We start from the raw sequence: 71,645 nt of genomic DNA, 5'->3' as shown, positions 1-71,645 counted from the left end.
ATAGGATGTAATTATAAAATGTGAATGTTTATTATTAAATCCTTCTTTCTTGAACATCTCTTTTCCACTTGACGAAGTCAGACGAAGAAGACGCCTTTCATCAAAATGTTTCCAACAGGTCAAAGTTATTCCGGGTTTTTCCTGTTTTACTGCACTAACATTCCAAACCAAAACCATGTGTGGTTCATTATTGTGATCCCTGGTCAGAGAACCGCACTGGCCCTTTAAATAACCTACTGCACCGTACTCAACTCAACAACTACCTTGTGACAACTTTGACCCAGTGTATACTATATGTCTGTGTCTGGAACGGCAACCTATTCTCTATAGTAAACTACGTTTGAAGGTGCATAGGGAATAGGGTGAGATTTTGGGACGTTTAGGTTCCTGGTCAAAAGTAGCACACTAGGGAATAGGGTGTGATTTTGGGACGTTTAGGTTCCTGGTCAAAAATAGCACACTAGGGAATAGGGTGTGATTTTGGGACGTTTAGGTTCTTGGTCAAAAGTAGCACACTAGGGAATAGGGTGTGATTTTGGGACGTTTAGGTTCCTGGTCAAAAGAAGCACACTAGGGAATAGGGTGCGATTTTGGGACGTTTAGGTTCCTGGTCAAAAATAGCACACTAGGGAATAGGGTGCGATTTTGGGACGTTTAGGTTCCTGGTCAAAAGTAGCACATTAGGAAATAGGGTGCGATTTGGGACATGAAGGGCCCGGTCAAAAGTAGAACGCTAAGGAATAGGGTGCTATTTGGGACGTACTATATGTCATCAAATCAACAACGTAGTCACGTCCTCAGTATATGCCGACTGTATGAGTGACATGCTAATAGTGGAGATGACATAGTCCGTCATAAATCACACATTCCCTCAGCCTGCCTGTGGTGATCTATTTTATAACATGATTTATGTCAGTGAGAAAACATCCGGAGGGGTTTAGCACCCTGCGTACGGGGACGTGTGTGTGTGTGTGTGTGTGTGTGTGTGTGTGTGTGTGTGTGTGTGTGTGTGTGTGTGTGTGTGTGTGTGTGTGTGTGTGTGTGTGTGTGTGTGTGTGTGTGTGTGTGTGGAGGGTTTTGTTACAAACTAATCAAGCATTTCTAGACTAGGTGTGAGAACTATGAAGCTGTTGGTGAGGATCACACACAGATATAGTCACTGACGTTTTCAGCTAAACATTCAGGGCCTGGAGCAGAAACACGACTTGGGTGCACACACACAGTCATACACACACACACAGTCACACACACACACACAGTCACACACACACACACACAGTCACACACACACACACACAGTCATACACACACACACACAGTCATATATACACACACACAGTCATACACACACACACACAGTCACACACACACACACACACAGTCATACACACACACACACACACACACACAGTCACACACACACAGTCATACACACACACAGTCACACACAGTCATACACACACACACAGTCACACACACACACACAGTCATACGCACACACACACACAGTCATACACACACACACAGTCATACACACACACACACACAGTCATACACAGACACACACAGTCACACACACACACACACACACAGTCACACACACACTCCTACGTGCTCGCTCACACACAGGGATTCTGGTCTGAATCCCATGTCAGACAGGAAAAACATTTGGTGGGATTCTAGGTATCCTACTACACCATCTCCTGCCGTTGTACCCTCGAGCAAGGCACTTGACTCCTAAACTACTCCAGGGGTGTCACATTGTGGCTATACAGGTTCAGATGAACTGGGTGATCTTGTGGGCCAGAAACTGGGACTTTGTAGGCCAGTTGAGAGGAGAGAACACTACTCACCTTGCCAACAAAGACCCACCCTCTAACACACCAGGACCAATGGAACAACAAAGACTCTTCCTCTAACAACACCAGGACCAATGGAACAACAAAGACCCAACCTCTAACACACCAGGACCAATGGAACAACAAAGACCCACCCTCTAACACACCAGGACCAATGGAACAACAAAGACCCACCCTCTAACACACCAGGACCAATGGAACAACAAAGACCCACCCTCTAACACACCAGGACCAATGGAACAAAAAAGACCCACCCTCTAACATACCAGGACCAATGGAACAACAAAGACCCACCCTCTAACACACCAGGACCAATGGAACAACAAAGACCCACCCTCTAACACACCAGGACCAATGGAACAACAAAGACCCACCCTCTAACACACCAGGACCAATGGAACAACAAAGACCCACCCTCTAACACACCAGGACAAATGGAACAACAAAGACCCTTCTTCTAACACACCAGGACCAATGGAACAACAAAGACCCACCCTCTAACACACCAGGACCAATGGAACAACAAAGACCCACCCTCTAACACACCAGGACCAATGGAACAACAAAGACCCACCCTCTAACACACCAGGACCAATGGAACAACAAAGACCCACCCTCTAACACACCAGGACAAATGGAACAACAAAGACCCTTCTTCTAACACACCAGGACCAATGGAACAACAAAGACCCACCCTCTAACACACCAGGACCAATGGAACAACAAAGACCCACCCTCTAACACACCAGGACCAATGGAACATTGGCTAAAACATGGCTAGTTGTGAAACACACTAATGATCTATTTACTGAATTAAACGATATAGATAATGTTGAAAAGACAAGGAAGGGAAGCTAAGGTACACAATAGTAGGTTTTGGTAGACAGAAGGTGCTCTTTGGTAAAAGGGATACATTTTGTCACTCTTCATATAATTAATTAAAATGCAAAGATTAAAAACTCTGATTAAAAACTAAGGTTAAACAAAGTTTTTAATCTTTGTTTCCATTGAACATGCTATACAAATAAAGGCATTTTAATTAATGATATGAAGAGTGCCTTGGTCCTCCCTTATTTTTAATATTTGACCTATATTTAACTTGGCAAGTTAGTTAAAAACAAATTTTATTTACAATGAAGGCCTACCCCAATGACACTGGGCCAATTGTGTGCCACTCATATGGGTCTCCCAATCACAGCCAGGAATCAAACCAGAGTCTGTAGTGACATCTCTAGCACAGAGATGCAGTGGTTTAGAGAGCTTCGCCACTCGGGAGCCCCAAGACAATGTATTTTTCCACTTTAATGTACTACTAAGATTGTATTTATTCATTCCAAATGGGTAAAAAATAACTGTAAAGTTGCTTTGAAAGTAAAACTATTGTTGTGAAGCAAAGACAATGCTCAATCTGCATTATGCTAATCTATCCACTGAAATTACCTTGTTGTCCTCAAGTGACCCGTCTTGCTCTCATACTTCAGCGTTCAGTTGAGAGAGAAATTGGCCTGGTTTCTTTGTAGTTCAAAAGTATTTAGGGTAAGGGAAAGAGTTAACTACAGTAAAAAAAACGTCCTCACAGATGCACCCATCATGTAAACCTATCGATCATAGCTACAGTCGGCCACACCATGTGCGCGTCATCCTTGCACAGGTTGGGCACACTCTCCAAAGCGCACAGTTGGAACACGAGGGGATACTTGTTGAGTTCTAGAGCCCACGACCAGGGTTCCCTTTCGCAATCCCCAAACAACTTTCATGTTATGAGTAAAATCCTTTAGGAAAAATGTATATGCTATCCTCCAAAAAGCAGGTTTAATTGTCCAGTCAGACACGAAACAGATTTCAGAATGGCCTCTATCGGCATGGAACATAGGCCCATCTCTCCAAAGATAGTTGAATATTCTCCTAAAGTTATTCCTGAACAAAAAAAGCAGTAGGCTACGGTGTGTCCCAGACCGGTAACGTTGCCCGGGGAAAAATAAACCCACCTGATCTCTCTCCCTCTCTCTGCGTGTGTACTGACCGATTGTCCCGTACAGAACCTAGAGACAGTAGCCCAAACCCAGTGGCTCTGGCTGTGCTGTGTGGGCCGCGTAGTGCGAGCCTCCTTTTCAGGCCCTCCCTAAAATGGAATTCTAGGTGGTGATGACTAGGCAGTAGGTATGTCGAGCTCCATGCGTGCGCCACTCCAGAATAACACAGTCCCGGAGACAGTTGAGATCGTGCAGTAACCATTGCCACCAAATGGAAAGGTTTGGCTCTGCACTCGCGTATGTAAAAGTGTGGGGAGTAAATTACTATTGTACCTTCCTCTTCCCAAACAATAATCAGAAAAACGAGGATTTTCGTATACCATAAGGATTTATCAAGTTTCTGAGTAAAATATAAAGTTATAACGTTGATTTGCCTAACATATTTAGGCCTATATTATCAGGCTGTATTATTACGGCATTGGATTGAAAACAAGATCTATATTTATAAACATGTGTATTTACAAAGATAGACAATAACTCAGTCTTAGTTTAGTTTTAGTTTTTTTTCATCCATGTGTCATTCTATGATGGCTGATCTCTCATCTGATCTGTATATACAATCTCAGTGGGCTACTTAACTGGTCGATACACACTATTGTAGTTGGAGCGCCGACTGGTGGTCATTAGGAGGGGCGTGCCAAATAAACGTCTGAAATAAAAGTTTAAGCTTTTTAGCTGTTAAACTGTTTAAACTTTTATTTCTCCTAGATTTGTTTTAGCTCTAAACTTGTTTTTACCTTGATTGTCTCTAATGTATTGTCTTGATGAACACCACTTATGAATGAGAAGTCTTAAGCATATAACTTTTACATTGTACATGGTTGAGATTTAAACGTTTTATCAACGTATTAACTTAATATTGACTTAGAAATCTGTATCAAATATCACCACGTTGGAACTGTCCCGTTTTAAAAATGTGTCCACCGTGGACTTCGTTTCCGAGGCACGGACGGGGATCGAGCCCGCGATCTTCGGTTTACGAGACCGACGCCTTACCACTTGGCCACCGCGCCCGGTAATAGTGCGAAGGAAAAATATGAGTTTTCAAACCTTTTTCCTGCCAATTGACTGAATCCGTTTGGAGAATGTTATGGATGATACAAATATATTTATTGATAGTAGCACGTTTTTATGACGAGCAATCTCAAACATACATCTCCAAACCAAGACACATCGTCTCATCTTCCAGTTGACCACTTAGCTAAGCTTAGCTAAAACTGACGTTGGTATCTAGCTACTGGAAGTTAGCTACACGGGTCGTTTTCAAAATGTGACTTTAGCCGCTAGAAAGCTAAATATGATGATGATGATGATGATGCCCGATACGTATTGTGTTTATTATCAGCAGTGATCGATTGTAATGACGCTATTTCGAACACGCCCTGTCCACGTGTTCCTGAATGTAACACTGCACCCGGATGTAGTGGGTGATTAAGCTAAGGATCATGTTGCTAGCCCGGTTTGGTATCTCGACCATCAAACGTTATATGTTGACGATTATGTGATTTATAGCTAGCTAGATAACTTGGATGCAGATTGCAAGCGTGGCTCATTTTAACCTGTGCGCTTGGGTCATTTTGGTAAGTCCTAGGAATGTTCCTAGCTCAGCAAAGATGTAGCTGGCTAACTAAAACAAATCTCTTACGCTAACTAGCTAACCATATGAGATCAATACAGTACATCCAGTTCTGTACCGATGTCATTGTCAAAAGTGGTCACCGAAGGTTTCAAATTCATGAAATTTTGTTCGAATACATATGGTCCTAATACTATTATTTGTCTGATATGTGCACCGCACTGTAACAAGTTGCAATGTTGTTAGCTAGCTACAATAACATTACAATGTTGTTAGCTAGCAACAATACCATTACCATGTTGTTAGCTAGGTACAATAACATGACAATGTTGTTAGCTAGCTACAATAACATGACAATGTTGTTAGCTAGCTACAATAACATTACAATGTTGTTAGCTAGCTACAATAACATTACAATGTTGTTAGCTAGCTACAATACCATTACAATGTTGTTAGCTAGCTACAATAACGTTACAATGTTGTTAGCTAGCTACAATAACGTTACAATGTTGTTAGCTAGCAACAATAACGTTACAATGTTGTTAGCTAGCAACAATAACGGTACAATGTTGTTAGCTAGCAACAATAACGTTACAATGTTGTTAGCTAGCTACAATAACATTACAATGTTGTTAGCCTGAGCTTTGAAATTAAGCTAAGTTCCACATGTGTGTTCTGTGGAACATACAGTATTATTCAGGTTTCCTGAATCAGGGCAGTGAAATGTGTTCTATAAGATCATAAGTGTGCGTGTTTCACTTTTTTGACCATGCGAGTTCTCAGTTAGATACAACAGAGGAGCCTACCTATGTTACTTACCGTAACTGAATTTCATATTCCATTCTATATTCATAATATTGCATTTATATATAACCTGGTAAAACTACATTCCCAGCCGTTCCTTTGCAGGTGAGGAAGCCTTGAAATCAGCACTACTGCAGGAGGAACCTGGGAGAGGCTGGATAACCTGGGAGAGGCTGGATAACCTGGGAGAGGCTGGATAACCTGGGAGAGGCTGGATAACCCGGGAGAGGCTGGAGAGACCCTGAACTGACACCCCAGCCCTGTCCCAAGTCGTCGTTGATCTTCCACGCCTCCATGTCCCAGGTGTAGGTTAAACCCTTGAAGCTGGCGAGACCCTGAAGTCCCACCCCTGGGTCCCCTCCCCAGCCTCAGCACCAGCCTCAGCCCCTTTGACGACCTACCATGCCTCTGATCGTGGATGCTGTGTGGGCCGTGTGGAGCATCGGGGCCGGGGTCTATGACTACTTCCACACCAGTGCCATGGAGGAACGCATCGGCAACCTGGAGAGCGTCCTCACCATCCACCAGTGTGTCATAGCAGCTCTGTCCGCAGGCCTCGTCCTCCTCATGACCTACATACTGTGGAGAAAACACTGAAGCCATGGTTGTATTCAGTCAGTGAGATGGCACCGGGGGGGGAAGTTTCCCCCTAGGTACAGATCTTGGATCATTTCCCCCTCCCTCAATCCTATCTGTAACCAGTAGTGGGGAAAATACTAAACTGACCCAAGATCAGCATCTAGGGGCAACTTCACCCTACTCTAGCGGGGATGAGACGGTCCTAGATACTCCAGACCTAAGTACTGCATTACGGATAGCATCGGCTACTCACCAAACTAACAGCCAGTCCCAAATCACGCCCTAACTCTCCCCCATTGTCTTATGTCATATCATGCGATGACTGTCAGTTTAGGGGCGGGGCATCGTGTAGGAGTGGCCCCACCTAGCATAAGATAATGACCTTGGCACTAACCTTTGGGTGTTGGCAGATCTGAAGGGTCTTGATAGGTATAAGCAGTGTAACGCTGGTTCATCACATTACTACTGGAGCTCAACAGACAGTCCTCAACCCCTCCCTAGTCCTTCCCCTCGGCCCTGACCCTCAAATGAACATGGATAGGTATGACAACTGGGTAGGTATAGGATTCTGTTTCATCAAAGAGCTACTATTGGAAGACGAGCTCAAGAGACCATGAGGAGTTGCTTGTGGAAGCTTCCTGGTGGACAGTAGCCCTGGTATACAGTGCAAAGGCTCTAGCAGAGCTGGTTGGAGTAGAGTCATCCCTCCAGGTCTCGTTCGTCACTCTGCTGTTACTTGGGCAAAGGCTCTATCAGAGCTGGTTGGAGTAGAGTCATCCCTCCAGGTCTCGTTCGTTACTCTGCCGTTACTTGGGCAAAGGCTCTATCAGAGCTTGTTGGAGTAGAGTCATCCCTCCAGGTCTCGTTCGTTACTCTGCTGGTACTTGGGCAAAGGCTCTAGCAGAGCTTGTTGGAGTAGAGTCATCCCTCCAGGTCTCGTTCGCCACTCTGCTGTTACTTGGGCAAAGGCTCTATCAGAGCTGGTTGGAGTAGAGTCATCCCTCCAGGTCTCGTTCGTTACTCTGCTGTTACTTGGGCAAAGGCTCTAGCAGAGCTTGTTGGAGTAGAGTCATCCCTCCAGGTCTCGATCGTCACTCTGCCGTTACTTGGGCAAAGGCTCTATCAGAGCTTGTTGGAGTAGAGTCATCCCTCCAGGTCTCGATCGTTACTCTGCCGTTACTTGGGCAAAGGCTCTATCAGAGCTTGTTGGAGTAGAGTCATCCCTCCAGGTCTCGATCGTTACTCTGCCGTTACTTGGGCAAAGGCTCTATCAGAGCTTGTTGGAGTAGAGTCATCCCTCCAGGTCTCGTTCGTCACTCTGCTGTTACTTGGGCAAAGGCTCTATCAGAGCTGGTTGGAGTAGAGTCATCCCTCCAGGTCTCGTTCGTTACTCTGCCGTTACTTGGGCAAAGGCTCTATCAGAGCTTGTTGGAGTAGAGTCATCCCTCCAGGTCTCGTTCGTCACTCTGCTGTTACTTGGGCAAAGGCTCTATCAGAGCTGGTTGGAGTAGAGTCATCCCTCCAGGTCTCGTTCGCCACTCTGCTGTTACTTGGGCAAAGGCTCTATCAGAGCTGGTTGGAGTAGAGTCATCCCTCCAGGTCTCGTTCGTTACTCTGCTGTTACTTGGGCAAAGGCTCTATCAGAGCTTGTTGGAGTAGAGTCATCCCTCCAGGTCTCGTTCGTTACTCTGCTGTTACTTGGGCAAAGGCTCTATCAGAGCTGGTTGGAGTAGAGTCATCCCTCCAGGTCTCGATCGTCACTCTGCCGTTACTTGGAACAGGATTGAGAGGAAGTTTGAGAGCTGAGGGTAGCTGGAGAGGAGTTCTTCAATCTGAGAGCTCGAGTGCCGTGTTGACTGTAGCCTGGTCCCCAGATCTGTTTGTGCTATTGTGTCCACTCCTTGCCATGCCAAACATGGAATTGACATGATAGCACCAACAGATCTGGGACCAGTCTATCATGGCTGGCTGTGATCATAAAACACTGTATTTTGCTACTGTGTGGATACTGACGTCTAGCCTGGTCCCTGTTCTGTTTGTGCTGTCTTGCCAACAATGACCATAATGACCGTAGGAGTGGGCAAGACCATACGAACAGATCTAGGACCAGGCTAACTCAGGCCCCCTTGTTTAATTTAAAACTACCATCCATTGAATGTGATTGATTCATTTTGGTCCTGTTATATTGCTGAAAGGGATTTGTGAAACATGGCTTCCGTCCATGTCACTGTAGAATAAGCCTACATAATAATGACACTGTTGGGACTAAACATTATAAACCGCTTTTCCGGTTTTCTCTGTATTTGTACGTCATAACATCTCCTTTTAATATCATGCTTTTATCATTGTTGGATCTGTTCCCTGTCTACCTGGTTCACTATTATCATGTCTGTCGGCCATTGTTGGATCTGTTCCCTGTCTACCTGGTTCACTATTATCATGTCTGTCGGCCATTGTTGGATCTGTTCCCTGTCTACCTGGTTCACTATTATCATGTCTGTCGGCCATTGTTGGATCTGTTCCCTGTCTACCTGGTTCACTATTATCATGTCTGTCGGCCATTGTTGGATCTGTTCCCTGTCTACCTGGTTCACTATTATCATGTCTGTCGGCCATTGTTGGATCTGTTCCCTGTCTACCTGGTTCACTATTATCATGTCTGTCGGCCATTGTTGGATCTGTTCCCTGTCTACCTGGTTCACTATTATCATGTCTGTCGGCCATTGTTGGATCTGTTCCCTGTCTCCCTGGTTCACTATTATCATGTCTGTCGGCCATTGTTGTCGACTGAAGTGCTACTGTGCGTATTTTGCTGAATCACTACCTGTTTGTTGGTTTCTATGTGAACAAACGGTATTAATGTCAGGTTAATAAATAATGTGATTAACTCTGCACTATTCTTTCCTCCTTAATGTATGTGAGGTATTCGTTTATCATGTACAAACTATGATTTGTAATTCCTTTGAAAGTCGGTTGCCATGCCAGTGGTCACAGCTGGTTGTCATGACGTCACTGAGATACGGTCCTGTAGGTTGTAACTACAACCTTGTTCCTGGAGAACCAGATCCCTATGGGCCCTGGTCAAAAGTAGTGCACTACATAAGGAATAGGGTGCTATTTGTAATGGAGCCATGGACGAGGGAATGTCCACAGATAAATATGGTCCATCCAGGTCAAAGATTCTTCTTCTCTTGATTCGTATCAGGGATTGAGGATGTCAGGAAGAGACTGCTTCTTCCTTCCAGAGCTACTGTCGACTTGCCCAGGATTGCTGCTTCCATGGTGCCTGCCCCCTAAATATGTCATCAGACCAAGTTGCTGAATAAAAACATCTGTCTTTCTCTCTCTCATTATACCAGGCTATTTGCTCAGTCGGGCCAATTCCCGTCCTCATTATGTTTGTGGGTCAGTCCATTCTTATTAGTACCGTACTCTTCACTTCCACATGTCTGATATATATACTCTGTTTATTAGGTACACCCATTAAGAACCGGGTCGGACCACCCGTTGCCTCCAGAACAGCCTGAATTATTCAGGGCATGGATTCTACAAGGTGTGGCATTCAAACGCTGCTCAATTGGAATCAAGGGACCTAACGTGTGCCAGGAAAACATTCCCCACACCATTACACCACCACCGCCACCAGTCTGTACCGTTGATACCAGGCAGGATGTGGTCATGGACTCATTCTGCTTACGCCAAATCCTGATTCTGCCGTCAGTCTGTACCGTTGACACCAGGCAGGATGTGGTCATGGACTCATTCTGCTTACGCCAAATCCTGATTCTGCCGTCAGTCTGTACCGTTGACACCAGGCAGGATGTGGTCATCGACTCATTCTGCTTACGCCCAATCCTGACTCTGCCGTCAACAGGAACTGGGATTCAATTGGACCAGGGAATGGTTTTCCAGTCCTCAATTGTCCAGTGTTGGTGATCGCGTGCTCACTGGAGACACTTCCTTGTTTTTAGCTGATAGGAGTGAATTCGGTGTGGTCGTCGGCTGCGATAGCCAATCCGCGACAAGGACCCGTTCTGAACACCACTGTTGCACTGTGCTGTTATCTGTCTGTTTGTGGCCTGCCTTTTAGCTTGCACCATTCTTGCCATTCTTCTTCGACCCTCTCTCATCAACAAGCTGTTTACTCCCACAGGACCCGCTGCTGACTGGATGCTTGTTGATTTGTCACACCATTCTCTGTAAACCCTAGACACTGTCGTTCGTGGAAAAACCCAGGAACAGAGGGAAGTGGGAATCACAGGAACAGAGAGAAAGAGTGACGGGAATCACAGGAACAGAGAGAAAGAGTGACGTGGGAATCACAGGAACAGAGAGAAAGAGTGACGTGGGAATCACAGGAACAGAGAGAAAGAGTGACGTGGGAATCACAGGAACAGAGAGACAGAGTGACGTGGGAATCACCGGAACAGAGAGAAAGAGTGACGTGGGAATCACAGGAACCGAGAGAAAGAGTGACGTGGGAATCACAGGAACAGAGAGAAAGAGTGACGTGGGAATCACAGGAACAGAGAGAAAGAGTGACGTGGGAATCACAGGAACAGAGAGAAAGAGTGACGTGGGAATCACAGGAACCGAGAGAAAGAGTGACGTGGGAATCACAGGAACCGAGAGAAAGAGTGACGTGGGAATCACAGGAACAGAGAGAAAGAGTGACGTGGGAATCACAGGAACAGAGAGAAAGAGTGACGTGGGAATCACAGGAACAGAGAAAGAGTGACGTGGGAATCACAGGAACAGAGAGAAAGAGTGACGTGGGAATCACAGGAACAGAGAGAAAGAGTGACGTGGGAATCACAGGAACAGAGAGAAAGAGTGATGTGGGAATCACAGGAACAGAGAAAGAGTGACGTGGGAATCACAGGAACAGAGAGAAAGAGTGACGTGGGAATCACAGGAACAGAGAGAAAGAGTGACGTGGGAATCACAGGAACAGAGAGAAAGAGTGACGTGGGAATCACCGGAACAGAGAGAAAGAATGCAGCTGCATTGCTTGCTGTTTGGGGTTTTAGGCTGGGTTTCTGCACAGCACTTTGAGATATCAGCTGATGTACGAAGGGCTTTATAAATACATTTGATTTGATTTGAATCACAGGAACAGTGATTCAGTGAAGTGGGAATCACAGGAATCGTGACATCCAAAGTGTGGTATTCTGAACTCGGTTCAGGGAGTCATCTCTGGGATGTCGATGGAAGCTGAGGTCAGATACCTAAAAGAGAATAGAAGAGCAGGTGGGGTTAGTTTCCTGTCACCTGACCAGAACAATGAATGGAGAAAGGGAAAAGAGTATTGGTTCTTATTTTTTTATTTTTTACAAAGAACACCTCCCTACCACAGGAGGTTGGTGGCACCTTTAATTGGGGAGGACGGGCCCTGGTCAAAAGTAGCATGGACCACAGGAGGTTGGTGGCAGATTTAATTGGGGAGGACGGGCGAAGGTCAGGGCTGTGATTGTGGTGGAGATCATGATCCAGAGTTGTTGAAGTGCCCTGTAACAGGGTGAAGGAAGTTGAGCTGGCGAAGGTCAGGACGGTCCATCAGATCTCCTATGGGGATGCAACCAAAAGAGTTGAGGAAGCAAGTGACAGTGTTGAAGGTATGATATGCAGATGCAACACAGCCCGCGGGTCAAGCAAGACAACAGTGTGTTAAAAAGGTGCGTTTTATAGCATTTATTACAACTGTTATTAATTGTACGGCACAAAGTATCAAATAAATCTAAGAAGTTGAACATCATTGTGGCTGCAGCTGAAAAATATCTGAGACTTCAATGGAAGATGTGCCACACTCCCAGGCTCCTGAGCCTGAGTTTGGATTGGATTTGGCAGTTTGGTTTTAACAGAAGAAATAATATGTTTTGGGTATTTTTTTGCCCCCTCACACCGACAATGTTTCTATTTTTGTGCTCGTTTTGTTTTCATCCCGCACAGTAGGTGGCGGCAATACACTTTTTGAGTGTAGTCTGCCCCAATACGTATAAAGAAAAAGAAGTAGCTCGTGTGCGTCACTAGTTACCACAGCCACAAGGTAAGAAGGCCCGCCTACTCGACCAATCAGATGAAGGAGTGTGATAACGTGAATGCCGGCTTACGCTTCGTGGGAAACGACCAATCAGGTGAGAGAGTGTGATGACTTGTTTGCCGACCGGCTCGCAGGGGCAGAAAAGAGACCTGTATTTCTTTTATCCAGTGATCCATCAATTATTTGATTATTTATTAGCTATAATAAAACCAACCGTTCTAACTGCAAAGTGGTAATCAGATGTCTTATTCAAACTCAGCAAGTTTATCAGGATGTTTGCTTTTAGCTGCATCATTTTTAAAATGGCATGTAGACCAACAAATTAATATATCTTTCATTTTAGATCTTTATTTTCAAAATCCACAAGTAAAATGTTCACAGTTTCACAGAAATGTTCACATACATTTCAATTTTGGAAATTGTCTGATTTAAGATGAAAACGTCTACCCTGTTACTTTATTTAACATAGCTTTGCTATCCATCTTTTTGGTATTTTGTACCAGTTTCCAAAGGCATGGTCTTCAAGCTATGGAATGTGGTCAAAACATTTTCATTCAAATAATAATTGATTGGATTTACATGGCACTTTTCTCACCACACGAACAACCCCACGTACAACCTCTCTATTTGATTTGATTGGCCCATCCACCCCAGTCTTCTTCAGAGGATAAAGGTAACTTTATACATTATTCATACACTTCAGATACATGGCACTTTTATACAAAGTATTACATGATAGGAATACAGTTTGATATACACATTACACATAACATGGTACTCATCCATAAAGCAGTGGGATGTCGTGGTGCTGCAGCAACCCCCATGGAAATAATGGAAAAATACAAATGTTGGGAGAAAATAAATATCCACAAAAGTAGTGCACAGGGCCTTTACTAGTCCTTTACAGGGCCTTTACAGGGCCTTTACTAGTCCTTTACAGGGCCTTTACTAGTCCTTTACAGGGCCTTTATTAGTCCTTTACAGGGCCTTTACTAGTCCTTTACAGGGCCTTTACTAGTCCTTTACAGGGCCTTTACTAGTCATTTACAGGGCCTTTACAAGTCCTTTACAGGGCCTTTACTAGTCCTTTACAGGGCCTTTATTAGTCCTTTACAGGGCCTGTATTAGTCCTTTACAGGGCCTGTATTAGTCCTTTACAGGGCCTTTATTAGTCCTTTACAGGGCCTTTATTAGTCCTGTACAGGGCCTGTATTAGTCCTTTACAGGGCCTGTATTAGTCCTTTACAGGGCCTTTATTAGTCCTTTACAGGGCCTTTATTAGTCCTTTACAGGGCCTTTACTAGTCCTTTACAGGGCCTTTACTAGTCCTTTACAGGGCCTTTACTAGTCATTTACAGGGCCTTTACTAGTCATTTACAGGGCCTTTACTAGTCCTTTACAGGGCCTGTATTAGTCCTTTACAGGGCCTTTATTAGTCCTTTACAGGGCCTTTATTAGTCCTGTACAGGGCCTTTATTAGTCCTTTACAGGGCCTGTATTAGTCCTTTACAGGGCCTGTATTAGTCCTTTACAGGGCCTTTATTAGTCCTTTACAGGGCCTTTACTAGTCATTTACAGGGCCTTTACTAGTCATTTACAGGGCCTTTACTAGTCCTTTACAGGGCCTTTACTAGTCCTTTACAGGGCCTTTACAAGTCCTTTACAGGGCCTTTACTAGTCCTTTACAGGGCCTTTATTAGTCCTTTACAGGGCCTTTACTAGTCCTTTACTGGGCCTTTATTAGTCCTTTACAGGGCCTTTACTAGTCCTTTACTAGTCATTTACAGGGCCTTTACTAGTCCTTTACTAGTCCTTTACAGGGCCTGTAATTGGTCCTTTACAGGGCCTGTAATTGGTCCTTTACAGGGCCTTTATTAGTCCTTTACAGGGCCTTTACTAGTCATTTACAGGGCCTTTACTAGTCATTTACAGGGCCTTTACAAGTCCTTTACAGGGCATTTACTAGTCATTTACTAGTCCTTTACAGGGCCTTTACTAGTCCTTTACAAGTCCTTTACAGGGCCTGTATTAGTCCTTTACAGGGCCTTTATTAGTCCTTTACAGGGTCTTTATTAGTCCTTTACAGGGCCTTTATTAGTCCTTTACAGGGCCTTTACTAGTCCTTTACAGGGCCTTTACTAGTCCTTTACAGGGCCTTTACTAGTCATTTACAGGGCCTTTACTAGTCCTTTACAGGGCCTGTATTAGTCCTTTACAGGGCCTTTATTAGTCCTTTACTAGTCCTTTACAGGGCCTTTACTAGTCCTTTACAGGGCCTTTACTAGTCCTTTACAGTGCCTTTACTAGTCCTTTACAGGGCCTTTACTAGTCCTTTACAGGGCCTGTATTAGTCCTTTACAGGCACTTTATTAGTCCTTTACAGGGCCTTTATTAGTCCTTTACAGGGCCTTTATTAGTCCTTTACAGGGCCTTTATTAGTCCTTTACAGGGCATTTACTAGTCCTTTACAGAGCATTTAATAGTCCTTTACAGGACCTTTACCAGTCCTTTGCTAGTTCTTTACAGGACCTTTACTAGTCCTTTACAGGGCCTTTAGTAGTCCTTTGCTAGTAATTTACAGGGCCTTTATTTGTCCTTTACAGGGCCTTTACTAGTCCTTTGCTAGTAATTTACAGGGCCTTTATTTGTCCTTTACAGGGCCTTTACTAGTAATTTACAGGGCCTTTACTTGAGTTTGAGTTTATTTTTATTTTTACAGGGACAGTGCACATTAATCAACATTTCAGTAAAAGTGCCGGTTTTAGCCAACCGGCTAATTTTCAACCGCAGTCCCTGGGCAGGTTATTAAAAACAATTACAATATAGACAATAGCAACATAGAACAAGCAAGACATAGCAACATAGGACAAGCAAGACATAGCATACAGACAGAGCAACATAGGACAAGCAAGACATAGCATACAGACAGAGCAACATAGGACAAGCAAGACATAGCATACAGACAGAGCAACATAGGACAAGCAAGACATAGCATACAGACAGAGCAACATAGGACAAGCAAGACATAGCATACAGACAGAGCAACATAGGACAAGCAAGACATAGCATACAGACAGAGCAACATAGGACAAGCAAGACGTAGCATACAGACAGAGCAGCATAAAACAAAAAGCAGCAAGACAAAATTCATAAAAGCAACAAAGTGTTTCCACACCTCACAAGCTACAGACAACATGGAGAGCGGCAACACACAGCTAGGGACCATGATCACAAATCTGATTGACCTTTACAGTTCTGTATTAGCAGACCTAATAGTGTTTAGTGAGGGCAAAACTTTCTCACCCCCCCCCCCCCTCCCAAAACATCTTCCTGCAGTTACGTACTCATCATTACATACTCTTGCAATAAGTGCCATGGCCTCTTTAGTGACCACAGCGTTAGGACAACCCTTTAAAGTGCCATGGCCTCTTTAGTGACCACAGCGTTAGGACAACCCTTTAAAGTCCCATGGCCTCTTTAGTGACCACAGCGTTAGGACAACCCTTTAAAGTGCCATGGCCTCTTTAGTGACCACAGCGTTAGGACAACCCTTTAAAGTCCCATGGCCTCTTTAGTGACCACAGCGTTAGGACAACCCTTTAAAGTCCCATTGCCTCTTTAGTGACCACAGCATTAGGACAACCCTTTAAAGTCCCATCTTATTGAGGAACATTCCACTGTTAGTACTTCAACATGATTCTAATTAAATGTTATATCAAGTGTGTGGTGTAAAGGACAGTGATCCGTCTATGAACTTAATTCCTTCTTGTCTCTTTCAGCAGCATACTTCTCAAATCAAATGTATTTATAAAGCCCTTCGTACATCAGCTGATATCTCAAAGTGCTGTACAGAAACCCAGCCTAAAACCCCAAACAGCAAGCGATGCAGGTGCTGAAACACGGTGGCTAGGAAAAACTCCCTAGAAAGGTCAAAACCTAGGAAGAAACCTAGAGAGGAACCAGGCTATGAGGAGTGGCCAGTCCTTCTCTTTGGCTTTAGTTTGTCTGTCTTTCCTCTGGTGTCATTCATACAGAGCCTTCAGAAAGTATTTACACCCCTTGACTCGTTCCTAATTGTCTTGTGTTACAGCCTGAATTTAGATGTTTTTTTTGGTCACTGGCCTACACACAATACCCCATAATGTCAAAATGGAATTATGTTTTTCAAAATGTATAAAAAATTCAAATCTGAAATGTCTTGAGTCAATAAGTATTCTACCAAGACTAATTAAAGCCTAATTAAAGAAGTTCAGGAGTAAAGATGTGACCGACCGCCTCGATTCGGTCTTATGTAGCAACATTTGAAATGTTGTTTTTAAACACTAGATAAAGAGCAGAGCAACACTGCAGTTGAGGAACACTGGGAAAATAATTATGTTTTGAAAGTTGATAAACTTGTAACCCCACCTTTGAGAAAATGGCCCTTGAATGTTTTGGTACACCTACTGAAGAGCCCTTCTTTGTCTACACCCATTCAGCATTGTTCACACGCTCTTAAGCCTTAGCCCCACCCGTCTCTTTAAGGATTCACATGTGAGGTCATGTGCTAAACAGAGTTAGAAATGTAGCAAACAACCAAAGATTTCAAGACTAAAAGTTGTGAAAGTAGTAGCCTACAATAAGGAAAAACTCAAAGTAAAAAAATACACTATCTAGTCCTTGACCTATATCGTAGTCTGACTTTGGTGTGGTCCCGTGTGGCTCAGTTAGTGGTGCTTACAACACCAGAGTTTGTGGGTTCGATTCCCACAGGAGACCAGTATGAAGTCGCTCTGGATAAGAGTATCTGCTTAAATTACTAAAATGTAATTTTGTTCTTCACATTACTGTCTCTGATAAACACACACTATATGAAATAAAAGTGTATTTATCACATGCACAGGATACAGAAATACATGGTTATTTGCATAGTAACGATAGAACGTGTCCAGACTCAAACATTTTATAATTATTAGATTACGCTTACTCAGAAACTTGTCTAAATTGATGGATCATGTGCACGAAATGCTATATAATCACCACCCAATTCACACTGGAGTTTCTTACCAAGAAGACAGTGAATTTTCCAGAGTGGCCGAGTTGTGACTTAAATCGGCTTGAAAATCTATGGCAAGACTTTTGAAAATAATAAATTAGAAAATAATAAATAGGCAAATATTGTACAATCCAGGTGTGAAAAGTTCTTGGAGATTTACCCAGAAAGACTGTAATTGCTGCCAAAGGTGATTCTAACATGTATTGACTCAGGGATGTGAAAACTTAGGTAAATTAGATATTTCTGTATTTCATTTTCAAAAAATTTGCAAAAAATTTCTAAAAACATGTTTTAAAAAAACGTTTTCATTATGGGGTGTGTTGTAAATGGGTGAGAATTTGTTTTCCTTTTCATCCATGTTGAATTCAGGCTGTAACACAACAAAATGTGGACTAAGTCAAGGGGTCTGAATACTTTCTAAAAACATGTTTGAACTTTTTCATTATGGGGTGTGTTGTATATAGGTGAGAATTTGTTTTTATCCAGTTTGAATTCAGGCTGTAACACAACAAAATGTGGACTAAGTCAAGGGGTCTGAATACTTTCTAAAGGGACTGTATGTCTTTGTGCCCACAACTTGAAATGGGAGGCTATAAAAAAATAAATAGAGAGAGTTGCATGCCCTACAGTTGAAGTCAGAAGTTTACATACACCGTAGCTAACTACATTTAAACTCAGTTTTTCACAATTCCTGACATTTAATCCTAGTAAAAATTCCCTGTCTGGGGTCCGTTAGGATCACCACTTTATTTTAAGAATGTGAAATGTCAGAATAATAGTAGAGAGAAGGATTTATTTCAGCTTTTATTTCTTTCATCACATTCCCAGTTGGGTCAGAAGTTTACATACACTGAATTAGTATTTGGTAGCATTGCCTTTAAATTGTTTAACTTGGGTCAAATGTTTTGGGTAGCCTTCCACAAGCCTCCCACAATAAGTTGGGTGAATTTTGACCCATTCCTTCTGACAGAACTGGTGTAACTGAGTCAGGTTTGTAAGCCTCCTTGCTCGCACACACTTTTCTGCCCACAAATGTTCTATAGGATTGAGGTCAGGGCTTTGTGTTGGCCACTCCAATACCTTGGCTTTGTTGTCCTTAAGCCATTTTGCCACAACTCAACTCCCAGTAATGTACTGGGTAGACCACCTCCCAGTAATGTATTGGGTAGACCACCTCAGAGTAATGTATTGGGTAGACCACCTCCCAGTAATGTATTGGGTAGACCACCTCAGGGTAATGTATTGGGTAGACCACCTCCCAGTAATGTATTGGGTAGACCACCTCAGGGTAATGTATTGGGTAGACCACCTCCCAGTAATGTATTGGGTAGACCACCTCAGAGTAATGTATTGGGTAGACCACCTCCCAGTAATGTATTGGGTAGACCACCTCCCAGTAATGTATTGGGTAGACCACCTCCCAGTAATGTACTGGGTAGACCACCTCCCAGTAATGTATTGGGTAGACCACCTCCCAGTAATGTACTGGGTAGACCACCTCCCAGTAATGTATTGGGTAGACCACCTCAGAGTAATGTATTGGGTAGACCACCTCCCAGTAATGTATTGGGTAGACCACCTCCCAGTAATGTATTGGGTAGACCACCTCCCAGTAATGTACTGGGTAGACCACCTCCCAGTAATGTACTGGGTAGACCACCTCAGAGTAATGTATTGGGTAGACCACCTCCCAGTAATGTATTGGGTAGACCACCTCCCAGTAATGTATTGGGTAGACCACCTCAGAGTAATGTATTGGGTAGACCACCTCCCAGTAATGTATTGGGTAGACCACCTCAGAGTAATGTATTGGGTAGACCACCTCCCAGTAATGTATTGGGTAGACCATCTCCCAGTAATGTATTGGGTAGACCACCTCAGAGTAATGTATTGGGTAGACCACCTCAGGGTAATGTATTGGGTAGACCACCTCAGGGTAATGTATTGGGTAGACCACCTCAGGGTAATGTATTGGGTAGACCACCAATGTTTCGGCATCACTGTTCCTTCTTGAAAGGCAACACCATTGAATGGGAGACCTTTTGCTCTCTCAACAGAGTTGTTTTCCTGCCAAACGGCTGTGCATCTGTTGAGGGTATGATATATTACTATTAAAATGAAAGGCTTGTAGGCATAGCCGCAGGAAGTAGGGGTGCTGAGGCTGCTGCAGCACCACCTGAAAAATCACAATAAAAAAAAAAAAAAGTATTCATATCAAATAAATTGTGCTCTAGGAATTTATTACTCCTGTGTGAGCCGGAGACAAATACTCCTCAAAAGATCTCTACTGGACAACTTATAATGTAGACAGGAGTTTTTCCATGTAGCATCACCTGAACAGCAGCTCCGCAGGTGGAGTCGGGGTCTCAGGGACCATAATTCAGGGAATGGGGTCGAATCCCAGCCAAGGCATATTATTTAGAAAATCGTTTTATGTGACAACACATTTTCAGCACATTGTTGTTCAAACTATTATTTGTATTTAGTTAAGTATAAGCTTCAACCTTAAGCATCCTAAATAATGCCATAGAATCACTGTTTTTAATAGCAAAAAAAGGGGATTCACCACGAAAAAGGGAAACATGATGGAAGGTACAAACTGTACGGTAACTGGTAGTAGGCCACTAAGACCCCGCGACTAGCCACTGTGCCGCCGAGATTTGATGAATATTGTGGGGAAAAAACATCTATATGAACATCAAATGTTGCTTTTCATTGCTGACCAGCAGATGTCATTAATGTGCATATTGTTAAAAGATTTGCATAATTCATGTTTTTTTCAGCTTGATTTGGTGAAAGCCCCAAAGGCTTCAGAAAAGTCTTGGTTTCCCATCAATATTTATGCTAGCTAGCTAGCTCATTTTAGATGAGAGTAGCAAAAGGTAGCTACCATCTAAAATAGAGAAGACAACTTTCCATTTTTTTCCCCCAAAATTTGTGGCCTTTCTCAGTGTTATACATTTGAGTGATGTTGCCAACTGGGAAGTTGAGAAAAGAAACGATCTCTGACTTGGAACAAAATTTGCTTTGAAAGGTTGTCCAAGTCGGAATTCCAAGTCGGGAACTCTGGCATCTTTTCTTGAGCTCCGACTTTCCAACCCGAAGATCACTGACCTCACTTTTCCCAGTTCCCAGGTGTCTTGAAAGCACCTTTGGCCCTCAAACGTGAACTCCAGATACGCCATTTCGAAAATTAGGCGTTTCCCGCGAAACGGAAAATGCGTCATCACACTCCCTTATCTGATTGGTCGGATAGGCGGGCCTTCTGACTTTGTGGCTGTGGTAACTAGTAATGACTGCGTGTGAATGGCAAACGTTTCTCTACCGAACGTCATCTGCCAACCCGTGATGATTCGCACCAATCACAACTCTCACTTCTCCAAACAACGCCTCTGATTCGGCTAGGATCTGTGAGGGCGGTTGCTTTCAAGTCACCATTTGAATTATTGAGTTCAGGGAGTTTATGCCTGATATGTGGGAGAGAAAAAAAAACGGTCAATTTGACTGTTTCGTAGAAGCTCTCAGGAAAATTGTACTAAATGGTTCATTTGCGTAGAGTTTTGTAGCTTTACCAAACCAACATAGCGGCTAGCCTAGCTAGCATTATTTCATGGCATCTTTCCAACTCACCTTATTTGTTGTGATATCTACAGCGATTCAGCAGGTCCAGCTAACAATCTAGCTCAGGGTTAGCATAACTAGCTAACTGACGTTCAGTAGGAAACATAGCTACCACAGAGATAGCTAGGTGAACGTGCCGGGTGCTTGCTAACTTCTCTAATTTCGTGCGTTCTTGCGATTTAATCGAAATAGTTTCTCTGACGAACTTTTTTCTAGCCAACAAACAATGCATTTCTACAACAAGTCTTAATGTTTATTCCATGAATTTGACAAGATAGCTAGCTAACTTTGCTGGCTAACACCGCCTGGCTAGCTTCAGCTTGCTCGTTTTTGGTAACGTTACTCTTTGTTTTGACAAAGGACTTGACATTTTTTTCTTCCATATTTGGAATATACCTGGGACATTTAGTATTTCCGGGGCCATGTCTCCCCAGAAGCACGGTTCTTCTGACGGCGGCAACAACGTATCGGGTCCCGCTGTGGGATACGTTGGCACCGGTGGCGGCAGAGCGAACGGCCGTGTCTACCACCACCAGACAACTGCAGTTGTGATGCCCGCAGCCAAGAAGCCGAAAATGGAACTGGTTCAAGCCGATCATGAGTTGTTCTTGCAGGCATTTGAAAGTGAGTTGCTGTCATTGTCGTCATATAATGTTTTTGCATGATTAGTTATCTTGTTATTGCTAGATTGGCATTTACAATCAATCTCTATTTAATCTAGTTTAAATAGTAGTGTCCCTTGTGAGGCATCTTTCGAAAAACAAAATTATAACCACATTTCACCAGAAAGACGTCAAGTTCAAAGCATCTGACAACATGATTTGACAGTCATCAGTATACAAAGAAATCTGACCCTATTTTAGATTTATAGCTAACTACTGTAGTTAATTTATTTGACCACGTGTTTGCTTACTTCCTCCTCTGAAGAGATTACATGTGCCAGAACTACTTTGAGAAATGAGCATGTGCTGCCTTTGAAATATTGTTTTTATTGAACCTTTAACTAATTAAGAACAAATTCTTATTTACATTGACGGCCTACCAAAAGGTAAAAGGCCCCCTGCTTGGACGGGGCCTGGGATTACAATAAAAATATAGGACCAAACACACATCACGACGAGAGACAACACAACAGTCCATAAAGAGAGACCTAAGACAACATAGCATGGCAGCAACACATGACAACACAGCATGGTAGCAACTGTGTACTAACTAACTTGCTTCTACACCTGCATTGCTTGCTGTTTGGGGTTTTAGGCTGGGTTTCTGTACAGCACTTTGTGACATCAGTTGATGTAAGAAGGGCTTTATAAATACATTTGATTGATTTATTAATGCAACACACATAAATATGTATAGGGTCACTTCCATGTTAAAGGGACCCATGATCACCAACAATGGGAAGTCTATATTTGTGAAAAATGTAAAGGTCTGTGTGTGTGTATATATATATATATATATATATATATATATATATATATATATATATATATATATATATATATATATATATATTTTTTATATATATTTTTTATATATATATTTTTTTTTTAACCATTTCCCATCCTAAAAATGAGGAATAAGCAAAGGCTTTGATTTCTGGTCAAACATATGGAAAAGGGGTCTTAGAAAACATCTACCAGAAATTATTAAAATGTTTTAGAAATACATTAAAACACAACCATGTTGGAAGTAAAGACTCCTAAAATCAACCCTTATATTTTGTTTCGGGGAAGTGTTTCTGCCTTCTGTAAGTTTAAGAAAACATTCCTTTGTGCCTTAAAATTCCGTTATCAAAAACCCACATTAGCTAGAGTGTTTTTACTGACGTACATTTTGTTTATGAATTATTAAGTGATTACAACTCGAAATCCCGTCATCAAATCGGTGACAGAATTTCAGAAAAATCGGTAACAGAATTTCTGCAATTGAATTGGCTACAATGGGAAATCATAGTAGTCACAAACCACAGTTGGATTCACATGTTTGGACAGTAGAGTACAGTAAAGAAAGGTATAGTTACATACAGTATACCGTAGAGCACACTAGTTGAGTACACTATACTGTACTGAACTATACTATATGGAACTATACTGAACTATACTATACGGAACTATACTCTACTGTACTGAACTATCCTCTACTGAACTAAACTGTACTGAACTATACTATACGGCACTATACTCTACTCTACTGAACTGTCCTCTACTGAACTGAACTATCTTCTACCGAACTATACTGTACTGAACTCTATTGTACTGAACTATACTCTATTGTACTGCATTATACTCTACTGTACTGAACTCTACTGTGCTGAACTATACTCTACTGTACTGCACTATACACTACTGTACTGAACTCTAATGAACTGAACAATACTCTACTGTACTGCACTATACACTACTGTACTGAACTCTACTGTGCTGAACTATACTCTACTGTACTGCACTATACACTACTGTACTGAACTCTAATGAACTGAACAATACTCTACTGTACTGCACTATACTCTACTGTGCTGAACTCTACTGTGCTGAACAATACTCTACTATACTTTACTGCTCTGTACTCTACTGTACAAGTATACAAATAAGATTGTTGTTTATGTAAAGTAATTTACTGTAAGCTAATAAATGTTGACCCAGTGTCAGTTTCAGAGCCAACAATAATTACCCTTCTAGGATAAATAGTCTGTTGTTATCAATATAATGTATAATGTTATTGTCAATGTAATTTACTGTGAACTTAGTGAATGTTCAACCAGTCTATTGTGTTTCCAGAACCGACCCAGATCTACAGGTTTCTCAGAACAAGGAACTTGATAGCGGTACGTTGGAAACCTTCTCAGCACCTGTCATTCTTTATTGTCTGTGGCCTCTAATGGTGTGTCTGTTATGAAGATGGTAACCATTTAATGTGCCTCTAGAATAGCATTCTGTTGAGCAGATAAAGACTTACCTTGAACCAGCTGTAACATGGCTGGTTAATGATGTCTGTTTTGAAGATGGTAACCATTTAATGTGCCTCTAGAATAGCATTCTGTTGAGCAGATAAAGACTTACCTTGAACCAGCTGTAACATGGCTGGTTAATGATGTCTGTTTTGAAGATGGTAACCATTTAATGTGCCTCTAGAATAGCATTCTGTTGAGCAGATAAAGACTTACCTTGAACCAGCTATAACGTGGCTGGTTAATGATGTCTGTTTTGAAGATGGTAAAGTTTTGATGCGCTGCACAGTTCCACTAGATAGAATGGCCTTCTTTTGGTCATTGGACAATCTGTTTGGTCATTGGACAAACTGTTTGGTCATTGGACAATCTGTTTGGTCATTGGACAATCTGTTTGGTCATTGGACAATCTGTTTGGTCATTGGACAATCTGTTTGGTCATTGGACAATCTGTTTGGTCATTGGACAATCTGTCAAAGTGCAGAAGATGCAAGTGCAGATTTCTAATTGTTTTTTTCCTGTTTTTTTGTTGTTATATTTTCAGCCCATATTTCTGCACAGAACCCTCACCTACATGTCCCACAGAAACTCCAGAACAAACGCCAAACGGTAAAAACCTGCGTTAGCCATTTAGGTTATTCTTCAATAACACAAACTCCACAGCAAATCAAGGGGAGGAACAAATAGGTTTATTTGAGAAGGACAAATCAAGATGTTATGCTGGGAGGCAGATGTTCAGATGTTCAGTCTCCCCTCTCTGCTTTTCTCCCCCGAACAAAGGAACAGGATGCTGTTTTATAGCCTACGGTTGACCAATCAAAACTCCTTGCAGTATGACTGGGCCAATGGCCAAATAACCAGTATCCTGCTCCGGACTGTACAGAACGAAGCTCTGAGTTCAGGAGTGACATTCCACACATTCTAAACGGCTGTTGAACTGAAAACCAACTCCTATTTACATTGACAATTCCCTATTGACCGTTTTTAGTATTTTATTTAGTTTTTAGTACTCTCGTCCTCTCATCCTCTCGTCCTCTCGTCCTCTCATCCTCTCGTCCTCTCGTCCTCTCAAACTCTGCGTTGTGTATTTATCTTCTACGTATTCTTACACCTGCATGAAGGTGTTGATTCTATCTGTTAAATGTTTTCACATGTACATTGATATGTTAGGCATTCTCAGCATACTAATGAAGCTAGTTTGATGAGTTTCCAGTCTTTTAAACACATGAGCAGCAGACATAATGACCGTGAACCCAACGACCTCAGAACCTGAAGAGTTGGTAGGGTTAAACCCTGTTGGATTACTGCAGGGGAGAGTGTGTGTGTGGTTCAGTATGCTGTTATCTTAACAGAGGGCCAACTGCCACGGGGCTGCATAGTGTAGGAGGGGGCTGCCCCTGCTGTTTCACTGAGTGATGTAATGTATACATACATCTGTATGTCTATGGACTTGTTCAACGTTGCAGGTGACTACAGATTGACTGATCTACAAATCACCTTGCATCATATAACTACTCATTTATTATTTGTAGATCAATTTACCCATGATGCATCATCGCAGATTTGATGCTCTTGAAAACCAGTGATCCCTGTGGGAATTGAAAATCAACCTTGTTGCTAGCGCTGCACTCTTCCTAACTGAACCACACAGGACCATTGTCTGCTGAAATGAGACGGTGTACGTGTAGGCTGGTTTGCTATTGGCTATATCTTTCTCTATGTAAATGAGAAAGGGTGTGTGTAGTTATATTAGCTGTTTTGCATATCGTTTGATTATAGTGATATTTGGGGCCCTGAGTTCTTCTTGATTTATAGTGATATCTAGAATCATATGTTTTCCCCCTACCGTCACCAGCAATACTAATACAACCTGAAGTGATATAACTGAAGTGATGTCATCCTACCTAGCCCTGCCAAATTCCCTCAAATTACTTCTTAATGCTGGAACACCCTCCTTAATTGAAAATGTTTCTTACAGAATAAATATGAAATGCAAATGTATAACCATGGTAACTATCAAAACGGAACAGTTAGGAGATTATGGGGAAATCATTAGACTAAAGGTGAGGACACAACAGTTCACCTGACAGGTAGGTAGCCTCGTGGTTAGAGCTTTGGGCCATCGAATCCCAGAGCTGACAAGGTCTATATCTGTCGTTCTGCCCCTGAGCAAGGCAGTTAACCCACTGTTCCCCGGGCGCTGACAACGTGGCTGTCTATTAAAGCAGCCCTCCGCCCCCTGTCTATTAAAGCAGCCCTCCGCCCCCTGTCTATTAAAGCAGCCCTCCGCCCCCTGTCTATTAAAGCAGCCCTCAGCCCTCCGCCCCCTGTCTATTAAAGCAGCCCTCCGCCCTCCGCCCCCTGTCTATTAAAGCAGCCCTCCGCCCCCTGTCTATTAAAGCAGCCCTCCGCCCCCTGTCTATTAAAGCAGCCCTCCGCCCCCTGTCTATTAAAGCAGCCCTCCGCCCCCTGTCTATTAAAGCAGCCCTCCGCCCCCTGTCTATTAAAGCAGCCCTCCGCCCCCTGTCTATTAAAGCAGCCCTCCGCCCTCCGCCCCCTGTCTATTAAAGCAGCCCTCAGCCCTCCGCCCCCTGTCTATTAAAGCAGCCCTCCGCCCCCTGTCTATTAAAGCAGCCCTCAGCCCTCCGCCCCCTGTCTATTAAAGCAGCCCTCAGCCCTCCGCCCCCTGTCTATTAAAGCAGCCCTCCGCCCCCTGTCTATTAAAGCAGCCCTCAGCCCTCCGCCCCCTGTCTATTAAAGCAGCCCTCCGCCCCCTGTCTATTAAAGCAGCCCTCCGCCCCCTGTCTATTAAAGCAGCCCTCCGCCCCCTGTCTATTAAAGCAACCCTCAGCCCTCCGCCCCCTGTCTATTAAAGCAGCCCTCCGCCCCCTGTCTATTAAAGCAGCCCTCCGCCCCCTGTCTATTAAAGCAGCCCTCCGCCCCCTGTCTATTAAAGCAGCCCTCCGCCCCCTGTCTATTAAAGCAACCCTCAGCCCTCCGCCCCCTGTCTATTAAAGCAGCCCTCCGCCCCCTGTCTATTAAAGCAGCCCTCCGCCCCCTGTCTATTAAAGCAGCCCTCAGCCCTCCGCCCCCTGTCTATTAAAGCAGCCCTCCGCCCCCTGTCTATTAAAGCAGCCCTCCGCCCCCTGTCTATTAAAGCAGCCCTCCGCCCCCTGTCTATTAAAGCAGCCCTCAGCCCTCCGCCCCCTGTCTATTAAAGCAGCCCTCAGCCCTCCGCCCCCTGTCTATTAAAGCAGCCCTCCGCCCCCTGTCTATTAAAGCAGCCCTCCGCCCCCTGTCTATTAAGCAGCCCTCCGCCCCCTGTCTATTAAAGCAGCCCTCCGCCCCCTGTCTATTAAAGCAGCCCTCAGCCCTCCGCCCCCTGTCTATTAAAGCAGCCCTCCGCCCCCTGTCTATTAAAGCAGCCCTCCGCCCCCTGTCTATTAAAGCAGCCCTCCGCCCCCTGTCTATTAAAGCAGCCCTCAGCCCTCCGCCCCCTGTCTATTAAAGCAGCCCTCAGCCCTCCGCCCCCTGTCTATTAAAGCAGCCCTCAGCCCTCCGCCCCCTGTCTATTAAAGCAGCCCTCCGCCCCCTGTCTATTAAAGCAGCCCTCCGCCCCCTGTCTATTAAAGCAGCCCTCCGCCCCCTGTCTATTAAAGCAGCCCTCAGCCCTCCGCCCCCTGTCTATTAAAGCAGCCCTCCGCCCCCTGTCTATTAAAGCAGCCCTCCGCCCCCTGTCTATTAAAGCAGCCCTCCGCCCCCTGTCTATTAAAGCAGCCCTCAGCCCTCCGCCCCCTGTCTATTAAAGCAGCCCTCAGCCCTCCGCCCCCTGTCTATTAAAGCAGCCCTCAGCCCTCCGCCCCCTGTCTATTAAAGCAGCCCTCAGCCCTCCGCCCCCTGTCTATTAAAGCAGCCCTCCGCCCCCCTGTCTATTAAAGCAGCCCTCCGCCCCCTGTCTATTAAAGCAGCCCTCCGCCCCCTGTCTATTAAAGCAGCCCTCCGCCCCCTGTCTATTAAAGCAGCCCTCCGCCCCCTGTCTATTAAAGCAGCCCTCCGCCCCCTGTCTATTAAAGCAGCCCTCCGCCCCCTGTCTATTAAAGCAGCCCTCCGCCCCCTGTCTATTAAAGCAGCCCTCCGCCCCCTGTCTATTAAAGCAGCCCTCCGCCCCCTGTCTATTAAAGCAGCCCTCCGCCCCCTGTCTATTAAAGCAGCCCTCCGCCCCCTGTCTATTAAAAGCAGCCCTCCGCCCCCTGTCTATTAAAGCAGCCCTCCGCCCGCCTGTCTATTAAAGCAGGCCCTCCGCCCCCTGTCTATTAAAGCAGCCCTCAGCCCTCCGCCCCCTGTCTATTAAAGCAGCCCTCCGCCCCTGTCTATTAAAGCAGCCCTCCGCCCCCTGTCTATTAAAGCAGCCCTCAGCCCTCCGCCCCCCTGTCTATTAAAGCAGCCCTCCGCCTCCGCCCCCTGTCTATTAAAGCAGCCTCCGCCCCCTGGTCTATTAAAGCAGCCCTCCGCCCCCTGTCTATTAAAGCAGCCCTCCGCCCCTGTCTATTAAAGCAGCCCTCCGCCCCCTGTCTATTAAAGCAGCCCTCCGCCCCCTGTCTATTAAAGCAGCCCTCCGCCCCCTGTCTATTAAAGCAGCCCTCCGCCCCCTGTCTATTAAAGCAGCCCTCCGCCCCCTGTCTATTAAAGCAGCCCTCCGCCCCCTGTCTATTAAAGCAGCCCTCCGCCCCCTGTCTATTAAAGCAGCCCTCCGCCCCCTGTCTATTAAAGCAGCCCTCCGCCCCCTGTCTATTAAAGCAGCCCTCCGCCCCCTGTCTATTAAAGCAGCCCTCCGCCCCCTGTCTATTAAAGCAGCCCTCCGCCCCCTGTCTATTAAAGCAGCCCTCCGCCCCCTGTCTATTAAAGCAGCCCTCCGCCCCCTGTCTATTAAAGCAGCCCTCCGCCCCCTGTCTATTAAAGCAGCCCTCCGCCCCCTGTCTATTAAAGCAGCCCTCCGCCCCCTGTCTATTAAAGCAGCCCTCCGCCCCCTGTCTATTAAAGCAGCCCTCGCCCCTGTCTATGTCATAAATGCAGCCCTCCGCCCTCCCCCTGATTCAGAGGGGTTGGGTTAAATGCAGAAGACATATTTCAGTTGAAGGCATTCAGTTGGACAACTGACTAGGTGACTTTTCCTTTTCCCACAAGGCTGAATCCAAGCATGTTATGTACATTTGCCCATTTACTGTACGTTTCACTGCATATGTTGATACTGAAATCTGAAAATACTCTGAATACATCCGGGAACATGATACTATTCCTATGTGTTGGAGGTGCAACAGAAGACAAACATTTTTCAACATGGGGCTAACTAACTGGTGTCCCCAAGTGTCCACACACACTCACCTCTCCAAAGTGTTCACAGTTCCTAAGTCATTTCAATGCACTTTTATGTCTGAAAGAAGTCTTCAACTACAAGGTGCTTTTTAAAAATCTCTCCTCTCGGTGCCGTTGAGGAACTAGAGCAAAGCACACTTGTTGTTTTGTTAGGAACACAACCCAGCATCTCCTCCATCATACTATTACTGTTGTTTACACAATCCCAAAACGCTCTATTGTAAATTGCCATCAGGGGCAGATGGGCATCATTTGAAAGGTTGTTCTATGGTCAACATGACCTAGCTAAGTTATAAAATACGATATTAATACGATGATAAGCTTTCACAAGGCAATTCCGGGAAGCTGGTGGTAATTCTGGTGCCTGTAGGAAGGAGTCGTGAGTGCATTCTGGTGCCTGTGGGAAGGAGTCGGGAGTGCATTCTGGTGTCTGTAGGAAGGAGTCGTGAGTGCATTCTGGTGCCTGTAGGAAGGAGTCGTGAGTGCATTCTGGTGCCTGTAGGAAGGAGTCGTGAGTGCATTCTGGTGCCTGTAGGAAGGAGTCGCGAGTGCATTCTGGTGCCTGTGGGAAGGAGTCGCGAGGGCATTCTGGTGCCTGTAGGAAGGAGTCGGGAGTGCATTCTGGTGCCTGTGGGAAGGAGTCGCGAGTGCATTCTGGTGCCTGTGGGAAGGAGTCGTGAGTGCATTCTGGTGCCTGTGGGAAGGGGTCGTGAGTGCATTCTGGTGCCTGTGGGAAGGGGTCGTGAGTGCATTCTGGTGCCTGTGGGAAGGGGTCGTGAGTGCATTCTGGTGCCTGTGGGAAGGGGTCGTGAGTGCATTCTGGTGCCTGTGGGAAGGAGTCGTGAGTGCATTCTGGTGCGTGTGCCGAGGTGACACACCCATTCTGAATGGAACAACCCAGTGTATGACGCCATGTCATCTTGGAATGTGTTGACACTGTGTATATGACATGAGTTTCATCATATGGAAATGATTGGTTTGCTTGTATCACATCAAAACAGTATTTATTATAGTCCTCAACGTCTCCTCTTTATAAATACATTTGAGTCCCTCTTCATTCACTGCATTTCCTTCACTCGGTCAACAAAACATTTACAAAAGTAGCCCAATTAGGGGCAGGGATGGGGACAACTTCTGGTCACGTACGGGGCTCTAGTTCATAACGGCTGTCAGTCAAAACCCATACAGAGCTGTGAAGCACAGAGCCTGAGCTCTGACGTCATGTATAGTATAGCATGTTACTGAACAGACACTGAGCTCTGACGTCATGTATAGCATGTTACTGAACAGCCACTGAGCTCTGGCGTCATGTATAGCATGTTACTGAACAGACACTGAGCTCTGACGTCATGTATAGCATGTTACTGAACAGCCACTGAGCTCTGGCGTCATGTATAGCATGTTACTGAACAGACACTGAGCTCTGGCGTCATGTATAGCATGTTACTGAACAGCCACTGAGCTCTGGCGTCATGTATAGCATGTTACTGAACAGACACTGAGCTCTGACGTCATGTATAGCATGTTACTGAACAGACACTGAGATCTGACGTCATGTTTAGCATGTTACTGAACAGCCACTGAGCTCTGGCGTCATGTATAGCATGTTACTGAACAGACACTGAGCTCTGACGTCATGTATAGTGTGTTACCGAACAGACACTGTTACAGTTTAGGAGATTTATAAATACCCCCAAATCTGCCATTTTCACTCCATTTTCAAGGAGTGTACAGAGCTCAATGGGTTGAATACATCCTCACTTTACGATGATATATATCTTCATTTTGTGGTGTCGTCTGATTCTCCCAATTTCACACTTCCTGTCATGGATTTAACATCATTGGATGGTTGTAGGGGCAGTGGGTGGGGCACTTTTCCAGCGTGGTTAAATCCTTGACTGGGAGTATGCAACACAAGTGTGGAGGAGGAGGAGGACACAGCCTCAGAGATGCAGTGTAAATCCCCAGTGTGTCCTGTCTATTAACCCTGGGGGGGTTCTCTGGGGGGGGTCAGGAAGTCCTCCAGGGTGGATCACCTGCTGTACAGAGTGGAGAAGAAGAGGGCTGAGCAGAAGGCACACAGGTAAACAGACCATCATCTTCCAGAGCTGTGTTCCAATACTAACCACACTAACTGGGGTGGCTGGTTAGCCTAGTGGTTAGAGCGTTGGACTAGTAACCGGAAGGTTGCAAGTGTCAGCTCGGGGATTTGAAATCTGTAGTTCTGCCCCTGAACAGGCAGCTAACCCACTAGGGTTAACACTTTGAGAGCCAAACACTCTGAATTTACAAACAGACAATCTGACAACACAACTCTGGCAGTCCAGATTTGAATTTATGAACACACCCGAAGTCGTAAAATGTCTAGCTAGTTATTTGTTATGCTAACAAGCTAGCAAGAGGTTGCATAGCAACAGAATCAACTTCCTGCAGACGGGCGAAGAGCTAGTACGCTCAACTGAAAGGATACTGTTTGTTTACAGTTTACTTACATTTTTACTAATAGTATATATTCATTAAGTATGTAGTATACAGTATGTTAGTATGGGTACTCATTAAGCAGGTAGTATACAGTATGTTAGTATGGGTACTCATTAAGTAGGTAGTATACAGTATGTTAGTATGGGTACTCATTAAGTATGTAGTGTACAGTATGTTAGTATGGGTACTCATTAAGTAGGTAGTATACAGTATGTTAGAATGGGTACTCATTAAGTAGGTAGTATACAGTATGTTAGTATGGGTACTCATTAAGTAGGTAGTATACAGTATGTTAGTATGGGTACTCATTAAGTAGGTAGTATACAGTATGTTAGTATGGGTACTCATTAAGTAGGTAGTATACAGTATGTTAGTATGGGTATTCGAACACAGCTCTGGTCTTTTTCCATTAGTCCACTGTTGATACAGTGATGATGTGGCCTGCTACATTTTCCTTGTTGAAAGTTCTCCAGGCCAATGTCCTGTACTTTAACCAATGACCAAAATGGGACTGTATCAATGAGTAGAATATCGTTTTTGAGTGGACTATTACTTTAACTCCCAAAGTGCTTGATATCCATAGTCCCAAAACACCCATTCACACCTGAAAGAATAAGATCTAAGGTCTTTTTGGTAACTCTTGTCTAACTCTGTCCCCAGCCTGGCTTCACACCTGCAACTCACCTTCACTGGGTTCTTTCATAAAGTCGGTAAGTGTTTAACTTGATGTTTGTAGGGATGATGGTCGGTAAGTGTTTAACTTGATGTTTGTAGGGATGATGGTCGGTAGTGTTTAACTTGATGTTTGTAGGGATGATGGTCGGTAAGTGTTTAACTTGATGTTTGTAGGGATGATGGTCGGTAAGTGTTTAACTTGATGTTTGTAGGGATGATGGTCGGTAAGTGTTTAACTTGATGTTTGTAGGGATGATGGTCGGTAGTGTTTAACTTGATGTTTGTAGGTATGATGGTCGGTAAGTGTTTAACTTGATGTTTGTAGGTATGATGGTCGGTAAGTGTTTAACTTGATGTTTGTAGGGATGATGGTCGGTAAGTGTTTAACTTGTTTGCAGGGACGATGGCAAATATCAATTGAATCAGATATCAAATGCACGTTATTTGTTTAAATCCTGACGGTTACTGTCTTCTTATTCCCCCATCCTGACGGTTACTGTCTTCTTATTCCCCCATCCTGACGGTTACTGTCTTCTTATTCCCTCTCATCCTGACGGTTACTGTCTTCTTATTCCCCTCTCATCCTGACGGTTACTGTCTTCTTATTCCCCTCTCATCCTGACGGTTACTGTCTCCTTATTCCCCTCTCATTCCCCCCTCATCCTGACGGTTACTGTCTTCTCATTCCCCTCTCATCCTGACGGTTACTGTCTCCTTATTCCCCTCTCATTCCCCCCTCATCCTGACGGTTACTGTCTTCTCATTCCCCTCTCATCCTGACGGTTACTGTCTTCTCATTCCCCTCTCACCCTGACGGTTACTGTCTTCTCATTCCCCTCTCATCCTGACGGTTACTGTCTTCTCATTCCCCTCTCATCCTGACGGTTACTGTCTTCTCATTCCCCTCTCATCCTGACGGTTACTGTCTTCTCATTCCCCTCTCATCCTGACGGTTACTGTCTTCTCATTCCCCTCTCATCCTGACGGTTACTGTCTTCTCATTCCCCTCTCATCCTGACGGTTACTGTCTTCTCATTCCCCTCTCATCCTGACGGTTACTGTCTTCTCATTCCCCTTTAATCCTGACAGTTACTGTCTTTTCATTCCCCTTTAATCCTGACGGTTACTGTCTTCTCATTCCCCTCTCATCCTGACGGTTACTGTCTTCTCATTCCCCTTTAATCCTGACGGTTACTGTCTTTTCATTCCCCTTTAATCCTGACGGTTACTGTCTTCTCATTCCCCTCTCATCCTGACGGTTACTGTCTTCTCATTCCCCTCTCATCCTGACGGTTACTGTCTTCTTCTTATTCCCTCTACAGAGAAGTCATCAGTAGCCTCAGAGAATGAGCAGAACTCTGTTTCTCTAGAGGTGCTGCTGGTTAAAGTCTGTCACAAGAAGAGGAAGGTAAGAGCGAGAGAGTGTGAGAGCGTCTGCTAAATGTCAAAAATGTAAATGTGTGTGTGTGTACGCGCTCACATCATCTCTCATTTTACCCCTCTATCTCTCATCCTCTTTTCTCCCCACTCTCCTATACACATTTCCACTCCCCTGTTCTCTCTCATCCTCTTCTCTCTTTTCTCCCCACTCTCCCATACACATTTCCACTCCCCCGTTCTCTCCCATACACATTTCCACTCCCCTGTTCTCTCCCATCCTCTTCTCTCTTTTCTCCCCACTCTCTCATATACATTTCCACTCCCCTGTTCTCTCTCATCCTCTTCTCTCTTTTCTCCCCACTCTCCCATACACATTTCCACTCCCCCGTTCTCTCCCATACACATTTCCACTCCCCTGTTCTCTCCCATCCTCTTCTCTCTTTTCTCCCCACTCTCCCATACACATTTCCACTCCCCTGTTCTCTCCCATCCTCTTCTCTCTTTTCTCCCCACTCTCCCATACACATTCCCACTCCCCTGTTCTCTCCCATCCTCTTCTCTCTTTTCTCCCCACTCTCCCATACACATTCCCACTCCCCCGTTCTCTCCCATACACATTTCCACTCCCCTGTTCTCTCCCATCCTCTTCTCTCTTTTCTCCCCACTCTCCCATACACATTCCCACTCCCCTGTTCTCTCCCATCCTCTTCTCTCTTTTCTCCCCACTCTCTCATATACATTTCCACTCCCCTGTTCTCTCTCATCCTCTTCTCTCTTTTCTCCCCACTCTCCCATACACATTCCCACTCCCCCGTTCTCTCCCATACACATTCCCACTCCCCCGTTCTCTCCCATACACATTTCCACTCCCCCGTTCTCTCCCATACACATTTCCACTCCCCCGTTCTCTCCCATACACATTCCCACTCCCCCGTTCTCTCCCATACACATTCCCACTCCCCCGTTCTCTCCCATACACATTCCCACTCCCCCGTTCTCTCCCACCCCCAGGATGTGAGCTGTCCAGTGAAGCAGGTTCCTACAGGGAAGAAACAGGTGCCTCTGAACCCAGACAGCAGCACTCCCAGCAGTCAGCCCAAGCCGGGCTCCTGTCCTTCTCTGGTGGTGTCCAGTAGTGAGTTTGATGCCAGCAACGGCCACACGGTTAAGTCCTACTCCCTGTTGTTCAGAGTGTCTGGACCAGGCAGGACGCAGCACAACGGACTGGTCAATGGACAGACCAATGAGAATATAGGTAGGCTTAGTGCTGGAATTAAACTACATGTGGGTGGGGGGAACTCCAGTCTTGTATTGGTACAAAGGATGTGTGTGTGTGAACCCCAGTCTTGTATTGGTACAGGGTGTGTGTGTGAACCCCAGTCTTGTATTGGTACAGGGTGTGTGTGTGTGAACCCCAGTCTTGTATTGGTACAGGGTGTGTGTGTGTGTGTGTTAACCCTAGTCTTGTATTAGAACATAGGATGTGTGTGTGTGTGTGTGTGTGTGTTAACCCTAGTCTTGTATTGGTACAGAGGATGTGTGTGTGTGTGTGTGTGTGTGTGTGTTAATCCTAGTCTTGTATTGGTACAGAGGATGTGTGTGTGTGTGTGTGTGTGTGTTAACCCCAGTCTTGTATTGGTACAGAGAATGTGTGTGTGTGTGTGTGTGTGCTAACCCCAGTCTTGTATTGGAACAGAGGATGTGTGTGTGTGTGTGTGTTAACCCCAGTCTTGTATTGGAACAGAGGATGTGTGTGTGTGTGTTAACCCCAGTCTTGTATTGGAACAGAGGATGTGTGTGTGTGTGTTAACCCCAGTCTTGTATTGGTACAGAGGATGTGTGTGTGTGTTAACCCCAGTCTTGTATTGGTACAGAGGATGTGTGTGTGTGTGTGTGTGTGTGTGTTAACCCCAGTCTTGTATTGGTACAGAGGATGTGTGTGTGTGTGTGTGTGTGTTAACCCCAGTCTTGTATTGGTACAGAGGATGTGTGTGTGTGTGTGTTAACCCCAGTCTTGTATTGGTACAGAGGATGTGTGTGTGTGTGTATGTTAACCCCAGTCTTGTATTGGTACAGAGGATGTGTGTGTGTGTGTGTGTGTTAACCCCAGTCTTGTATTGGTACAGAGGATGTGTGTGTGTGTTAACCCCAGTCTTGTATTGGTACAGAGGATGTGTGTGTGTGTGTGTGTGTGTGTGTGCTAACCCCAGTCTTGTATTGGAACAGAGGGTGTGTGTGTGTGTGTGTTAACCCCAGTCTTGTATTGGAACAGAGGATGTGTGTGTGTGTTAACCCCAGTCTTGTATTGGTACAGAGGATGTGTGTGTGTGTGTGTGTGTGTGTGTGCTAACCCCAGTCTTGTATTGGAACAGAGGATGTGTGTGTGAGCTAACCCCAGTCTTGTATTGGTACAGAGGGTGTGTGTGTGTGTTAACCCCAGTCTTGTATTGGTACAGAGGGTGTGTGTGTGTGTTAACCCCAGTCTTGTATTGGTACAGAGGGTGTGTGTGTGTGTTAACCCCAGTCTTGTATTGGTACAGAGGATGTGTGTGTGTGTGTGTGTTAACCCCAGTCTTGTATTGGTACAGAGGATGTGTGTAACAGGAAGAAGAGAAGCTCCACCGTCAGACAAGAAGAAGTTGGAGAAACGACGTTCGTAGCTCAGATGACTGTGTTTGATAAGAACAGGTACACACACACACACACACACACACACACACACACACACACACACACACACACACACACACACACACACACACACACACACACACAGAGAGAGAGCTATGTCTTACTATACTTGAGGACTTTTTGGGAACCAACAATTTGATTCCCATTCTAGTTCTTATTTTCCCTAACCCTTAAACTTAACCCCTAAACCTAACCCCTAAACCTAACCCTAAAATAGACTTTAACCAGTGTGGACCGGCTGAATGTCCTCACTTGTCTGAATTATAGTTGGTTTACTACTCTTGGACTTTAGGTACTCACCAGTATAGTACAGTGTACACACACACGCACACACACACACACACACACACACACACACACACACACACACACACACACACACACAGGGTTGTGTTCTTTTGTTATTCATCTTTCACACACACACTCTGTCTCTTTCTCACTCTCATATGCTGCACACGTCTCCGGGGGACTGTGTGGCTTGTCCCGCGTCTCCGGGGGACTGTGTGGCTTGTCCCGCGTCTCCGGGGGACTGCGTGGCTTGTCCCGCGTCTCCGGGGGACTGCGTGGCTTGTCCCGCGTCTCCGGGGGACTGCGTGGCTTGTCCCGCGTCTCCGGGGGACTGCGTGGCTTGTCCCGCGTCTCCGGGGGACTGCGTGGCTTGTCCCTCGTCTCCGGGGGACTGCGTGGCTTGTCCCGCGTCTCCGGGGGACTGCGTGGCTTGTCTCGCGTCTCCGGGGGACTGCGTGGCTTGTCTCGCGTCTCCGGGGGACTGCGTGGCTTGTCTCGCGTCTCCGGGGGACTGCGTGGCTTGTCTCGCGTCTCCGGGGGACTGCGTGGCTTGTCTCGCGTCTCCGGGGGACTGCGTGGCTTGTCTCGCGTCTCCGGGGGACTGCGTGGCTTGTCTCGCGTCTCCGGGGGACTGCGTGGCTTGTCCCGCGTCTCCGGGGGACTGCGTGGCTTGTCCCGCAGTCCCCCCGCGTCTCCGGGGGACTGCGGGGCTTGTCTCGCGTCTCCGGGGGACTGCGGGGCTTGTCTCGCGTCTCCGGGGGACTGCGGGGCTTGTCCCGCGTCTCCGGGGGACTGCGGGGCTTGTCCCACAACAACTGCATTGCAGTTGGCCTTCTAGAAATCACCTTCACAAAAAACGACTCTTCATCACCGATCTGAAGCTCTGGAAGACCTTTCGGGCGTCTGCAGTTGTTGGATGGCCTCTATCTGTTGCTGTTAATGTTTTTGTGTGTGTGTGTGTGTGTGTGTAGGCGTCTGCAGTTGTTGGATGGCCTCTATCTGTTGCTGTTAATGTTTTTGTGTGTGTGTGTGTGTGTGTGTAGGCGTCTGCAGTTGTTGGATGGCCTCTATCTGTTGCTGTTAATGTTTTTGTGTGTGTGTGTGTGTGTGTGTGTGTGTGTGTGTAGGCGTCTGCAGTTGTTAGATGGAGAGTATGAGGTGTCTATGCAGCAGATGGTGGACTGTCCTGTCAACAAGAAGAGAGCCACCTGGGAAACAAACCTGGATGGAAAGGTACGTGTGTGTTGATACAGTCCAGACTCCCAGTACAGGCTAAGTGGAGAGCTAACATGATACAGTCCAGACTCCCAGTACAGGCTAAGTGGAGAGCTAACATGATACAGTCCAGACTCCCAGTACAGGCTAAGTGGGGAGCTAACATGATACAGTCCAGACTCCCAGTACAGGCTAAGTGGGGAGCTAACATGATACAGTCCAGACTCCCAGTACAGGCTAAGTGGCGACAGGCACGGTGCAGTCCAGACTCCCAGTACAGGCTAAGTGGTGACAGGCACGGTGCAGTCCAGACTCCCAGTACAGGCTAAGTGGGGAGCTAACATGATACAGTCCAGACTCCCAGTACAGGCTAAGTGGCGACAGGCACGGTGCAGTCCAGACTCCCAGTACAGGCTAAGTGGGGAGCTAACATGATACAGTCCAGACTCCCAGTACAGGCTAAGTGGGGAGCTAACATGATACAGTCCAGACTCCCAGTACAGGCTAAGTGGCGACAGGCACGGTGCAGTCCAGACTCCCAGTACAGGCTAAGTGGGGAGCTAACATGATACAGTCCAGACTCCCAGTACAGGCTAAGTGGAGAGCTGACATGATACAGTCCAGACTCCCAGTACAGGCTAAGTGGCGACAGGCACGGTGCACTCCGTTGGGGACATCGACTGCGTTGATAAACAAATTTGATCCGTGAGACACATTTGGCAGGAAGTATCGAAAATAAAAATGATTGTACCAAAAAAGTACAGAAGTTTTGTATAGGGTGCATCACTAGTATGTAATTCCTCCTCCCAGGCCCCTGGTCTTCCTCTCTGAACAGACAGGAAGAGGTCAGCACTTCCCTTTACTCATGTCTCTCTCTCTCTCCCTCCTCCACTTTCTGTAGCTCCTCCCTCCGTTTGAGACGTTCTCCAAGGGTCCTACTCTCCAGTTCACACTGCGTTGGACAGGCGAGCCCAGTGATAGGTCGACGGCCCCTGTGGCCAAACCCCTCGCCACGCGGAACGCTGACGCTAGCAGCCTGACCTCCGACCCTAAGCCCTGCTCCCTCAGACCCACTCAGACCGTAGGTGAGACACGGGCCGGACGACGCACTCGCACACAGACAGACTGTTGTAATCTGTAGAAGCTCACCAAATGGTGTCAATTTAAAGGGATTCTTTAACATATACCATGTTTAAATGAATATCATTTTTATGTCTTTGCTTCCGGTATAAAATAAGTTATTAAGAGGTAGTTTTGTGAGCCAATGCTAACTAGCGTTAGCACAATGACTGGAAGTCTGTGGTATCTGCTAGCGAACATTAGTTAGCAATTGCGCCAGTGATGGTTAGCAACATCCTTCATACTGGACACCGAGAAATAAAAGTAGTATCCACGAGTTCATCTGATTTCTGGGGAAGTAGAAAAATAACCTCACTACCAAAATCCTGAAGTATCCCTTTAAACATGGAACACGTTAAAGAATCCCTTTAAACATGGAACACGTTAAAGAATCCCTTTAAACATGGAACACGTTAAAGAATCCCTTTAAACGTGGAACACGTTAAAGAATCCCTTTAAACGTGGAACACGTTAAAGAATCCCTTTAAACGTGGAACACCTTAAAGAATCCCTTTAAACGTGGAACACCTTAAAGAATCCCTTTAAACGTGGAACACCTTAAAGAATCCCTTTAAACGTGGAACACCTTAAAGAATCCCTTTAAACGTGGGACACGTTCTATGACATCATCAAAGAATCCCTTTAAACGTGGGACACGTTCTATGACCTCACCAAAGAATCCCTTTAAACGTGGTACACGTTCTATGACCTCACCAAAGAATCCCTTTAAACTTGGAACACGTTTCTTCCCTCTCTCTGTAGCTGTGAAAGACTCATTCAGCAGTACAGAGTTTCAGATGAGACAAGAACACACACTTGAGGAACCAAGTGACAATCTACGCATATTCTACCAGGTGAGAGGGAGAAACACACTTGTATTCATGACTTTAGGGCAGATTGCATTGTGCAGTCTATGTCTGAATCACAGTTGTGTTGTGCTTGTCTTTTGTTCTCTTGTTATGTGTCTGACTGGAGGTGGATGGTATGAGAGACCTGGTCCTTTATAACAGATCTGACTGGGGGTTATTAGAGACCTGGTCCTTTATAACAGGTCTGACTGGGGGGTGGATGGTATGAGAGACCTGGTCCTTTATAACAGGTCTGACTGGAGGTGGATGGTATTAGAGACCTGGTCCTTTATAACAGGTCTGACTGGAGGTGGATGGTATGAGAGACCTGGTCCTTTATAACAGGTCTGACTGGAGGTGGATGGTATGAGAGACCTGGTCCTTTATAACAGGTCTGACTGGAGGTGGATGGTATGAGAGACCTGGTCCATTATAACAGGTCTGACTGGAGGTGGATGGTATGAGAGACCTGGTCCTTTATAACAGGTCTGACTGGAGGTGGATGGTATGAGAGACCTGGTCCATTATAACAGGTCTGACTGGGGGTTATTAGAGACCTGGTCCTTTATAACAGGTCTGACTGGGGGGTGGATGGTATGAGAGACCTGGTCCTTTATAACAGGTCTGACTGGAGGTGGATGGTATGAGAGACCTGGTCCTTTATAACAGGTCTGACTGGAGGTGGATGGTATGAGAGACCTGGTCCATTATAACAGGTCTGACTGGAGGTGGATGGTATGAGAGACCTGGTCCTTTATAACAGGTCTGACTGGAGGTGGATGGTATGAGAGACCTGGTCCATTATAACAGGTCTGACTGGGGGTTATTAGAGACCTGGTCCTTTATAACAGGTCTGACTGGGGGGTGGATGGTATGAGAGACCTGGTCCATTATAACAGGTCTGACTGGGGGTTATTAGAGACCTGGTCCTTTATAACAGGTCTGACTGGAGGTGGATGGTATGAGAGACCTGGTCCATTATAACAGGTCTGACTGGGGGTTATTAGAGACCTGTGCCTTTATAACAGGTCTGACTGGGGGGTGGATGGTATGAGAGACCTGGTCCTTTATAACAGGTCTGACTGGGGGGTGGATGGTATTAGAGACCTGGTCCTTTATAACAGGTCTGACTGGGGGTTATTAGAGACCTGGTCCTTTATAACAGGTCTGACTGGGGGGTGGATGGTATTAGAGACCTGGTCCTTTATAACAGATCTGACTGGGGGGTGGATGGTATTAGAGACCTGGTCCTTTATAACAGGTCTGACTGGGGGGTGGATGGTATTAGAGACCTGGTCCTTTATAACAGGTCTGACTGGGGGGGTGGATGGTATTAGAGACCTGGTCCTTTATAACAGGTCTGACTGGGGGGTGGATGGTATTAGAGACCTGGTCCTTTATAACAGGTCTGACTGGGGGGGTGGATGGTATTAGAGACCTGGTCCTTTATAACAGGTCTGACGGGGTTATTAGAGACCTGGTCCTTTATAACAGGTCTGACTGGGGGGTGGATGGTATTAGAGACCTGGTCCTTTATAACAGGTCTGACTGGGGGTTATTAGAGACCCGGTCCTTTATAACAGGTCTGACTGGGGGGTGGATGGTATTAGAGACCTGGTCCTTTATAACAGGTCTGACTGGGGGTTATTAGAGACCTGGTCCTTTATAACAGGTCTGACTGGGGGGTGGATGGTATTAGAGACCTGGTCCTTTATAGCAGGTCTGCATCCTGTTCCCTATATAGTGCCCTTCATTTGACCAGGGCCCATGGTTCACTATGTAGGCCATAGGGTCCCATTTGGTACAATGTATTTCAGACTTGGCTGTCTATGATGGGGAGTTTCATAGTTTCTACTGACTCATACTCTATGGTCAGACTGGCTGACCTTTTGTGTAGAATTACATAGTCTATATCCTTCTCACGCTCTCCCTCCCTCACCCCTCTCCCTCTCCTCCCTCCCTCCCTACCTCCCTCCCTCACCCCTCTCTCTCTCCCTCCCTCACCCCTCTCTCTCTCCCTCCCTCACCCCTCTCTCTCTACTTCTGTCTCTAGTTCCTGTATAACCACAACACACAGCAGCAGACCGAGGCAAGAGATGACCTCCACTGTCCCTGGTGCACTCTGAACTGTAGGAGACTCTACAGTCTCCTCAAACACCTCAAACTGGCCCACAGCAGATTCATCTTCAACTACGTGGTGAGAGCGAGGGGAAGCGAGAGAGAGAGACCCAGAGACAGAGTGTGTGTGTGTCTGGTGCACTCTGAACTGTGGAGGACTACAGTCTCCTCAAACTGGCCCACAGCAGATTCATCTTCAACGATGACTGCATTTAGACAGGCAGCCCAATTCTGATATTTTGCCAATAATTGGGTTGGCTGTGTAAACAGCCTAGGAGGTGAGAGAGACCGGGGGTGTGTGTGTGGGGTTGTACTGTCAGGAGCTGTACATATTGGGGGCTGAATAAGGGCTGGTTATTAAACTATACAGGTCTGTTGTGATTGACATGTTCTATGACCTCACCAGCCCCACCCTAAAGGAGCGAGGATAGACGTGTCTATTAATGAGCGTTACGACGGGGTGCACGCTGGGAATCCTCGGGATATTCACAGTCAGCCCGGCTTCGCCTTCAGCAGGAACGGACCCGTCAAGAGATCCCCCGTCACACACATCCTCGTCTGCAGGTAACTGGGTACACACGACTGGGTCACACACACACACCTTCATCTGCAGGTTACACAGACAGACACACACCTTCATCTGCAGGTAACTGGGTACACACGTCTGGATCACACACGCACACCTTCATCTGCAGGTTAAACAGACAGACACACACCTTCATCTGCAGGTAACTGGGTACACATGTGTGGGTCACACACACACTCACACACACACACCTTCATCTGCAGGTAACTGGGTCACACACACACACCTTCATCTGCAGGTAACGCAGACAGACAGACACACACCCCTATAGTCGTCAAGGCCAAGTCAACTAGAAGTCCAGGTAGCAGATAAAGGGACCTATCAGATATGTATGTAGTTGCTGCTGTACATGAACTAATATACATGGGTTCTGACTGGTTTGTTACTTTACAATTGTAAAATGATATGCTCCCTGCTTTTCAAATCCAAGAAGACTGCTGGAAAGCCTGAACGCAACATGGTCATTTCTGAGAGTCACACAGTGGAGGAACATGTTGTCTGTAGTCTACTGTACATGGAGGGACATATTGTCTGTCTGTAGTCTACTGTACATGGAGGGACATATTGTCTGTCTGTAGTCTACTGTACATGATGGAGGGACATATAGTCTGTCTGTAGTCTACTGTACATGATGGAGGAACATGTTGTCTGTAGTCTACTGTACATGGAGGGACATATTGTCTGTCTGTAGTCTACTGTACATGATGGAGGAACACATTGTCTGTAGTCTACTGTACATGATGGAGGGACATATTGTCTGTCTGTAGTCTACTGTACATGATGGAGGAACACATTGTCTGTAGTCTACTGTACATGATGGAGGGACATATTGTCTGTCTGTAGTCTACTGTACATGATGGAGGGACATATTGTCTGTCTGTAGTCTACTGTACATGATGGAGGAACATATTGTCTGTAGTCTACTGTACATGATGGAGGGACATATTGTCTGTCTGTAGTCTACTGTACATGATGGAGGAACATGTTGTCTGTAGTCTACTGTACATGGAGGGACATATTGTCTGTCTGTAGTCTACTGTACATGATGGAGGAACATATTGTCTGTCTGTAGTCTACTGTACATGATGGAGGAACATATTGTCTGTCTGTAGTCTACTGTACATGATGGAGGGACATATAGTCTGTCTGTAGTCTACTGTACATGATGGAGGAACAGGTTGTCTGTAGTCTACTGTACATGATGGAGGAACATGTTGTCTGTAGTCTACTGTACATGATGGAGGAACATATTGTCTGTAGTCTACTGTACATGATGGAGGAACATGTTGTCTGTAGTCTACTGTACATGGAGGGACATATTGTCTGTCTGTAGTCTACTGTACATGATGGAGGAACATATTGTCTGTAGTCTACTGTACATGATGGAGGGACATATTGTCTGTCTGTAGTCTACTGTACATGATGGAGGAACATGTTGTCTGTAGTCTACTGTACATGGAGGGACATATTGTCTGTCTGTAGTCTACTGTACACGATGGAGGAACATATTGTCTGTCTGTAGTCTACTGTACATGATGGAGGAACACATTGTCTGTAGTCTACTGTACATGGTGGAGGAACATGTTGTCTGTAGTCTACTGTACATGGAGGGACATATTGTCTGTCTGTAGTCTACTGTACATGATGGAGGAACATATTGTCTGTAGTCTACTGTACATGATGGAGGGACATATTGTCTGTAGTCTACTGTACATGATGGAGGAACATGTTGTCTGTAGTCTACTGTACATGATGGAGGAACATGTTGTCTGTAGTCTACTGTACATGATGGAGGAACATATTGTCTGTCTGTAGTCTACTGTACATGATGGAGGAACATATTGTCTGTAGTCTACTGTACATGATGGAGGAACATATTGTCTGTCTGTAGTCTACTGTACATGATGGAGGAACATGTTGTCTGTCTGTAGTCTACTGTACATGATGGAGGAACATATTGTCTGTAGTCTACTGTACATGATGGAGGAACATGTTGTCTGTAGTCTACTGTACATGATGGAGGAACATGTTGTCTGTCTGTAGTCTACTGTACATGATGGAGGAACATTGTCTGTCTGTAGTCTACTGTACATGATGGAGGAACACATTGTCTGTAGTCTACTGTACATGATGGAGGAACATGTTGTCTGTCTGTAGTCTACTGTACATGATGGAGGAACATATTGTCTGTCTGTAGTCTACTGTACATGATGGAGGAACATGTTGTCTGTCTGTAGTCTACTGTACATGATGGAGGAACATATTGTCTGTCTGTAGTCTACTGTACATGATGGAGGAACACATTGTCTGTAGTCTACTGTACATGATGGAACATATTGTCTGTAGTCTACTGTACATGATGGAGGAACATATTGTCTGTCTGTAGTCTACTGTACATGATGGAGGAACATGTTGTCTGTCTGTAGTCTACTGTACATGATGGAGGAACATATTGTCTGTAGTCTACTGTACATGATGGAGGAACATGTTGTCTGTAGTCTACTGTACATGATGGAGGAACATGTTGTCTGTCTGTAGTCTACTGTACATGATGGAGGAACACATTGTCTGTAGTCTACTGTACATGATGGAGGAACATGTTGTCTGTCTGTAGTCTACTGTACATGATGGAGGAACATATTGTCTGTCTGTAGTCTACTGTACATGATGGAGGAACATGTTGTCTGTCTGTAGTCTACTGTACATGATGGAGGAACATATTGTCTGTCTGTAGTCTACAGTACATGATGGAGGAACACATTGTCTGTAGTCTACTGTACATGATGGAGGAACATGTCTGTCTGTAGTCTACTGTACATGATGGAGGAACATGTTGTCTGTCTGTAGTCTACTGTACATGATGGAGGAACATATTGTCTGTAGTCTACTGTACATGATGGAGGAACATGTTGTCTGTAGTCTACTGTACATGATGGAGGGACATATTGTCTGTCTGTAGTCTACTGTACATGATGGAGGAACATATTGTCTGTAGTCTACTGTACATGATGGAGGAACATGTTGTCTGTCTGTAGTCTACTGTACATGATGGAGGAACATTGTCTGTCTGTAGTCTACTGTACATGATGGAGGAACATGTTGTCTGTAGTCTACTGTACATGATGGAGGAACATATTGTCTGTCTGTAGTCTACTGTACATGATGGAGGAACATAGTCTGTAGTCTACTGTACATGATGGAGGAACATGTTGTCTGTCTGTAGTCTACTGTACATGATGGAGGAACATGTTGTCTGTAGTCTACTGTACATGATGGAGGAACATGTTGTCTGTCTGTAGTCTACTGTACATGATGGAGGAACATATTGTCTGTCTGTAGTCTACTGTACATGATGGGGGAACATATTGTCTGTAGTCTACTGTACATGATGGAGGAACATATTGTCTGTCTGTAGTCTACTGTACATGACGGAGGAACATATTGTCTGTAGTCTACTGTACATGATGGAGGAACATGTCTGTAGTCTACTGTACATGATGGAACATATTGTCTGTAGTCTACTGTACATGACGGAGGAACATGTTGTCTGTCTGTAGTCTACTGTACATGATGGAGGAACATATTGTCTGTCTGTAGTCTACTGTACATGATGGAGGAACATATTGTCTGTCTGTAGTAGAAATCTAATTTCATCAGTTATATGTGGAAAAAAACGTATTTGCGTGAACATTAGCAAGGCAGCAGCAGAGGAAACAGAGTTCTCTCCTCCCTCTCTTCCCAGTTCTGGTTTGCCATCTAGCTTGCTACCTTTACTAGCCCAAACCAGTGACAAACTTAGCTGTGTTATCCACATGTAGCAGTACACAACCAAAATCTTGCTTCCTTATGTTGCCAGCTAGAAAGAAATGGCCACAAATTCATTCAGAAATGGAGGAAGAGCATAGCTAGCTTTAGCAAGCTAACGTTAGCAGCTGCCTTTTCAAGAAGATCTTTACCTCTCTCTCTCTTTCCCTCTCCTCTGTTCTCCTTCCTGCTTCCTGTAGGATATTTACCTCTCTCTTTCCCTCTCCTCTGTTCTCCTTCCTGTAGGATATTTACCTCTCTCTTTCCCTCTCTTCTGTTCTCCTTCCAATAGGATCTTTACCTCCCTCTCTCTCTCCTCTCTCTCTCTCTCTTCTCTCTCTCTCATTTATATTCATTCTCCCCCTACCCATCTCCTCTCTTCCTGTAGGCTAAAGCATGTATGTATTCAGGTACAATTGACATTCACTTACTAACCCCTCCCTCTCCTCCCCTTAGACCGAAGCGTCTCCTCCCCCCCAGTCTGTGTGAGTTCCTGGAGGCTGATGGAGGAGAGGGAGACCAGCAGAGAATCATCCCAGGTCACAACCGCCTCTACTTCCGCTCAGACAGCTGTACACCCAAAACACCGCAGGAGGTAGATCACGACAGTGAGGATGAGACAGACCCCTTCTGGCTCCGAGAGAGGACCATCATGGTGAGAGACGCAAACACACACTGAGCAGGTAGCTACTACACATGGTGAGATACACACTGAGCCGGTAGCTACCACACATGGTGAGATACACACTGAGCCGGTAGCTACCACACATGGTGAGATACACACTGAGCCGGTAGCTACCACACATGGTGAGATACACACTGAGCAGGTAGCTACCACACATGGTGAGATACACACTGAGCTGGTAGCTACCACACATGGTGAGATACACACTGAGCCGGTAGGTACCACACATGGTGAGATACACACTGAGCCGGTAGCTACCACACATGGTGAGATACACACTGAGCAGGTAGCTACCACACATGGTGAGATACACACTGAGCAGGTAGCTACCACACATGGTGAGATACACACTGAGCAGGTAGCTACCACATTACAGACAGTAGGTATTAGGCCCATACAAACCCAGGTCTACTCTGCACCAGTACAGACTGTAGGTATTAGGCCCATACAAACACAGGTCTACTCTGCACCAGTACAGACTGTAGGTATTAGGCCCATACAAACCCAGGTCTACTCTGCACCAGTACAGACTGTAGGTATTAGGCCCATACAAACCCAGGTCTACCTTTACAACAGAGCCATACTGACATTGGGTTTGGAGTCTCCAACTTGACTCTGGATCCACTCTGACTGTTGTTCTGTCTACAGCAAATCCAGGAGTTTACAGATGTGAACGATGGAGAGAAGGAGGTGATGAAGCTATGGAACCTTCACGTTATGAAGTATGGGTACGTACCCCGCATTAAAGCCCTGGCCTCGTTATACAGCCTCTGTTTAAAGCATCACGTTGCTGTGTGTCGTTCTCTAGAGCTTCATGAGACGTTGCTGTGTGTTGTTCTCTAGAGCTTCATCAGACGTTGCTGTGTGTCGTTCTCTAGAGCTTCATGAGACGTTGCTGTGTGTCGTTCTCTAGAGCTTCATGAGGCGTTGCTGTGTGTCGTTCTCTAGACGTTGCTGTGTGTCGTTCTCTAGAGCTTCATGAGACGTTGCTGTGTGTCGTTCTCTAGAGCTTCATGAGACGTTGCTGTGTGTCGTTCTCTAGAGCTTCATGAGACGTTGCTGTGTGTCGTTCTCTAGAGCTTCATGAGACGTTGCTGTGTGTCGTTCTCTAGAGCTTCATGAGACGTTGCTGTGTGTCGTTCTCTAGAGCTTCATCAGACGATGCTGTGTGTCGTTCTCTAGAGCTTCATGAGACGTTGCTGTGTGTCGTTCTCTAGACGTTGCGGTGTGTCGTTCTCTAGACGTTGCTGTGTGTCGTTCTCTAGACGTTGCTGTGTGTCGTTCTCTAGACGTTGCTGTGTGTCGTTCTCTAGACGATGCTGTGTCGTTCTCTAGACGATGCTGTGTCGTTCTCTAGACGTTGCTGTGTGTCGTTCTCTAGACGTTGCTGTGTGTCGTTCTCTAGACGATGCTGTGTGTCGTTCTCTAGACGTTGCTGTGTGCCGTTCTCTAGAGCTTCATGAGACGTTGCTGTGTGTCGTTCTCTAGACGTTGCGGTGTGTCGTTCTCTAGACGTTGCGGTGTGTCGTTCTCTAGACGTTGCGGTGTGTCGTTCTCTAGACGTTGCTGTGTGTCGTTCTCTAGAGCTTCATGAGACGTTGTTGTGTGTCGTTCTCTAGACGTTGCTTCATCTTTCACCTCCCTGTTCATCACTTATTACATCTGTAGCTTAAACTGTGAATCATATCGTCGCATGACTCCAAGTTTAATAAACTGAATCATATCGTCGCATGACTCCAAGTTTAATAAACTGTGAATCATATCGTCGCATGACTCCAAGTTTAATAAACTGTGAATCATATCGTCGCCTGACTCCAAGTTTAATAAACTGTGAATCATATCGTCGCATGACTCCAAGTTGAATAAACTGTGAATCATATCGTCGCATGAATCTGTAGTTTAATAAACTGTGAATCATATCGTCGCATGACTCCAAGTTGAATAAACTGTGAATCATATCGTCGCATGAATCTGTAGTTTAATAAACTGTGAATCATATCGTCGCATGACTCCAAGTTGAATAAACTGTGAATCATATCGTCGCATGACTCCAAGTTGAATGAACTGTGAATCATATCGTCGCATGAATCTGTAGTTTTAATAAACTGTGAATCATATCGTCGCATGAATCTGTAGTTTAATAAACTGTGAATCATATCGTCGCATGAATCTGGGGTTTAATAAACTGAATCATATCGTCGCAGACTCCAAGTTGAATAAACTGTGAATCATATCGTCGCATGAATCTGTAGTTTAATAAACTGTGAATCATATCGTCGCATGACTCCAAGTTGAATAAACTGTGAATCATATCGTCGCATGACTCCAAGTTGAATAAACTGTGAATCATATCGTCGCATGAATCTGTAGTTTTAATAAACTGTGAATCATATCGTCGCATGAATCTGTAGTTTAATAAACTGTGAATCATATCGTCGCATGAATCTGGGGTTTAATAAACTGTGAATCATATCGTCGCATGACTCCAAGTTGAATAAACTGTGAATCATATCGTCGCATGACTCCAAGTTGAATGAACTGTGAATCATATCGTCGCATGAATCTGTAGTTTTAATAAACTGTGAATCATATCGTCGCATGAATCTGTAGTTTAATAAACTGTGAATCATATCGTCGCATGAATCTGGGGTTTAATAAACTGTGAATCATATCGTCGCATGAATCTGTAGTTTAATAAACTGTGAATCATATCGTCGCATGAATCTGTAGTTTAATAAACTGTGAATCATATCGTCGCATGAATCTGGGGTTTAATAAACTGAATCATATCGTCGCAGACTCCAAGTTGAATAAACTGTGAATCATATCGTCGCATGAATCTGTAGTTTAATAAACTGTGAATCATATCGTCGCATGACTCCAAGTTGAATAAACTGTGAATCATATCGTCGCATGACTCCAAGTTGAATAAACTGTGAATCATATCGTCGCATGAATCTGTAGTTTTAATAAACTGTGAATCATATCGTCGCATGAATCTGTAGTTTAATAAACTGTGAATCATATCGTCGCATGAATCTGTAGTTTAATAAACTGTGAATCATATCGTCGCATGAATCTGTAGTTTAATAAACTGTGAATCATATCGTCGCATGAATCTGGGGTTTAATAAACTGAATCATATCGTCGCAGACTCCAAGTTGAATAAACTGTGAATCATATCGTCGCATGAATCTGTAGTTTAATAAACTGTGAATCATATCGTCGCATGACTCCAAGTTGAATAAACTGTGAATCATATCGTCGCATGACTCCAAGTTGAATAAACTGTGAATCATATCGTCGCATGAATCTGTAGTTTTAATAAACTGTGAATCATATCGTCGCATGAATCTGTAGTTTAATAAACTGTGAATCATATCGTCGCATGAATCTGGGGTTTAATAAACTGTGAATCATATCGTCGCATGACTCCAAGTTTACTTCCATATGATGGTTGGATGGAAACCTGCTTAATGCCATCTATTTCTCACTCATTTAGAGTTACAAAATGCTCTCAAACACAACAGAATCTGTATTATTTGTATGTTTTATTTAATTACGAAAGTCAGTTAAGATCAAATTCTTATTTACAATGACGGCCTAGGAACAGTGGGTTAACTGCCTTGTTCAGGGGCAGAACTACAGGTTTTTACCTTGTCAGCTCGGGGATTCGATTTAGCAACCTTTCGGTTACTGGCCCAATGCTCTAACCACTAGGCTACCTGCCGCCCCCAAATGAATTCGTATTAACCAGGCGCTCTCGACTAGAGGCTCCATAGTGTCTGTGGCGCAGGCTGAACGTTTGACGTCCCTACTCTAATCCCCACTCCCCTCTCTCTCTCCCCCCACTCTCTCTCTCTGCCCCTCAGCTACATAGCAGATAACCAGATGAACGGAGCCTGTCTGGCGTTTGTGGAAGGTTGCGGAGCGTACATTGCCAGGAAGAACCTCTGTAGGAACTTCCTGTTACACCTGGTCAGCATGCATGACTTTAAACTGGTTACCACGACAACCATCAACCAGGCCATGACACGCCTCCGACACATCCAGCAGACCCAGCAGCAGGAAGGAGGAGAGGGGGATGGAGGAGAGTATTGGGTGACAGCGCTGGAGTCTCCGTCTGAGCTGCAACCCGACTATGCCACATGTAATGACGACCACACGGATGGTAAGAGTAACCATGGTAATGGCCGCACGAACGGAAACGGCGATGGCGATGAAGCTGGTAGTTCTGTTGCTGTGGAAACGTCCAGGCCGAGCAAGAGGCATAAGTTGTGAGGTACCCTCCGGCCCTCTCCTGGAGGAGTGATGAGTATCTAAAAGGATGCCCGGTGATTGGCTGAGTGGAGGATGAAAATAATAAGAGAGACTCATGATGACATCATTCCAAACAAGCACTGGGTGTTGGGTTTACCGTATAGAGGTGGTGGGCCAGAATCATTTAAGTCAATTTGGACACACACGCACACACACACACACACACACACACACAGTCCCACTGGTTATAGCAGGGAAACCGTGGTCTAGTTTTTCCCCATGTCTGGTTATTCAGTCTTGCTTTGATGTCATTAGACTGATGTTACAGTGACCATGAGGTCTGTAAACTCATCACTTTAGCAATAACTTAGTCCCAACTGGCACCATATTCCTTTATACTAGTGTGCACTACTTTTTTACCAGGCCCTGCTATAGACTAGGGGATGTACTTGTACATCAAGCTGTCTGCTATAGACTAGCATTCTGTCCAAGGGATGTACTTGTACATCAAGCTGTCTGCTACAGACTAGGGGATGTACTTGTACATCAAGCTGTCTGCTATAGACTAGCATTCTGTCCAGGAGGTGTACTTGTACATCAAGCTGTCTGCTATAGACTAGCATTCTGTCCAGAAGGTGTACTTGTACATCAAGCTGTCTGCTATAGATTAGCATTCTGTCCAGGAGGTGTACTTGTACATCAAGCTGTCTGCTATAGACTAGCATTCTGTCCAAGGGATGTACTTGTACATCAAGCTGTCTGCTATAGACTAGGGGATGTACTTATACATCAAGCTGTCTGCTATAGACTAGGGGATGTACTTGTACATCAAGCTGTCTGCTATAGACTAGCATTCTGTCCAGGAGGTGTACTTGTACATCAAGCTGTCTGCTATAGACTAGCATTCTGTGCAGGGGGTGTACTTGTACATCAAGCTGTCTGCTATAGATTAGCATTCTGTCCAGGAGGTGTACTTGTACATCAAGCTGTCTGCTATAGACTAGCATTCTGTCCAAGGGATGTACTTGTACATCAAGCTGTCTGCTATAGATTAGCATTCTGTCCAGGAGGTGTACTTGTACATCAAGCTGTCTGCTATAGACTAGCATTCTGTCCAGGAGGTGTACTTGTACATCATTCTGTCAAGGAGTGGTACTTGTACATCAAGCTGTCTGCTATAGATTAGCATTCTGTCCAGGAGGTGTACTTGTACATCATGCTGTCTGCTATAGACTAGCATTCTGTCCAGGAGGTGTACTTGTACATCAAGCTGTCTGCTATAGACTAGCATTCTGTCCAGGAGGTGTACTTGTACATCAAGCTGTCTGCTATAGACTAGCATTCTGTCCAGGAGGTGTACTTGTACATCATTCTGTCAAGGAGTGGTACTTGTACATCAAGCTGTCTGCTATAGACTAGCATTCTGTCCAGGGGGTGTACTTGTACATCAAGCTGTCTGCTATAGACTAGCATTCTGTCCAGATGGTGTACTTGTACATCAAGCTGTCTGCTATAGATTAGCATTCTGTCCAGGAGGTGTACTTGTACATCAAGCTGTCTGCTATAGACTAGCATTCTGTCCAAGGGATGTACTTGTACATCAAGCTGTCTGCTATAGACTAGGGGATGTACTTGTACATCAAGCTGTCTGCTATAGACTAGCATTCTGTCCAGGAGGTGTACTTGTACATCAAGCTGTCTGCTATAGATTAGAATTCTGTCCAGGAGGTGTACTTGTACATCAAGCTGTCTGCTATAGACTAGCATTCTGTCCAGGAGGTGTACTTGTACATCATTCTGTCAAGGAGTGGTACTTGTACATCAAGCTGTCTGCTATAGATTAGCATTCTGTCCGCTATAGACTAGCATTCTGTCCAGGAGGTGTACTTGTACATCAAGCTGTCTGCTATAGACTAGCATTCTGTCCAGGAGGTGTACTTGTACATCAAGCTGTCTGCTATAGACTAGCATTCTGTCCAGGAGGTGTACTTGTACATCATGCTGTCTGCTATAGACTAGCATTCTGTCCAGGAGGTGTACTTGTACATCAAGCTGTCTGCTATAGACTAGCATTCTGTCCAGGAGGTGTACTTGTACATCATTCTGTCAAGGAGTGGTACTTGTACATCAAGCTGTCTGCTATAGATTAGCATTCTGTCCAGGAGGTGTACTTGTACATCATGCTGTCTGCTATAGACTAGCATTCTGTCCAGGAGGTGTACTTGTACATCAAGCTGTCTGCTATAGATTAGCATTCTGTCGAGGAGTGGTACTTGTACATCAAGCTGTCTGCTATAGACTAGCATTCTGTCCAGGGGGTGTACTTGTACATCAAGCTGTCTGCTATAGACTAGCATTCTGTCCAGGAGTGGTACTTGTACATCAAGCTGCCTCACTACAGAAGCAGGAGCTGGGCTCCTGCCCTCTGGGCCGTTCTGGCTGTTACAAGGCTTTAGTACTTTAGGCCGAGGCCCATAGGGTCCTGTATAGATCAGTGGTTCCCAAACTGTTTCACTCAGGTCCCTCTTCCAGCATTGGGGAACATCCGTTTCTATGGGCACAAGCACTGTTCATGACACAAACTGTTCACACCCCTAAAATGTTGCAGATTTGAAAGCTTATTTCCTTGCATTTCTATACATTTTGCCATGTCTAATGTGTTTTCTTGTGATATTTGAGTGACAAAAAAAATGAATGTCTATAGGCTAAAAAAAACAAACGTTAGCTTGACGTGGGCTGGACATTTCTGACAAGTTATATCTCTCTAAGAAATGTAATGACTGACATGACAAAGAGGAACTGATGATGCAATAACCTGTTTCCACACGTCACCTTGTGTGTTCTACTATTACAACTTTCAAGAGTCAGTTGAAAGCTGGACTGAGTTCCCCCTAGGGGGGCGCGCCCCACAGTTTGGGAACCGCTGATATATGGAATAGGATCAGTACTGTGTCCATCCTCACTGGTTCATCAGTACTGTGTCCATCCTCACCTGTCCAACCTACTTTAGCCCCCGTCTTGTCTCAGGTGCCTGTTTGAGACAGACTTGGGTGTCTGTGCACTAGACCGGAAATAGGGTGCCATTTGGGATATTTGCATATATATATATATATATATATATTAAACGTTTTTGCTACAGTGTGCACTAATGAATACAACCCTGATGACGGACAGACTCTGCTGTATTGTTATTGGTTGGTTGTAATGATGATGCATTCTGAATTTCAACATTTGATTGTTATGTTTATTACTATGGGGAACATTTTGAGGCTAAACTTGAGGGACGGTATGCTGGTCTGAAGTCCAGCTCTTGGAAACAGTGTTGTTGGACTAGAAGGTGTCTTGGCTCAGGGTAGAAACATCCCTTTGCCCCCCCCCCCACCCCCCATCCATCCTAAACTAAATGTGTATTGCTGTCAGACCTCTGTTTAAATACTATTTGGAGTCTTTAACGTTTGCTCTAGCCTGCCTGGAGTGCTAGATGGGAGGGGAGTTGCAGTTTTGGGACTAGTCTTTAGGTCCATTTAAGCCAGGCAAGCTCAATCAAGCACAGATCAAGTATTTGAACTCAGGTCTGGTTAGCACTCAAGTCAGTCCGGATCCAATGGTGCTACTAGACAGATGATTCAGGCCCTCAGCGAGCACAGATCGAGTATTTGAACTCAGGTCTGGTTAGCACTCAAGTCAGTCACAGGATCCAATGGTGCTACTAGACAGATGATTCAGGCCCTCAGCGAGCACAGATCACAGTCATCTGTAACCTTTTTGAGGTTGTCAGGTCATTAGGTCAAGGTTCAGTTACACTGTATGACCACATTCATCATCAAGCTGAAACCGTGCAGCACCCGCATCCACTCACTGCTTTTGGGCAGTGTCCCGAATGGCTCCCTATATAGTATACTACTTTTGACCAGGGTCCATAGGGTAGTGCACTACTTATAGGGAATAAGGTGCCATTTTGGACGTACTCTTACTATGTTGGAGTAATTTGGGACACGGTCAGTGTTGACGTCTTCAGAAAGGTGACATGTTGACCTGCTGGACATCAACTGTAGTAAGTATTACAATGGGGAGTTAAATGTTGTTGAGTTTCCTGACCAAAGAGTTGGATCTGCTGCAGATTTTCTACTGTTTTCCTCACCTGTGAAACTGTCCCAATTAGCATCTTATTTCCTATATATATATAGTGTACCATAGGGCCCTGGTCAAAAGTAGCATGGACCACAGGAGGTTGGTGGCACCTTTAATTGGGGAGGACGGGCCCTGGTCAAAAGTAGCATGGACCACAGGAGGTTGGTGGCACCTTTAATTGGGGAGGACGGGCCCTGGTCAAAAGTAGCATGGACCACAGGAGGTTGGTGGCAGCTTTAATTGGGGAGGACGGGGCCCTGGTCAAAAGTAGCATGGACCACAGGAGGTTGGTGGCAGCTTTAATTGGGGAGGACGGGCCCTGGTCAAAAGTAGCATGGACCACAGGAGGTTGGTGGCAGCTTTATTTGGGGAGGACGGGCCCTGGTCAAAAGTAGCATGGACCACAGGAGGTTGGTGGCAGCTTTAATTGGGGAGGACGGGCCCTGGTCAAAAGTAGCATGGACCACAGGAGGTTGGTGGCACCTTTTTGGGGAGGACGGGCTCGTGGTAATGGCTGGAGCGGAATGGTATCTAACGTGATTTCCACGTGTTTGATGCCATTATGAGCCGTCCTCCCCTCAGCAGCCTCCACTGGTATGGGCCCTGGTCAACAGGAGTGCACTATATAGGAAATAGGGTGTCATTTCAGATATAGGAAACAGGGTGTCTTTGCTTCTCCAGTGATGGGGGTGGATCTTTTCAGGTGTGAACTTGAATTGCAATCAATCAGAACCCAAACAAAGGAATCTGTTCCTACATTCTGTAGCTGTGTGCAGTATGTTGACGAGGGTCATGCTCATTTGGCACAAAACGTTAGAAAGCACTCAAAACGAGGGAGTTGGAGGTACTCTCTGTACCAATCCAATAAAACACTTATCTTCTGTTGCAAAACGTTTTTGCTACAGTGCGCCTCAGTGAACATGACCCAGGTTTGTGTATATAACACGTCACTTCAGGAAAAAAGAGCAACATTTTGCTCTAGCGAACCCAGAATGGAAAATGCAAAAGAAAAACAGGACTTTTGTTCACCAACATCCTAAAACCAGCTGGACGTTGGAATTTAGTAATCAAGGAGTCATAGAAAATGTTTTTTATTTAAAAGAATAAAGATGTTTTTTACTATTACCATTTAACGTCTCATATGGTTTTAATTGAATGGATACGGTTCTAACACTACTGGTCACGTTCTCATGGATACGGTTCTAACACTACTGGTCACCTCATGGATACGGTTCTAACACTACTGGTCACCTTCTCATGGATACGGTTCTAACACTACTGGTCACCTTCTCATGGATACGGTTCTAACACTACTGGTCACGTTCTCATGGATACGGTTCTAACACTACTGGTCACCTTCTCATGGATACGGTTCTAACACTACTGGTCACCTTCTCATGGATACGGTTCTAACACTACTGGTCACCTTCTCACGGATACGGTTCTAACACTACTGGTCACGTTCTCACGGATACGGTTCTAACGCTACTGGTCACGTTCTCATGGATACGGTTCTAACACTACTGGTTACTGTAACTATCTCATGGTTATGGTTCTAACACTACTGGTCACGTTCCTGTAACTATCTCATGGATACGGTTCTAACACTACTGGTCACCTTCCTGCAACTATCTCATGGATACGGTTCTAACACTACTGGTCACGTTACTGTAACTATCTCATTCACATGTTAGGATAGGGAATAGACCTTCAGCGAGCCCGAGAATATAACTTTTCAGACTGGGCCAGTAGGAATGTGCCCAACTAGCCCGTCAGACCAGCCAAATGTTGTATATCCAACCATGACACGGGCCGGAACATTTTAGACCCCGTTGTTACCCTGGCTAGTATAAATGGTCTGCTAGCCTGGCTGACCCAACATCCTGACTTCTGTCCATCTCTTGGTTGTAGCTCCAATTTTTGGATTGTTTCATATTTCAGACACACAAAAAATAGATGACTAAGCAATTTATTGGATGTTTCTGGGGCATTCGTTCTGTACTGAAGGAAGGAACATACACACATGTCAATAACAAGCAGGACTGGGGTCAATGCCATTTTAGGGAGTCGACTCACATTCCACTTTAACGCAAATCGGAATTTTTGTTAAACTCCCGAATTGAAATGGAACTGAGCCCCCACCCTGATTTACAAGTCACAGTCAGCATTCCAAATGGCACCCTATCTGATGCACTTCTTTTGACCAGCCCTATGGATCCTGGTCAAAAAGTAGTGCACTAGATAGGGTGCTATTTGGGACTCAAACACACAGTTAAAGGAATCTGAGACGGATGTTTGCATAAAGAGGGTGGTGGATGACAAGACAGCTGAGGACGACCCCACTTTAACAGGTGGCCTGGTTCCATTTCCAATCCTACCGTCATTGGCAGCCTTTCACTGATATCAGATGATTTGGATGTGAAGCAACACTGCCACAGAGTAACTATACAGCTATATACTGTATCCAAGCTATAGCTTTTATCTAGCAGTGTCTTACAGTGTGTATGACCACTGTTAACCTGTTAAATGTGAAACTGTCACACTCCCGAGTGGCGCAGCGGTCTAAGGCACTGTATTGCAGTGCTAGAGGCGTCACTACAGACCCTGGTTTGTTTCCAGGCTGTCACACAACCGGCCATGATCGGGAGTCCCATAGGGTTTGGCCCAGCATCGTCCGGGTTAGGGGAGGGGGGGTAGGCAGTCATTGTAAATAACATTTAGTTCTTTCCTGACTTGCCTAGTTCAATAAAGGTTCATTTAAATTTGAACCATCGAACTCAACAGTCAAGTCTGCTGAAGAGCGCTCTGTAACCACAGCAACCATACCATCTCTGCAGAACCACAGGATGCAACCCAAAACGGCCCCCTAGTCCCTGTAGTGGTCTAGAGGAAATAGGATGCAGTTTTAAAATATAAATTCACCTCTCACAAGTTCCTCCAAAAATTCACATGAAAGTACATCAATGTCTACAAGTGAAGTTTACATTACATGGTTGTGAATACTGTTAGCAAAACAAACAAAAAAAAGTTTTTAAAAAGCACATTAAGAGCATGAAATCTGATCTGAATCTGATTCAGAACACTTATAGAATCTGAACTTTGTACACCGCAAGAGTTCTGCTCACACCGAGCTAGAGAACTGAAAACGGGTCGACAGGGAGAGGAGAGACCGACGAAGAAGAGGTTACGATCTCTTGGAGTGAGTTGTTTTTCACAGTGATGGTGTTTTATTCTGTGGTAAACCAGACCAGCATGCTTTGCAGCTCAAGTGTTTGATGAAAGGTAAAGTCTCGCTCTCTGATCACTTCTCTGAGTGAGACCACCCCCTTATTGTTCTCACATTCAAAAGTTTTAAAAAACACCACCATTTTAGGACGTTTGGAGAGAATGTGCATGTGAAATGGGGCACAGGAATGGCACCCTATTCCCTATATAGTCCACTACTTTTGACCAAGGCCCATAGCACTATGTAGGGAACAGGGTGCCATTTCATGCACAGCCTGAGTGTGTCTTGAAAAGGAATAATGATTGGTCAGTTCTGGTACATCAGTCTGTATCAGATGGCAGGATATCTTATCAGACAGGTCAGAAATGGATTGTGTACATTGTCCATCCAGGTGCCCAAGAGGAGAAAGCTGATGTTTTCTGATACCGGAGCAGACAACTCTCAGCCATCACCGGTCATACCTGGAGGAAGCACAGATCGCTGCGCCAGATGAAACCTTTCCCAGGGTGAAAGGACCAGATGAGTCACAGTGGGTTAAAGAGGGGTACATTTACTGTAAACAACAGTTGAATTCACATTTAGAAATACCCCAACACTGAACAGTTGCTATAGGGGGTAGAGGCTAAGTGTCGAAGGCAGTGGTATTCAAAGGCGAGGATCGCGACCCCCCCCCCCCCCCCACTAAACAAAAAGTACGAGTACAGATTATTGTATGAGACAATATACAAACGTATTTGAAAAATAAAATTGAGTACATTTATTTTGGTTTCTTGTAAATGTAATTTAGGATTATTCGTTGATGTAAAAATCTAAAATGTACTGTTTTTTTTATTATTTTGGGGTTGGGTTCATGAGAAATTGCACACAACAAAATAGGGTCCCTGCTAAGAAGTTTGAATAGCAGGGGTTGATTTGGGACAGGACAACTCCAGCAGACAAGACTGTTACCCTGCTTGTCCCTTTGTGTTGACTGACAGGGCTGCTGTCCAATCACCAGCCTCAGAACACCAGCACCTTCCAACCAGGGTGGGCTAAGGAGCAGCCAAAGAACAGGCAGTCCACCCCCTGGTCCAGCAGCCAATCAAACACCACTTCCCGGTTCCCTGAGCCAATCGTAACCCTCAGCTTGAAGTTGCCTCCGTCGCTAAGGTTGTTGTTGTTGCTAATAGGAAGTAGGTTGACCACTTCCATATCGAAGGTCACGGCAGAGCCGAGGGTGATGGAAGGCAGCTGGTTGGTCATCTCTTTACCGTTGACAAACACTGCTCCTGGAGGGGAGAAGAGGGAGAGAGAGAGAAGAGGGAGAGAGAGAGAAGAGGGAGAGAGAGAGAAGAGGGAGAGAGAGAGAAGAGAGAGGGAGGGAGGGAGAAGAGGGGGAGAGAGAGAGAAGAGGGAGGGAGAGAGAGAAGAGGGGAGAGAGAGAGAAGAGGGGAGAGAGAGAGAGGGGAGAGAGAGAGGGAGAGAGGGGAGGGAGAGAGAGAGAGAGGGGGGAGAGAGAGAGAGAGAGAGGGGGGAGAGAGAGAGAGAGAGAGGGGGGAGAGAGAGAGAGAGGGGAGAGAGAGGGAGAGAGAGGGGAGGGAGGGAGAGAGAGGGGAGGGAGAGAGAGAGAGAAGAGGGAGGGAGGGAGAGAGAGAGAGAAGAGAGGGAGAGAGAGAAGAGAGGGAAGAGGGAGGGACAGGAGGGGGAGAGAGAGAGAGAAGAGGGAGGGAGGGACAGGAGGGGGAGAGAGAGAGCGAGAAGAGGGAGGGAGGGAGAGAGAGAAGGTGAGAAAAAAATCTTGACGTTTTGCTACCTTTTAACGCTGCTGCTACTCTGCAATTGTACACTTTACCCAAATAAAAAGTGATTGTGAGCGTACCGTTGGTGGAGATGCAGACGGCCTGGTCCCTCTGCAGAGACTCCGCCTCTCCCTCACACCCCACACACACCCCAATACTGTCCCGCTTGTCCACCTGGCCCGTGGCAGAGATCCTACGCAAGCACACAGAACACACATTAATCACAGCATAACATTACGCTACAGATTGTGATGCAGAGAGAGAGAGAGGGAGTGTGTGGGTACTGACTTGAAGGTGAGCGTCTGTCCACAGAAGTAGGTCGGAGCGTTGGAGTAGAGAATCCCAGCTTTAGAAGGGGACGAGTCACTCCGCATGGCGATGTTCCTTCTACTGCTGAGGATGTAGCCCTCACTGCCTGGACACCACTCTGGAACACACACACACACGGTCAGAGAAACACACACACACACGGTCAGAGAAACACACACACACACACACACACGGTCAGAGAAACACACACACGGTCAGAGAAACACACACACGGTCAGAGAAACACACACACACGGTCAGAGAAACACACCACCCAGAAGAAGACAGGAACCATGACAACAGTACATCTTCAGTCGAGGCCGACTGCATTTCAACAGGTCTGGCTCCAGGAGACACACCTTCTCACGCCACAGACACTGAGACACAGGAGATGAGACAGGAGGTTGAGTGACGCCAGAGAGGACGGTGCTTTACTGACACCAACAGCACAGGAGGTGAAATTACAAGCTAGGTAGCTAGTGTGTACTAAGTAGCTAGTGTGTACTAAGTAGCTAGTGTGTGCTAAGTAGCTAGTGTGTGCTAAGTAGCTAGTGTGTGCTAAGTTGCTAGTGTGTGCTAAGTAGCTAGTGTGTGCTAAGTAGCTAATGTGTGCTAAGTAGCTAATGTGTGCTAAGTAGCTAGTGTGTGCTAAGTAGCTAGTGTGTGCTAAGTAGCTAGTGTGTGCTAAGTAGCTAATGTGTACTAAGTAGCTAGTGTGTACTAAGTAGCTAGTGTGTACTAAGTAGCTAGTGTATGCTAAGTAGCTAGTGTGTGCTAAGTAGCTAGTGTGTGCTAAGTAGCTAGTGTGTGCTAAGTAGCTAGTGTGTGCTAAGTAGCTAGTGTGTGCGTACTAGCTAGCTGCACAAGCAACAATGGTTAACATTACACCCTGGACCAGAGCTAGTTCCCTGACTAGTATGTGCCTAACACACTGATGCCCTGGACCAGAGCTAGAGACTCACGATACACGAGACCAACAAACGTCTACAGGTTACGCGAGCACACCCCATCAGAGACACAGAAATACCATCTGAGACACAGAAATACCATCAGAGACACAGAAATACCATTCAGAGACACAGAAATACCATCAGAGACACAGACACACCATCAGAGACACAGAAATACCATCAGAGACACAGAAATACCATCAGAGACACAGAAACACCATCAGAGACACAGAAACACCATCAGAGACACAGAAATATCATCAGAGACACAGAAATACCATCAGAGACACGGAAATACCATCAGAGACACAGAAATACCATCAGAGACACAGAAATACCATCTGAGACACAAAACACCATCAGAGACACAGAAATACCATCAGAGACACAGAAATACCATCAGAGACACAAAAATACCATCAGAGACGTACTTTGAGGTTCGTAGACCACGCTGTGTCAGCATGCAGAACCTGGAGCTGAACACATCCCCCTGTATCTGCTCCAGGTGTGTCTGTTTACCCTGAGGTGTGTGAGTTTACCCTGGGGGGTGTGAGTTTACCCTGGGGTGTGTGTGTTTACCCTGGGGGGTGTGAGTTTACCCTGGGGGGTGTGAGTTTACCCTGGGGTGTGTGAGTGAGTGTGTGTGTGTGTTTGCGAGTTTACCATGTGGTGTGTGAGTTTACCCTGGGGGGTGTGAGTTTACCCTGGGGTGTGTGAGTGAGTGTGTGTGTGTGTTTGCGAGTTTACCATGTGGTGTGTGAGTTTACCCTGTGGTGTGTGTGTGTGTGTGTGTGTGTGAGTTTACCATGTGGTGTGTGAGTTTACCCTGTGGTGTGTGTGTGAGTGTTTACCCTGTGGTGTGTGTGTGTGAGTGTTTACCCTGTGGTGTGTGTGAGTGTTTACCCTGTGGTGTGTGTGAGTGTTTACCCTGGGGTGTGTGTGTCTCTGTTTACCCTGTGGTGTGTGTGTGTCTCTGTTTACCCTGTGGTGTGTGTGTGTTTACCCTGTGGTGTGTGTGTTTACCATGTGGTGTGTTTTACCATGGGGTGTGTGTGTCTCTGTTTACCCTATAGTGTGTGAGTGTTTACCCTGTGGTGTGTGTGTGTTTACCCTGTAGTGTGTGAGTGTTTACCCTGTGGTGTGTGTGTGTGTGTTTACCATCTGGTGTGTGTGTGTGTTTACCCTATAGTGTGTGAGTGTTTACCCTGTGGTGTGTGTTTACCCTATAGTGTGTGAGTGTTTACCCTGTGGTGTGTGAGTGTTTACCATGGGGTGCCAGCGTGGTGTATCCTGTCTGTGGGACGCTCCAGGGGCTCCACTCGGTACGTCCCTCCCCCCGGGCACACACCCTGAACAGATGATCAGTGTGGGGGTCCAGGTGTAGGACCAGGAACTCCTGCTCCGGCCCGATGTAGGTGTCCTCGTACTGACCTGAAGGGGAAGATACCAAGGTTAGGACCATCAACTACCATTAACAAAGCACTATTCTAGTAGAACGTACTAGTCATATGATAAAGTACTAGTCATATTATAAAGTACTAGTCACATTATAAAGTACTATTCATATTATAAAGTACTATTCACATTATAAAGTACTATTCATATTATAAAGTACTATTCATATTATAAAGTACTATTCATACTGTAAAGTACTATTCATACTGTAAAGTACTATTCATACTGTAAAGTACTATTCATATTGTAAAGTACTATTCATACTGTAAAGTACTATTCATATTGTAAAGTACTATTCATACTGTAAAGTACTATTCATATTGTAAAGTACTATTCATACTGTAAAGTACTATTCATATTGTAAAGTACTATTCATACTGTAAAGTACTATTCATACTGTAAAGTACTATTCATATTGTAAAGTACTATTCATACTGTAAAGTACTATTCATATTGTAAAGTACTATTCATACTGTAAAGTACTATTCATACTGTAAAGTACTATTCATATTGTAAAGTACTATTCATACTGTAAAGTACTATTCATATTGTAAAGTAACATTAATACTATACCTATTATAAAGTACCATTCAATTAGAACATACTATTCATATGATAAAGTACTATTCATATGATAAAGTACTAGTCACATGATAAAGTACTATTCATATAAAGTACTATTCACATGATAAAGTACTAGTCATATTATAAAGTACTAGTCATATTATAAAGTACTATTCACATGATAAAGTACTATTCATATAAAGTACTATTCAATTAAAACGTATTATTCATATTATAATGTACCATTCATACAATTACATTTTATAATATATTTCACGTTATAATATGATATAGTCTTAATATTATTAAGCTATATCAATAAAGTACTAATATGTAATTCTGTGGTTAGGACAACATATCCACAGGCGCAAACAGATTCATGGGATCAGGACTGGTCCCTTTGTTGCACTGAGAGACAGTCGCTGGTCCCTTTGTTGCACTGAGAGACAGTCGCTGGTCCCTTTGTTGCCATAAGAGACAGTCACCGGTCCCTTTGTTGCACTAAGAGACAGTCGCTGGTCCCTTTGTTGCCATAAGAGACCGTCGCTGGTCCCTTTGTTGCACTAAGAGACCGTCGCTGGTCCCTTTGTTGCACTAAGAGACAGTCACCGGTCCCTTTGTTGCACTAAGAGACAGTCACCGGTCCCTTTGTTGCACTAAGAGACAGTCGCTGGTCCCTTTGTTGCCATAAGAGACAGTCACCGGCCCCTTTGTTGCACTAAGAGATATTTACCGGTCCCTTTGTTGCACTAAGAGACAGTCACCGGTCCCTTTGTTGCACTGAGAGACAGTCACCGGTCCCTTTGTTGCACTGAGAGACAGTCACCGGCCCCTTTGTTGCACTAAGAGATATTTACCGGTCCCTTTGTTGCACTAAGAGACAGTCACCGGTCCCTTTGTTGCACTGAGAGACAGTCACCGGTCCCTTTGTTGCACTGAGAGACAGTCACCGGTCCCTTTGTTGCACTGAGAGACAGTCACCGGTCCCTTTGTTGCACTGAGAGACAGTCACCGGTCCCTTTGTTGCACTGAGAGACAGTCGCCGGTCCCTTTGTTGCACTAAGACAGTCGCCGGTCCCTTTGTTGCACTAAGACAGTCACCGGTCCCTTTGTTGCACTGAGAGACAGTCGCCGGTCCCTTTGTTGCACTGAGAGACAGTCGCTGGTCCCTTTGTTGCAATGAGAGACAGTCGCAGGTCCCTTTGTTGCACTAAGAGACAGTCGCCGGTCCCTTTGTTGCACTAAGAGACAGTCGCCGGTCCCTTTGTTGCACTAAGAGACAGTCGCCGGTCCCTTTGTTGCACTGAGAGACAGTCGCCGGTCCCTTTGTTGCACTGAGAGACAGTCGCCGGTCCCTTTGTTGCACTGAGAGACAGTCGCCGGTCCCTTTGTTGCACTAAGATACAGTCACCGGTCCCTTTGTTGCACTGAGAGACAGTCGCCGGTCCCTTTGTTGCAATGAGAGACAGTCGCCGGTCCCTTTGTTGCACTGAGAGACAGTCGCCGGTCCCTTTGTTGCACTGAGAGACAGTCGCCGGTCCCTTTGTTGCACTAAGAGACAGTCGCTGGTCCCTTTGTTGCACTGAGAGACAGTCGCAGGTCCCTTTGTTGCCATAAGAAACAGTCGCCGGTCCCTTTGTTGCACTGAGAGAACAGTCGCCGGTCCCTTTGTTGCACTGAGAGACAGTCGCCGGTCCCTTTGTTGCACTGAGAGACAGTCGCCGGTCCTTTGTTGCACTAAGAGACAGTCGCCGGTCCCTTTGTTGCCATAAGAGACAGTCGCCGGTCCCTTTGTTGCACTAAGATACAGTCACCGTCCCTTTGTTGCCATAAGAGACAGTCGCCGGTCCCTTTGTTGCAATGAGAGACAGTCGCCGGTCCCTTTGTTGCACTGAGAGACAGTCGCCGGTCCCTTTGTTGCACTGAGAGACAGTCGCCGGTCCCTTTGTTGCACTGAGAGACAGTCGCCGGTCCCTTTGTTGCCATAAGAGACAGTCGCCGGTCCCTTTGTTGCACTAAGATACAGTCACCGGTCCCTTTGTTGCCATGAGAGACAGTCGCCGGTCCCTTTGTTGCAATGAGAGACAGTCGCCGGTCCCTTTGTTGCACTGAGAGACAGTCCGCCGGTCCTTTGTTGCACTGAGAGACAGTCGCCGGTCCCTTTGTTGCACTGAGAGACAGTCGCCGGTCCCTTTGTTGCACTGAGAGACAGTCGCCGGTCCCTTTGTTGCACTGAGAGACAGTCGCCGGTCCCTTTGTTGCACTGAGAGACAGTCGCCGGTCCCTTTGTTGCACTGAGAGACATTCGCCGGTCCCTTTGTTGCACTGAGAGACAGTCGCCGGTCCCTTTGTTGCACTGAGAGACAGTCCGCCGGTCCCTTTGGTTGCACTGAGAGACAGTCGCCGGTCCCTTTGTTGCACTGAGAGACAGTCGCCGGTCCCTTTGTTGCACTGAGAGACAGTCCCGTCCTTTGTTGCACTGAGAGACAGTCGCCGGTCCCTTTGTTGCACTGAGAGCAGTCGCCGGTCCCTTTGTTGGCACTGAGAGACAGTCCGCCGGTCCCTTTGTTGCACTGAGAGACAGTCGCCGGTCCCTTTGTTGCACTGAGAGACAGTCGCCCGGTCCCTTTTGTTGCACTGAGAGACAGTCGCCGGTCCCTTTGTTGCACTGAGAGACAGTCGCCGGTCCCTTTGTTGCACTGAGAGACAGTCGCCGGTCCCTTTGTTGCACTGAGATACAGTCGCCGGTCCCTTTGTTGCCACTAAGAGAACAGTCGCCGGTCCCTTGTTGCAATGAGAGACAGTCGCCGTCCCTTTGTTGCACTGAGAGACAGTCGCCGGTCCCTTTGTTGCACTGAGAGACAGTCGCCCGGTCCCTTTGTTGCACCTGAGAGACAGTCGCCGGTCCCTTTGTTGCACTTGAGAGACCAGTCGCCGGTCCCTTTGTTGCCATAAGAAACAGTCGCCGGTCCCTTTGTTGCACTGAGAGACAGTCGGCCGGTCCCTTTGTTGCACTGAGAGACAGTCGCGGTCCCTTTGTTGCACTGAGAGACAGTCGACGGTCCCTTTGTTGCACTGAGAGACAGTCGCCGGTCCCTTTGTTGCCATAAGAGACAGTCGCCGGTCCCTTTGTTGCACTAAGATACAGGCCACCGGTCCCTTTGTTGCCATAAGAGACAGTCGGCCGGTCCCTTTGTTTGCCACTGAGAGACAGTCGCCGGTCCCTTTGTTGCACTAGAGAGACAGTCGCCGGTCCCTTTGTTGCACTGAGAGACAGTCGCCGGTCCCTTTGTTGCACTGAGAGACAGTCGCGCCGGTCCTTTGTTGCACTGAGAGACAGTCGCCGGTCCCTTTGTTGCACTGAGAGACAGTCCGCCGGTCCCTTGTTGCACTGAGAGACAGTCGCCGGTCCCTTTGTTGCACTGAGAGACAGTCGCCGGTCCCTTTGTTGCACTGAGAGACAGTCGCCGGTCCCTTGTTGCACTGAGAGACAGTCGCCGGTCCCTTTGTTGCACTGAGAGACAGTCGCCGGTCCCTTTGTTGCACTGAGAGACAGTCGCCGGTCCCTTTGTTGCACTGAGAGACAGTCGCCGGTCCCTTTGTTGCACTGAGAGACAGTCGCCGGTCCCTTTGTTGCACTGAGAGACAGTCGCCGGTCCCCTTTGTTGCACTGAGAGACAGTCGCCGGTCCCTTTGTTGCACTGAGAGACAGTCGCCGTCCCTTGTTGCACTGAGAGACAGTCGCCGGTCCCTTTGTTGCACTGAGAGACAGTCGCCGGTCCCTTTGTTGCACTGAGAGACAGTCGCCGGTCCCTTTGTTGCACTGAGAGACAGTCGCCGGTCCCTTTGTTGCACTGAGAGACAGTCGCCGGTCCCTTTGTTGCACTGAGAGACAGTCGCCGGTCCCTTTGTTGCACTGAGAGACAGTCGCCGGTCCCTTTGTTGCACTGAGAGACAGTCGCCGGTCCCTTTGTTGCACTGAGAGACAGTCGCCGGTCCCTTTGTTGCACTGAGAGACAGTCGCCGGTCCCTTTTGTTGCACTGAGAGACAGTCGCCGTCCTTTGTTGCACTGAGAGACAGTCGCCCGGTCCCTTTGTTGCACTGAGAGACAGTCGCCGGTCCCTTTGTTGCACTGAGAGACAGTCGCCGGTCCCTTTGTTGCACTGAGAGACAGTCGCCGGTCCCTTTGTTGCACTGAGAGACAGTCGCCGGTCCCTTTGTTGCACTGAGAGACAGTCGCCGGTCCCTTTGTTGCACTGAGAGACAGTCGCCGGTCCCTTTGTTGCACTGAGAGACAGTCGCCGGTCCTTTGGTTGCACTGAGAGACAGTCGCCGGTTCCCTTTGTTGCACTGAGAGACAGTCGCCGGTCCCTTTGTTGCACTGAGAGACAGTCGCCGGTCCCTTTGTTGCACTGAGAGACAGTCGCCGGTCCTTTGTTGCACTGAGAGACAGTCGCCGGTCCCTTTGTTTGCACTGAGAGACAGTCGCCGGTCCCTTTGTTGGCACTGAGAGACAGTCGCCGGTCCCTTTGTTGCACTGAGAGACAGTCGCCCGGTCCCCTTTGTTGCACTGAGAGACAGTCGCCGGTCCCTTTGTTGCACTGAGAGACAGTCGCCGGTCCCTTTGTTGCACTGAGAGACAGTCGCCGTCCTTTGTTGCACTGAGAGACAGTCGCCGGTCCCTTTGTTGCACTGAGAGACAGTCGCCCGGTCCCTTTGTTGCACTGAGAGACAGTCGCCGGTCCCTCTTGGTTGCACTGAGAGACAGTCGCCGGTCCCTTTGTTGCACTGAGAGACAGTCGCCGGTCCCCTTTGTTGCACTGAGAGACAGTCGCCGGTCCCTTTGTTGCACTGGAGAGACAGTCGCCGGTCCCTTGGTTGCACTGAGAGACAGTCGCCGGTCCTTTGTTGCACTGAGAGACAGTCGCCGGTCCCTTTGTTGCACTGAGAGACAGTCGCCGGTCCCTTTGTTGCACTGAGAGACAGTCGCCGGTCCCTTTGTTTGCACTGAGAGACAGTCGCCGGTCCCTTTGTTGCACTGAGAGACAGTCGCCGGTCCGTTTGTTGCACTGAGAGACAGTCGCCGGTCCCTTTGTTGCACTGAGAGACAGTCGCCGGTCCCTTTGTTGCACTGAGAGACAGTCGCCGGTACCTTTGTTGCACTGAGAGACAGTCGCCGGTCCCTTTGTTGCACTGAGAGACAGTCGCCGGTCCCTTTGTTGCACTGAGAGACAGTCGCCGGTCCCTTTGTTGCACTGAGGAGACAGTCGCCGGTCCCTTTGTTGCACTGAGAGACAGTCGCCGGTCCCTTTGTTGCACTGAGAGACAGTCGCCGGTCCCTTTGTTGCACTGAGAGACGTCGCCGGTCCCTTGTTGCATGCGGACAGTCGCCGGTCCCTTTGTGCACTGAGAGACAGTCGCCGGTCCCTTTGTTGCACTGAGAGACAGTCGCGCGGTCCCTTTGTTGCACTGAGAGACAGTCGCCGGTCCCTTTGTTGCACCTGAGAGACAGTCGCCGGTCCCTTTGTTGCACTGAGAAGACAGTCGCCGGTCCCTTTGTTGCACTGAGAGACAGTCGCCGGTCCCTTTGTTGCACTGAGAGACAGTCGCCGGTCCCTTTGTTGCACTGAGAGACAGTCGCCGGTCCCTTTGTTGCACTGAGAGACAGTCGCCGGTCCCTTTGTTGCACTGAGAGACAGTCGCCGGTCCCTTTGTTGCACTGAGAGACAGTCGCCGGTCCCTTTGTTGCACTGAGAGACAGTCGCCGGTCCCTTTGTTGCACTGAGAGACAGTCGCCGGTCCCTTTGTTGCACTGAGAGACAGTCGCCGGTCCCTTTGTTGCACTGAGAGACAGTCGCCGGTCCCTTTGTTGCACTGAGAGACAGTCGCCGGTCCCTTTGTTGCACTGAGAGACAGTCGCCGGTCCCTTTGTTGCACTGAGAGACAGTCGCCGGTCCCTTTGTTGCACTGAGAGACAGTCGCCGGTCCCTTTGTTGCACTGAGAGACAGTCGCCGGTCCCTTTGTTGCACTGAGAGACAGTCGCCGGTCCCTTTGTTGCACTGAGAGACAGTCGCCGGTCCCTTTGTTGCACTGAGAGACAGTCGCCGGTCCCTTTGTTGCACTGAGAGACAGTCGCCGGTCCCTTTGTTGCACTGAGAGACAGTCGCCGGTCCCTTTGTTGCACTGAGAGACAGTCGCCGGTCCCTTTGTTGCACTGAGAGACAGTCGCCGGTCCCTTTGTTGCACTGAGAGACAGTCGCCGGTCCCTTTGTTGCACTGAGAGACAGTCGCCGGTCCCTTTGTTGCACTGAGAGACAGTCGCCGGTCCCTTTGTTGCACTGAGAGACAGTCGCCGGTCCCTTTGTTGCACTGAGAGACAGTCGCCGGTCCCTTTGTTGCACTGAGAGACAGTCGCCGGTCCCTTTGTTGCCATAAGAGACAGTCGCTGGTCCCTTTGTTGCACTGAGAGACAGTCGCCGGTCCCTTTTGTTCAGAAACAGTATTTATTCCGTTATTAAAAGTTATGTTTTATTAAAACATTCCCGACTTAGATTTTATAATATTTTCAATAATACGATTGATATACCATCACAAAGAAATGAAGAGGTTCTGGGATATTAAATCATTTTTGACCTGGGTACTGACCAGACACTGAGCGACGATACTGCAGACGGTAGTCCTGCACCGCAAACTCATCATCCACCTAGAGAGACACAGAGAGAGACACAGAGAGAGACACAGAGAGAGACACAGAGAGAGAGACAGAGAGAGAGACAGAGATAGAGACACAGAGAGAGAAACACAGAGAGAGACACAGAAACAGAGAGAGACAGAGAGAGAGACAAAGAAACAGAGAGACACAGAGAGAGACAGAGAGAGATACAGAGAGACACAGAAACAGAGAGACACAGACACAGAGAGAGACACAGAGACAGAGAGAGACAGAGAAACAGAGAGACACAGAAACAGAGAGACACAGACACAGAGAGAGAGACAGAGAAACAGAGAGAGACAGAGAAACACAGAGAGACACAGACACAGAGAGACAGAGAAACACAGAAAGAGACACACAGAAAGACACAGACAGAGATGTTATGAAACACACACCCCCACAGTACAGTGTAGTAGTTAGTTAATATCAGTGTCAAAACACCTGTAGAGTGTGTGTGTCCTCACCTTACACCAGCGTACTAACACACTGCCAGGTCTC

The 71,645-nt window shown here is 46.1% G+C and overlaps 2 protein-coding genes, 1 long non-coding RNA gene and 1 other non-coding gene across 6 annotated transcripts in view; 2 read left to right on the top strand and 2 right to left on the bottom strand.

Annotated features, from left to right (window-relative positions):
- Positions 1-4,833: 4,833 nt before the first annotated feature.
- On the bottom strand, positions 4,834-4,905 carry trnat-cgu (transfer RNA threonine (anticodon CGU)). The gene has a single exon. It is a non-coding gene; the product is annotated as a tRNA-Thr (tRNA).
- A 349-nt stretch (positions 4,906-5,254) lies between these two features.
- LOC116361846 (uncharacterized) lies at positions 5,255-9,745 on the top strand. 2 transcript variants are annotated; one of them, XR_004207656.1, is made up of 3 exons: positions 5,265-5,472; positions 6,378-8,376; positions 8,599-9,745. It is a non-coding gene; the product is annotated as an uncharacterized LOC116361846 (long non-coding RNA). The 2 variants fall into 2 exon arrangements; XR_004207655.1 differs by having other exon boundaries at positions 5,255-5,472; positions 6,378-9,745.
- An 11,631-nt stretch (positions 9,746-21,376) lies between these two features.
- LOC109876373 (polycomb protein suz12-A) lies at positions 21,377-52,565 on the top strand. Of its 2 annotated transcripts, XM_031816142.1 has the most exons (17): positions 21,378-21,880; positions 21,982-22,171; positions 24,328-24,374; positions 25,042-25,106; positions 31,885-31,953; positions 33,012-33,061; positions 34,349-34,434; positions 35,418-35,661; positions 36,995-37,094; positions 38,513-38,618; positions 39,502-39,685; positions 40,482-40,573; positions 42,621-42,764; positions 43,092-43,249; positions 47,532-47,730; positions 48,409-48,488; positions 51,633-52,565. In XM_031816142.1, exons 2-17 carry the CDS (start codon positions 22,099-22,101, stop codon positions 52,039-52,041), a joined length of 2,106 nt encoding a protein of 701 aa, XP_031672002.1. In that variant the 5' UTR covers positions 21,378-21,880; positions 21,982-22,098; the 3' UTR covers positions 52,042-52,565. The 2 variants fall into 2 exon arrangements, with proteins under 2 accessions (XP_031672001.1, XP_031672002.1); XM_031816141.1 differs by having other exon boundaries at positions 21,377-22,171.
- A 5,539-nt stretch (positions 52,566-58,104) lies between these two features.
- The window catches only part of LOC116361845 (cytokine receptor-like factor 3), a gene marked incomplete at its 5' end in the record, with an annotated part of 14,861 nt that continues 1,320 nt past the window's right edge, over positions 58,105-71,645 (bottom strand). Inside the window, 6 exons of the mRNA XM_031816140.1 lie at positions 58,105-60,645; positions 61,236-61,348; positions 61,444-61,582; positions 63,681-63,845; positions 71,069-71,138; positions 71,612-71,645. The exon at positions 71,612-71,645 is cut by the window's right edge and continues 144 nt beyond it. Coding sequence (XP_031672000.1) covers positions 60,377-60,645; positions 61,236-61,348; positions 61,444-61,582; positions 63,681-63,845; positions 71,069-71,138; positions 71,612-71,645 — 790 coding nt within the window. The remainder of the gene's footprint in view (positions 60,646-61,235; positions 61,349-61,443; positions 61,583-63,680; positions 63,846-71,068; positions 71,139-71,611) is intronic.

This window comes from Oncorhynchus kisutch, unplaced genomic scaffold (genome assembly GCF_002021735.2).
Source record: "Oncorhynchus kisutch isolate 150728-3 unplaced genomic scaffold, Okis_V2 scaffold749, whole genome shotgun sequence".
Taxonomy (NCBI): domain Eukaryota; kingdom Metazoa; phylum Chordata; class Actinopteri; order Salmoniformes; family Salmonidae; genus Oncorhynchus; species Oncorhynchus kisutch.
This window is presented reverse-complemented; position numbering and strand designations above follow the sequence as displayed.

Bases quoted from the DNA above. Each gene is read 5' to 3' on its own strand.
- LOC109876373 (XM_031816141.1), top strand. From the start codon at position 21,970: ATGTCTCCCCAGAAGCACGGTTCTTCTGACGGCGGCAACAACGTATCG. The intron at 34,435-35,417 runs GTAAGAGCGAGA...TCCCACCCCCAG, and splicing joins TCTGTCACAAGAAGAGGAAG to GATGTGAGCTGTCCAGTGAA. The intron at 38,619-39,501 runs GTACGTGTGTGT...CACTTTCTGTAG, and splicing joins AAACAAACCTGGATGGAAAG to CTCCTCCCTCCGTTTGAGAC.